The 72,089-nt window shown below is 36.5% G+C and overlaps 1 long non-coding RNA gene across 1 annotated transcript; it reads left to right on the top strand.

Moving 5' to 3' along the window:
• Nucleotides 1–35,647: 35,647 nt before the first annotated feature.
• Nucleotides 35,648–66,416, top strand: LOC137249479 (uncharacterized). Its single transcript, XR_010952393.1, has 3 exons — nt 35,648–35,682; nt 35,762–36,002; nt 66,189–66,416. It is a non-coding gene; the product is annotated as an uncharacterized lncRNA (long non-coding RNA).
• Nucleotides 66,417–72,089: the final 5,673 nt, after the last annotated feature.

Here is a 72,089-nt window from a genome sequence, read left to right as displayed (position 1 = left end):
CATGTTTTTTTAGTACTTACGGTTACGTTAACCACTTTTTCACTTTTCTATACAAAAAACGCGATTATAACTTTTATTTTTCTGAGAAATTTTGCTACATATTTTGGTAGACTTCCACCATTAATTTCCATAATTGGATACTTAAGAGAGTTTTCTCATTTGCAGCAGTTGAAAGCAGCTTGATAAGGTACACATATTTCAGCTTGTGCAAGGATGCGGTTTAGAGACGAAAGAAAGGAAGTATATAAAGTGCAGTCACAATGTAAGTGATGTCTGTGGTTGGCGTGTGCAAATTGTTCGTAGAGATGTGTTTGTGTATACAAATGTTATTTGTAAAATTTTTTATCTCAACTATGCAAATATTGCAATACATTCACTCATATGTTTATATGTATGCATATGTATGTTGTTGAGTGAGGAGATTACATAAGCATGCATGCATACACATTTGTAGTGATATATGGTATAATAACAGTGCTAATGGAGTTTGTAGTGTTACCACTACAAACGCATGTTGCTGTTCTCACAAATATACAAACATGTAATTGTAAGAATGTGAGTGTATGCCAGCAAAAAACAAATTGCGCAAACAGTGATCAAGAAAGTTTATTTATATTAAAGGCGACGTCACATAAGCAGTTTTATTTTTATGTAGCTGCGTTAAACGCAATCTTATGCATGATGAGTAGATTGCAGGTATTTTTATAGAGAACGGCAGATCGAGCGACATTGGCGCCATCGAACTTGAAATAATAGCCAGCCTCCAACTTTTGTTGCAAGCAAAGCATAAGAAGAAGAATTCGACATTTGCTACGGCTAAGAGTATTTTCACACTAGTAAGTGAAACTAGTTTCCCATTCGTTGGTACTTTTCTAACATACTTTACAGCTAAAAACTGCAATTTAACAAATGTATAGCCCACAAAATATGTAAGCAAGTATTTTTCTTGTATGGTGAGAATGTTTGTAACAGTGCTTCACGAAATTTGGTATGTGAATTGACAAAGGTGAAATAAACTTCAATTGCCAAGCCTGACATTCCTTTATATTTACAAAAATTCAACATCTTGGTTGATTGTGGCGATGTTATTGGCATGCATAAGATTGCCTAAAATGCATCTAAGCGAGAAAGTTGATTGTGGCTCGGTCATAAGGAGAGATGCACATTTTGCAAACCTTTATATACAACTCCATCCGCGCCAAGAAAAAAGAGTATACAATTTCGCCGAATGAAAAGTTTCGCATTGTACACTTTTTCAATATTGCATGGACCTCAATTTGTCCAACATACAAAATATTCCTGGCCTGGGGAGTTTAGATTTAGGATTACAATGATTAAAAAAAAAACTCAACCTAGAAATGAATAAACCTTAAATGAACCGAAAAACACTCAATCGTTAAGTGACTAAACTACTAGTGATCCCGAAATGGTCCCGTAGTAGTACAAAAATTGTCACAAAACAATCTCAAAACGTTCAGTTGATGGTTTTTTCCCGAATATAGATCCGGCACGTTCCAATGACAAGGACCAATAGGGTACAAGCCCGACCATCTCGAGAATAATTTATTATAACCACGTTGAATCTTCTAGCCCATCCCTTTCCTCACCCCCTAGTTTCATGGGACTTGGGGCCGCCAGAGCCTAGGATGCTAAAAAAACTGAATTTTCCACGGGTAGTTGAGGTTGGCAATTGAGTTGGAGAAGCGCTACACAACCCTTTGAAGCATTTGTGTACTTTAGTCGCCTCGTACGACAGGCGTACCTGTCGCGGGTATATTTTAAGCCCCCTACCCCGCTGGGATCACGAAACGTTCATGAAAAACTCTCTTAATTATCCCGAGCACAATCCGGAATTAGCTCTGAAATCATGCTGAAAGCACTCCCGAAATATTTTCTAAATTATAACGAAAATTATCACGAGACAGATCTGAAAATACCCCAAAAACTTTCTCCTATTAGTTTCGAATTGAGCCCAAAGGCGATATCGAAACCGGCTGGATATTATCCCAAAACATTCATGCAAAATATAGTTAAACCTTTACGAGATAGTCCTGAAATTATGGTCCCGAACTTTTACAATCATTATTTCGAAAAAGAAATCCCGCATTAACCTTAAAATAATCCGGAACTCAATTTCGAAATCTTTCCGAAACAGCCCTGTATAATACCGAATCAATCCGAAAGATGTATAAAATTAGCCCAAAGAATTATACATATAAGGCCTGAAATTATCCCTAGATAGCACAAAATTTGTCGGAATTTGTTTTTTTAATCTATCTAAAATAGGTCCGAAATTATAAAAAAGTTCCGAAATAATTTTGAAATGTTCCAGAAATACACCGAATGATTAGAAAAAAATGCAGATATTCCGCGAAATATCTGAGGAACTATTCTGAGATGTTCCTCAAATAATTTCGAAGAAAACCCGATATGATCCAAAAATATTTCGAGATTCAGATTCCTTATTAGCCCGGAAAATATGCTGAAATAGCCCTTAAATTATCCTGCTATATAATAATCAAAATACTCGCCAAGAGTCGAAATGGTCCGAAATAATTCTGAAATTACCTGAGATCGCTGCGCACTTTCAAGAAATAGTTCCGCTTTGTTGACTTATTCAAAGAAGACAAAGTTTTTGGGCAATGGGTGGAGCCGTGGCCAGAAAAAAATTTCAATCGACACTGCCATTTGAAGGAATGAAGCCTTCTAATAAGTTGGGAGAGACAGGCGGAGGAAGACCTGACCTTCCTCTAATTCCATGTAATTCGCTGTCTTCGAAAATATAGCAATTATATGCCAAAAACCTCGTACCGAGATTCTTTATATGAGGGAGATTTGGTGGATGATGATAGAAAGAAAGAAATGATGAAAAGATGGAATAAAAAAGGAGACAGAAACGAAATACAAGAAAACTACGGTGAGGACAAAGAGAGAGAAACGGACGGAAGATAAATAGGTACAGGAAAGAGAACCGCTACAGAAGGTAAGGTAGCTGATAAAAATAGAGAAGAAGAATTAGACGGGAAATATAAGGAAAGGAGTGGCGGAGGTGGGGGGGGGGGGGGGGGGGGGGGAGTGGTAGAGGAGTGAAAAACAAGCCTGAGAGGAAAGAATGGCAGAACAAAAAAAGAGGACTGAAATATGAAGCGGTGAAAGAGTGGATCGCGTAAATCTAAAGAGAACCGGAATGACGGTGAGCAAAATTTGGGGAGGGGGGGGGGGGGGGCTGGGGTATTGAAAATGATGAGTGTCAAAGAGCAAAGAGAGGAAGAAGAATATACATTTATAGAATAAAGTGTGGTAAAAGGAGAGGAAGGGTGAAGGTAGAGAGGAGGGGAAAGAGAAAGAGAGCAGGGCAGTAAGTCAGAAAGTGTGAAAGAGAAGTAAAAGATCGAAAGCGAGACGAGGGAAATGAAGATATGTTATGGGAGAACGAGAACGCATTAATCTTCCGATATTATTTACAAGACGGGAGTAACCTCATTCTACACTGACGGGTTCAAAATGGGCTGCGGTATTGATGCGGGTATTTTCTCAAAGCAGTTGAAAATAGCAATCTCCATGCATATTTCAAACTCGGCTGGTAACTTTCAAGAGCATCTACATGAAATAGAGATGCCCTATATTTTATCCCTTATAATGAAAGGGACTGCAGCGAACTGTGTGCCCATCATACTTATTTGGAAACTTGGCGAAAGGAATATTGATGGCAATAAAAACGGGGATGAACTAACAAAAGCCCCTGTATCATTATACATTATAGACGCAGTCATGGCGCATCAGTCACTTTTAATCAGACACATGTAAAATCACCAAATAAACTTAGACCGACATCAAGCCGAAAGAACAGAGAATCTACTGACTAGATTTAGGTAAGAGCTATCCAGGATCTCAGCCATGATAACAGAAAGTTGGCCTACACGCGAATGGGAATCCCCCTTTATGACAAGTGTAGAAGTTGTAGGCGAAAGGGTTGTAAAGAAATGGTGTATTGATATAAGGAAATAGTTTGAGCAAAACACACATAGGATATATTAATTAATTGATTTTAAAATGACGCCGGGGGGGGGGGTACTCGGGCCTGGTCCCTGCGGCCGGGCAGCACAGCAACCAATCAACCTACGGGAGGAAAATTAAAAAGAAGATAAACAGCTGAGAAGTTTAGATTTAAGGTGACAAGTGATGAGGTAGAGAAAGGCAGAAGAAAAGAAGGGAGGACTGGTAGCTTTGATTACTGTGGCATTATTTTTATATTAGTTTAAACCACATCAATGGAGGTAAGGTTTGCTATTATTTTATACTTGCAGCTCCGACCAACAGTTCCCAACACACGTTTTGAATCACTACCTCGTAACTAGTTATTTCTGTTTGCAGATCAAGGGAATATTTCCTTTAGAATTTTTTTTTCGAAGTTACTTTTATGTTTACTGTTTTGTCATTAGTAAGTTAAATGGTGCCTTTCAAACAAAAAAAAAAAAAAAACAAGTCTACCGTTATGACGGCATTACTGCAATAACCTCGAGCAAGCCTTGGCTGTAGCAAAGTCTGCGCTTGCCGCAGCTGAGCTTTAGTTGATTTGGCGTATCCTACTGATATATAACAACGATGCAAATTTTACCAGTTTCGTTAACTAACTTCGCGTATCCGCTTTGGCATGTTGTTACGTTACCGTTATGCTAGCCATAGTTGCAGTAATTGGGGCATGCAATATCATCACTCTTGACATTATGATGCAACTTGCTTGCAGCGAATTAATTTCATCGCACGGTTACAGCAATCTAAGAAATTGCGCTGGAAACATTCCGCGCACACATACATACAAACATACACACACTTGATGGACGCATGCCACAGGCTAACTCAAACAACTACAAACAGCAACATATGTCGTAATAAAAGTGTTATGCTTCAACTAGTTGTAGTTGTATACAATATGGATATTAACATGGGTCGATTTGTATGGACGATATCGCGCCATCGATTTTTCTATAGGATTTGGGCTCAGGAAAAAAAAAGTTCCACTACGCATACCCAAAAAAATAATTTTGAACCTGCGACAGTTTTTTTTTTTGGTTTTGAGTTTTAAGGTTTTTTTTCATTACCTACTAAAAACATTTTCATGTATATCCTGTCCGACCCAAAAATGTCCGCTAAAAACGTGGAAAAAAATATTTTTTCAAAAAACTGTTATCGCAAATGTTAAAAAAAAACAAAAAAAAAAACAAAAAATTTCGCAGACTCGAAACTTATTTTTTTGGGTATGCGTAGTGGAACTTTTTTCCTGAGCCGAAATCCTATCGAAAAATCGATGGCGCGATATCGGTTAATAAACCGGCCCAGTCTAATGGATATATACATATGTACATGTAGTATGTACATGTAAATATTTTCATATTTGTTGTTATGTTTTTATATACGCAATTTTACCTTTCTGAGTGAAGCAGGTTAAAAGGCACTTAACTAAGGCGTGTATAATAACATAAATATAGCCACATATTAACGTTGTGGAAATGGGTATATTGCAAACGGTTTGCTACCTGCGGGTGCCTCTGTGCCCTCTAAGGTCAAAAATAATGAAAAAAAGTCAAATACAAAATCAAACAACTTAACAAGTAGCCGAAAGGTAGTTAAAATATATCCTCAAATACCCAGTGCTTTGAAGTGCTTTTGTTAGTAGTGCTTGTTTGATAAAAAATAGGAATTAGAGCTTACTTTTTTTCTCGAACTTAAGCGAGAATTTCGTGACTCGGGTAATGGAGAACCCGGCTTTTTGAGGGATTCTTGTACCTCGAAATTCTCGAAATATTCGTTAGACTCGCGAGTTTTCCATATTCAATTTAGTTGGTACATTCGGGTTCTGCGGAACATATTCTTTATCTTAATGACCTGATTCGTTTCTCTTATGAGAAACTAGCCTTACAGATGAAAAACCAGATACTAACTTTGAAAGTTTCTCTATGGCTCCGTTTCGGCGTGAAATAATGTGATTGCCTACCTCGATGGTTGAAGCTCATAGCACTTGTCCATTTAGGACACTACTTGCCGACGACTACGCCAGGTAACTAGGTGAATTCTTTATAGCGAAGCCATGTTCTACAGATGTCTTTATTTCAAGTTGCTTCGAATTTAATCATTAGCGCCTAAAGCTACACAGCAGGTTAAAAAGTTTTTGGTATACTCTTAATGAGGCCCGCCAAAAGAGAACACTTTGATTGCTGTAGAACAGTTCAGTCTCAAAGACAAATGTTACGAACTATGTAGACTGCCTGTTTGTGCCCAGAGACATTATCATTCATTTTGATAAGCTCGGATACGGTAGGGAGACGAGGTTTCCACCGGCGTCCATTAAGTAGTTCAATGTCGTCCTTAGCTCCGCGCTCAGCAAAATTGAAGGAATGAAATTCGTCAAAGATATGGCCTGGAAAGAAAATGCATATAAACCATACGACCACCTTTCGGAAAATCGAGGGATGGAAGAATTAACTTGCTTTAGACCAAGCGTGCCCTAAAAGAGATTCCCCCTGCAGAAGATGGCAGCATGAGGAGGAAGTGGAATCTTATCATATATTTTTCTCTGCGATGCCTTAGATTTCTAGGTGCAATGGAGGTAAGCAGAGCATTCACCCTAATCCTTTACTCAGCACTTACCGTTGGAGTTTCAAAGTGGAAATGTAGGAAGTTTTCACGCACGCCCCCACAACTTTACTTAATTTAGGGAATGTCTATATTAAGAAGACACTGAAGTCCACAGCCCTAAGGTTCAAAATCGTTACCGTTGTAGTCGCGCTAGGACTGGAAAATTCTAATACAGATGTGCGCCAGACTCATAACCATCAAAATTTTTGGGAGTGTCTTTACTGTAACAAAAAAGCGTGGGTGCCAAGTGAACGGAAAGTTTGATTTGTGATGGACTTGTATCGGTATGACACATACAATCGATCTTTTATTGAAGTTTTATCGGCATCTGTCGTTAATCAAAACTAACCGATAAATCATCGATAACACGCCGATGGCATACTGGTAACACTGCTAAGAAATCAATAAATCTTTGATATAAAAACGAAAACTTTTGATAACAAGTATATAAGGAGGTTTCAATAACAATTTCGTTAACTTTTCGAAAACAGATCATGAACACGCCGATAATGAATTGATAATGTCTGATAACTTTTTTATAACATATCAATAATTTTTTGATAGATTAACGAAAGCTTGTCTCGATATGGAATCGATAACTTTTCAATAGCATATTGATAACTTTTTGATAACACGCCGATAAATTTTTAATAAATAGTGAATAAATTTTCGATAAACAAGTAAGGAAGGCTAAGTTCGGGTGTAGCTGAACATTACATACTCAGCTGAGAGCTTTGGAGACAAAATAAGGGAAAATCACCATGTAGGAAAATAAACCTAGGGTAACCCTGGAATGTGTTTGTATGGCATGGGTATCAAATGGAAGGTATTAGTGAGTATTTTAAAAGGGAGTGGCCATAGTTCTATAGGTGGATGCCATTTCGAGATATCGCCATAAAGGTGGACCAGGGGTGACTAGTTTTTTCCAAAGTTATATTTCGCGTCAATAAACCAATCCAATTACCATGTTTCATCCCTTTTTTCGTATTTGGTATAGAATTATGGCATTTTTTTCATTTTTCGTAATTTTCGATATCGAAAAAGTGGGCGTGGTCATAGTCGGATTTCGTTCATTTTTTATACCAAGATAAAGTGAGTTCAGATAAGTACGTCAACTAAGTTCAGTAAAGATATGTCGATTTTTGCTCTAGTTATCATGTTAACGGCCGAGTGGAAGGACAGACGGTCGACTGTGTATAAAAACTGGGCGTGTCTTTAACCGATTTCGCCCACTTTCACAGAAAACAGTTATCGTTATAGAATCTATGCCCCTACAAATTTTACAAGGAGTGGTAAATTTTTGTTCGATTTATGGCAATAAAGGTATTCTAGACAAATTAAATGAAAAAGGGCAGACCCACGCCCATTTTGAAATTTTCTTTTACTTTTGTATTTTGTTGCATCATATCATTACTGGAGTTGAATGTTGACATAATTTACGTATATACTGTAAAGTTATATAATTTTTTGTTAAAATTTGAATTTTAAATTTTTTTTTAAAAAGTGGGCGTGTTCGTTATTCGATTTTGCTAATTTTTCTTTAGCGCACATATAGTAATAGGAATAACCTTCCTGCCAAATTTCATTATGATATCTTCAACGACTGCCAAATTACAGCTTGCAAAACTTTTAATTACCTTCTTTTAAAACTGGGCGGTGCCACGCCCATTGTCCAAAATGTTACAAATTTTCTATTCTCCGTCATACACTCCACCCACCTACCAAATTTCATCGCTTTAGCCGTCTGTGGTAATGAATTATCGCACTTTTTCAGTTTTTCGAAATTTTCGATATCGAAAAGGTGGGCGGGGTTGTAGTCCGATTTCGTTCATTTTAAATAGCAACCTGAGACGAGCGCCCAGGAACCTACGTACCAAATTTCATCAAGATACCTCAAATTATCGTGTTTACCGACAGACGGATGGACGGACGGGCGGACCGACATGGCTAAATGAATTTCTTTTTTCGCTCAGATCATTTTGATATAGAAGTCTATATCTATATCGATTAGTTTATGTCGTTACGGATTACCGTTATGCGAAAAAATTTAATATACTCTGTGAGCTATTCTCAGCTGAGTATAAAAATTGCTAGCTTCTCGATAAATTTTTGAAAATATGTTGATAAATAATTGATAGTTTTTCAATATTAGTACACAATTTTTTTATCTAAGACCTATCCTCTCTCTTCCATTTCTTTTTTCCTTTCCCTTCTGTTGCTTTCCTTTAATTCCTGTATAATTTCGTTCATATCAATTACTTATACCCCGTGCATTGGCCAACATTATATCACACACTACGCATACATTGTGAACTCCTCCATACCGTGAGTAAAGATATTTACACCAGTGACTACAATTTGTAACTGTAACAATGACGCCCTAGCCTTAAATTTATCAAACAATGTCCGTACTTATTTTCCAGATAATCATAGAAGAAGTTCTTGTCCGCGTTGCTCCTCTACTACTGGTTATAGAAAAATTAAAAAATTTCAAAGTTAGCACCAGCGTTTTTCATCGCAATAATCTCACACCACTACCATAATTACCGCCATCCTCGCTGCCATCATTAGCAGTCGGCAACCAAGCCGAGCGAGCAGCGCCTTAGCCCATGACGCAGCTGCTGTTATGGTTACAAACTCGCGTTCTTTTCTTTTGTTGCGTTTAAGCTTTTTGACATCAAATTTCACTTTTTCTCACATTTAATAATGTCAAGTTGTTGCTCAGCAAGCATGTAAGTCTGATAAAAACTATTACGGACAGGCTGACAGGTAGGCAGGCAGGTACGAAGCAGTAAGCCACTTGCTAGTTAGCCGCAGTTATGCCACCTCTTTGCCGCTGCGTTTGGCTTTAAGCTACCTTAAGCATAATATGAATAATACGCCCCTTGCCCCGCCTGCATTTTGTATGGATGCTTGTGTACTGAAAAAATTTTAATTTGCAACATAACTACCATTACTGACACACAGCAAAAAATAAAAATGAACAACGTAAAGTGGCATTAAGCGTCACGGCCCGCCAAAAAATGTAGGCAAACGCGGTGGCAAACAAAAATGTTCTCTTGAGATGTTAACTCGGCAGGAGACTGACAGTAAGTGAACTGAGTAAGTGGAATAAGTACAAGCAAATTGTATGCAATTTACTGAATATTTTAGGCAAGGGGTAGGGAAATTGGCGGGAGAGGGGGGGGGGGGTGCGTGAAAAGTTGTGTTGCAACAAAATTCATTAGAGTACATCTGTAAAGGTGCGTTTTATGTAATAATCACATGCCAACATGTGAACAAATTTAAATGCAAATTGCCGCAATGTGTGGTCTTTCCGTAATCTGCTCACTACTGCTTAAAAGCGAACAAAAATATTCCCCTAACGATGTATTTTCACTTGTTTTCTCTAATTCACATAACGTTCGCAAGATAGATAGGTATGCATTAAGGTGGTTCTTAAATATCACACGAGTTATTTTTTCAAGCTCACTCCTTCAAATTGGAGTACCATGGTCAAAGATGTTGCATATAAATTTTGTTTCCGATGGAAGATGGTTGAGGTGTCGGCACACACAGCGGTCAAAGTTGATATTTCTCTATAATGCCCTAAACTGAATATGTTTTGGACTGAGGGATACCCGTTCTCCGTCCGTTAACACGATAACTTGAGGAAGAATTCCAATATATTAAATTTTTTACATGGACTTATCGGGACTCAGAAGCAAGTTGTAAGGAAAATAGGCAAAATCTGACCTCGCGCTCACGGCCTTATGCCTCTGTTTTTTTCCTTATTGTAAAAGCATGTTTTTTTGATGCGTTAGCTTTCAACGTTGTCCTGCAGGCAGCGTTTTTCCTTTTGGTTTCAACGCGGCATTATTCATCATACCAGTTGGTTTTTCCATGGACGCGCCGAACGTAATTCTTTAAAGATACGATCCTGCGTCTCCTGCATTCCATCGTATTGAATCATAGAAGTCTGTGGTGATCGCAGCGCTTCGACGTTTGGCTTTCCAGGTGTTTGTTTTGTTCCTTGCTTTTAACCACGCAGAGGCGGGCGCATATTATGGCAGCGATGAGCTAATGATCCAAGTCGATGTTATGTTTTGAATCGCGCGCATTGCTAAAATACTGCAGCTATGTCGTCCGTCTATCACAAGGTGGTCGATATGATTGTGTGTATTTCAATCGGGAGACAGTCATATAACTAGATAAAAATATTGATGCAACCACCTGTTGTTGGATATGACCACGTTTTGAGCACCGGTGAAGTCGATCAGCCTGGGTCTATTTGAGAAAGTTTCATTGTAGAGGCTTTACTTCTCGACCGCGGGGCCCAAAACACCTTATTTGCTCATTCTGGCGAGGGCAGTGCCCGTATGTAAAACGATTGGGAAATTTTACCTTTATTTCAGTCGACTACAAAACGGCCAATAACGCTTATGCGGTTAAGATCAAATCAATGATCATGCTAATGGAAAGGGGCGAGATTTTTGTCCAAAAGGGCGAGCGATAGTACTTCGCGATGAAGTCTCTTGCACGGCGAGAGTCCAACACGCTGCGCTTTTTTTTACCATTCCAGTAAATTCCATGCTCAGTGGGGTTTAAATTATTACTATTAGGTTTTTATAGCAAGCCGATTAATTCAAAACAAATACCCGCTTGCAGTTTTACGGGGGTCAGATGCTTGATATAAAGTTCCCCATCTAGCTCTTAAACTTTCAAGCCAGAGTGGAGCCCAATCAGACGTTCAGTGGCTAAACAGGGGAAAATTGATAGCAAAAATTGCCCTAAGAATTTCCTGGTTGTGGTCAGAAGCTTTCCCCACTTGCATTGACTTCTACATACAATTTCCCGTTTTCTAAACCAACTTTGTTACAGGGGCTTAAAATAATATGGCGAAAGTTAGCATCACTATGCATGCACTATGTTAGTAAATAATCACAACAATAAAAACATTTAGCAACCCACTCTTGTGTACATAAAACTATCAATCGTCATTTACACACATATATACAAGGCAACGGAGAGATATCTCTCACACACACATGTAGTCATGAGACGAAGTAGTTAGTCATACATACACACGCATATGGCTATAAGAAAAGCATAAACTACAAATATACATGTATATATCTGGTAACCAAGCATGAGATACAACTGTTCTCGAACTGCTCGCGAAATGCCTAGACCTTCGGAGAAATGGGTGAACGAAAAAACCGAGAGTATAAAAGCAGCGCAAGGTGAGGAATCAGTAATCGGTTTGATTTAAATACGCTATTAGTTGTGAAGTTAAGTATAATTGTGAAGTACTCCCAAAGTAATCTAATAAAGAACAGTTTGCAATACTGAATATTGGAGTTATTTATTCGACCGTTTAGCGATTCGAACGTTAGCAGAAGGTGCATAGTAACCAGGACTTTTTTAAATTCTTTACAATATTTATGTACTATTTAATATTGTGCTCAAAATCGATACTCGTACCGGTTGAGGTAAATGAAGATTCGTCTTCATAGGTTTGTCTACAGCTTTATTCACCATAACCATCTTCAATCAAGACCAAAATTTATACGTAATTTCTGTAACAAAAACTTGGTCGATTTTGCGTATGTGACACATTGTGAAACTTAACTTTTGACCTCTGTGCGATACACCATAACCATCTTCGATCAGGACCAACTAACCGTGGCGTTACCGTTTGTAGGGTTGACATTGAGAACCTTCGTTCATTTGATTTTTAAGAACCATCCTAGTATATGCTTGTATAGCTTTCTATGAGTTTATCATAATTTCTGTTGCGCTTTTGCTTCTATGTTGCATTTATGTAAGCTTATATAAATACTTTTTATTTTGACATTTTTAATAAGTTTCCAGTCACTTTTAGTCCTGAGTTGACATTTCGCAAAGTGATTGCTGTTGTTTTTTATTTGAAATGAAAATGTGTAATGACCTTCTAATACACGCATACGATTTGCATTTGTTATCTTAGCCTTCACGCATCGCCTCTCAGCACAAATTAATTTGAGTAAATGTTGCTAATGGTATACCCACACTCATACATATGCAGTGTTATGTCCCTATGGTTAATAAACTTGCACACAGCAATATTTCTACAATGCTGAAAGGCAACAAGGTAGTTAATGCGGTTAACCTTTTGATCCAAAGCAGAACATTTTTTTGAATAAAAATTTTGGATTCAGGAACAAATGAGGAGCTGAATTGAAATTCATGGTACAAAAAGTATTAGCGGTGGTATATTGGCGGTATGGTAAGCTAATTGCATTATATGGATTTGGAGCTTATTGCAGAAGAAACTTTTTCTCTAGTCAAAGGATAGAAGCGGTGAAGCCCTGCTGCTAGATGTATATGCCCTATAGAAAGTAAGGTGGTGGAGAAGTCAAATTATGCTAAAGTAAAGTGAACCTAAGCTTGACTAAATGAGTGATGATGAGAGGGGCTGTTTGGCCAGGGACTCCACCAGATTTTAAGCGAAGGCCGCCAATATTTAGAATGCGTTGTATGAAAAGTTTTTCTTCACGTTCATTGCTATGGAATCTTATATTTTTCTAATAGTCATATGTTAAAAAATAATTTAAAATAATTTTTAAGTTAAACGGTTGTATTGAAAACAATACTTACATGAAGTAATAATAATACTAAAAGCTAGCAAATAATTAGGTAGGTCCTAGGAACTAGTCATCACACTCCTCATCAATCTAGGGCGTTGATCAGACATTAAATAAAGGCGTTGGGCGCGAGAAATTTTTAAAAATGTGAGGCGTAGCATAACCTGATTAAAGTTCAGTTGGTCTTATATATGACTATCAATAAAAATTTTAAGCGTCCAACGCTTTTATTTAATTGTCTGTTCAACGCCCTAGATTGATGAGGAGTGTGATGACTAGTACCTAGGACCTACGTAATTATTTTTTAGCTTTTAGTATTATTATTACTTCATGTAAGTATTGTTTTCAATACAACCGTTTAACTTAAAAATTATTTTAAATTATTTTATTTTAAAGTTTTTAGTCTTTATTTAAATTGCCTATTATTTCTTATTCTATTCATTTCATTTAGTGACTCTATATTACAAGGACTTTTTCCTGACAATTTGTTACAATCTAAGTCCTCAATAAATAATATTTCCAAAGACTTTACTCGACTCTACGCCACGTATGCTTGTCCCTCCTCCAATTCCAAAATATTTTGAATGCAGTTCTGCCGGACTGTATGTAATATTTGTTCCAAATATGAGCCAAATCGGATTACAAATATGATTTTTTGAATATCTCGATAATTGCGCCACCTAGCGTCGATTTTTTTCATAGGTCGCTTTCTATTCATACATATATTATGTGTTCCAGATATGAGCCAAATCGGACCACAAATACGATTTTTGTGAATATATCGATCCTTGCGCCACCTAGCGGCGATTTTTTTCATAGGTCGCTTTCTATTCTTGTATGTATTATGTGTTCCAAATATGAGCCAAACCAGACCACAAATATCATTATTGTATTGTCGTCGGGTTCTGAACTATATTCCAAGTTTCAACCTTGTAGCTTATCGGGAAGTTACTTAAATTTCAATTACAAAATTCGTGCCAGCCAGCCAACCAGCCATCCAACCAGCCGTCCAACCAACCAGCCTGTCCAGTCAAGCTAAATAAAACCGTTTAAAAAGCACTTAATTCTACTCTTCTTCTCCGAAAAGTGTTTCACCCTATCCAATAACTGGGATTACTAATCCTCATCATACCCTCTAATGGGAATCCTAGAGAAGGTGTTAGAGGCGTTGGTTCAACATTGCAATCGGTGTCATGTGGGTACACATTGCTATCGTAGTATCCAGATCAAAGTTGTGCCAGAGTGATGGGCGTGGGAAGTCTGCTTTACTGTACTGCGAGTTTCGGATAATGAACACTGAGAATGGGGTTCCTCGGAAAATTATCGGCATAAGACTATACCGCTTCTCTATGGATGAGGCTTAGAGCCAGTTTAGGCATTTTTGGTTCAAACGGCTGAAATCCTAAGCGCCGGATATATTCACACTGCTTGCGTAGATGACCCTTTATACTCCTGGATGGCCTGGGGCGTGGTATTTAGTTTGTGCTACGACTTCCAGATTTCTGAGAATTTAATGAAAACTGTTTGTTTATCATTTCGTTTCTCTCTTTTTGGCAAGCAGCGGCCAATTGTTGATTAAAATTATGGTTGCTAGATAAAAGGAATCCATGCCAACTCTTGCGGTGATCTATTGGCCGAGTTGAACACTTGCTAATTGAGAGTGGCTCCTAGCACAGACTTTGGAACCAAGTCGGTCACATGATTTATGTTTGTAGATATGTAGAGCCCGCGTCTGCTAAGGAATCCATTTGCTGCTAACAGCTCTTGCCAGGTGTAAAGAAATTTCTGGTCAGTTATTGCGTGCAGGGCTCAGCTTAAATTTTAGAGTTTACTTAGCTCTATGGATGATGGTGAGAAGGAATCATTGAAACATTTCGCCTTTCCGCATTAGAGTGGCACCTGTAATTTAGTGTAAGATGAGCATAGGCGATAATGAGACTGAGCGCCGAGGCGTAATCTTAAGATTACTTATCGTTAGATTTTAACTGGAACTTCATGTGCACTGATCAAAATTAACTTTATTTAACCGTAAGTTCGCTTTACTTGCATGAACCTGAGATTGTGCGATACGGACGCGGTGGTAGTTATAGTCGGCTGAACTGACTTGAAAAAGGAAAATGAGGTTGATCGGGCTTTGACCGCATACAAAATTTTTAGGACCGTTACGTTACTCTCTTATACAATAAACATAAAGTGATATGATGAAAAAGGAAGGCTGCTGCCCGCCCACAAACAATATTTCATTAAAAAATTAGGGAATTACTTCCTTATAATGGCGGCCCACCTGCGCCGTTGCAAGATGAAACAGCTACTGCTTTTACTCTGTTTAGATGACTCCCTTGCTTAAGAGGCACAGGAGTTGACGCTGACTGCTGCCGTTGGGACCGTGCGTCCTTTTTTCGGCTTGTTGAATAAAACTGCTGTCGTTGGTTAGTCGCGACGGGATAACGATCGGCTAACTGCGCGTCGGGCATAGGTGAAGTTTGATAATTCGGCCGAGCCTCCATTCATTTAAAGGGAGTAAGTCATATTTGGTGTTTAGGCCCGCAGATGAATGGGGCCTACAGAAAAAAGGAAATCAGCTTTGAATTTAGAAGTATGGTGAATTCTTCGAATGTAAACTTGGTATTTCCTAAGATCTTCGTGAGATATATTTTGGAAGTCTTTACGGCAGATACCCAAAAACCGCGCACGTGACGAGCAAAAAAATAAGAAACTACTGGACGTGATTTACCTCCGATAAGATTAAGGCCGAGCTTGTCTTTGAATTTGCCTTTTAATATTCCTTTTAATATTTCCTTTAAAATTTTCCTTTTTAATATTTCCCACGAACTGGGGGGACGGAACCTTTATGTTTTAAGTCAACTTCGAACGGCATCTGAAAGATGAATAAATTTCCATGGAGAAGCTTTTCATTGCAGAAATAAACTGCTCGAAGCTTGGTAGTCTCCAATGATGTGTAGATGTATACTAGCAAGGCTCTTTTTGTAAAGCACGTGTACTTAGATTTTTATGTTAAGTTCCATGTTGTTCAACTCGCACCACATAACAAAGTTATTAAAGTCAGATCGGAGCAGTAATCTGTATTCTGGGGTGCGGTTCGCATAAACAGCTTGACGTCATAGCCAGAATAGTGGCAAGGTCATTAGTAACTAACACAAACATATTTAATCCAGTAAAACAAGTGGAAAGCCTAGTCGGTCAAGATTGAACATTAGAATCGCATGGGAAACTTTATCAAAGGCCTTTGTAAAGTCTGTGTAGATGAAGTCAGTAAGCTAGCTCTTGACTCCGCTAGAGACAAAAGTAGTGGATTCTAACAAGTTCGACATAGTTGACCTCTCACTGCAATGTAAGCATTTTCTTTCAGTTTAATTGAAACAAGTAAAGAAGGTTAAGTTCGGGTATAACCGAACATTAAATACTCAGTTCAGAGCTATGGTGACAACATAAGGGAAAATCACCATGTAGGAAAATGAATCGAGGGAAACCCTGGAATGTGTTTGTATGACATGTGTATCAAATGGAAGGCATTAAAGGGTATTTTATGAGGGAGTGTGCCATAGTTCTATAGGTGGATGCCATTTAGGGATATCGCCATAAAGGTGGATCAGGGTTGACTATAGAATTTGTTTGTACAATATGGGTATCAAACGAAAGGTGTTAATGAGTATTTTAAAAGGAAGTGGGCGGAGCCACGCCCATTTTGAAATTTTCTCTTATTTTTGCATTTTGTTACACCATATCATTACTGGAGTTGAATGTTGACATAATTTACTTGTATACTGTAAAGATATTAAATTTTTTGTTAAAATTTTACTTTAAAAAAATTGTTTTTTAAAAGTGGGCGTGGTCCTTCTCCGATTTTGCTAATTTTTATTAAGCGTACATATAGTAATAGGAGTAACGTTCCTGCCAAATTTCATCATGATATCTTCAACGACTGCCAAATTACAGCTTGCAAAATTTTAAATTACCTTCTTTTAAAAGTGGGCGGTACCACGCTCATTGTCCAAAATTTTACTAATATTCTATTCTGCGTCATAAGCTCAACTCACCTACCAAATTTAATCGCTTTATCTGTCTTTGGTAATGAATTATTGAACTTTTTCGGTTTTTCGAAATTTTCGATATCGTGGTTATAGTCCGATATCGTTCATTTTAAATAGCGATATGAGATGAGTGCTCAGGAACCTACATACCAAATTTCATCAAGATACCTCAAAATTTACTCAAGTTATCGTGTTAACAGACAGACGGACGGACGGACGGACGGACATGGCTCAATCAAATTTTTTTTCGATCCTGATGATTTTGATATATGGAAGTCTATATCTATCTCGATTCCTTTTTACCTGTACAACCAACCGTTATCCAATCAAACTTAATATACTCTGTGAGCTCTGCTCAACTGAGTATAAAAAGACGAAAATTTAGAAATTGAAGCCCTGATTAATTCGTGCTTGCAATGTAATTAATCTTGGACTTAGTTTAAAGTGTTAATAAAAATCGCAAAGCAAAGCACGAAAAATTTAAGGTCACATAATTAATTAACCTACTCAGCAATTGTAAAGCGCGCAGCCTTAGCATTAAAATTGTGCTCAAAAATGAGGTTTAAATAAAATAAAAAAATCGGCTGCGCGAAAGCGAATTCAAAGCCACGTTGCTCCTGGTGAAGCTTTGCACAAATTAACATTCGACGTCTGTTTTTAAATTTAAAATAAAATATACTACTCCATATGTGTGTATGTATGTACCTCAGTATATAAGGATGGTTTTTTTTAGCTGATTTCGCTCGCTAAACCTATTTCACTACAGTTGTGCTCGTCTTTTTTAACGGTTATTTTTTCCACAAGCGACGGCGGCTACATTCCAGTTATGGTGACTCACGTGTATGGCTATAGTTGTATATGCATGCATGTGTGCATATTAGAGGTTTACGCCGACCACTTTATCGGCGGCAGCGGCGTAGGCTCTATTATATACCGGTGGCGGCGGCGTGAGCGGCACGCCGGTCTACGCCGGTGTTCTTACTTTATAAAGCTTGATTTTTCTATTTAAAAAAATTATATTTAGGAAAGGTTTTGTTTGTATGTATTTAAGGAAATCAATGTATTGGCCATTTCGGAAACATCCGGGGTTTTTGCCTCAAGATCACGCAGACCGTTCACAAATTTTCAGGAGTAGCTCCTTGCTGAGGGATTGTCCCTCGTTCGCTTACTCCAGAGAACCTATCCCCGGTCTTATGAATTGGTACTGCTGCGTCTGCTGAAAAGAAATAGAGATACATAAAATAGTCACACTTTTGTCTGTATATCTCGTGCAAAGCATAGTTTCACCTAGGGTTAACTCCTAATAATCGTCGCTGTTTTTAAGAGCTATTCCCGATGTGCGAACAGTAGCAATCTCGACCACCAGTGTCTACCACGCCTCCTGACCCTCACACCATATACCAGCACAGGATCTATAGGACTGCGACTTCTAACTCATACCTTCATTGACGTCACTTTCCTAGAAGCTCTAGGTGTAGCTCCAAAGACTTTCCAGCGGATGATTTTGTCGCGCTATGCTGCCGAGCTACACCAGAGAACCACCTTGAAACGTTAGGGAGTGACTATTTGGCCAAAGATGCCGCCCTCGAAATTATAAGCAGTCTAAGTGGTTGTCATTGCGTAATGGGTGGATATCGTATAATCTTCGGCGCATCTACATAATTAAAATTTTACAAGTACCTTGGATAAAATTTTTAAAATGTAGACCAAAGTTTGCAGATGTTTGTGTTCACAACATTGATTTCAATAGTCTTCGTTAAATCAAAACGATATTTTAGAATGAAAGTCGACCGATTTTAAGTTGACAGATGTTAACTTCTGTTTTCCGGCCTTATGATATAAGAGCTCATTATGGATGACCGCGTAGCTTCAGTTTTCGGACTAGTTCGACTGTCCACTACGTTAGTGTAGTAGAACACACGATCTTTAGTTCGACTATCTTGGGAAAGCTTTTCCTTCACCACTTTGAGTGTTATTGCGAAGGACAAAGACTCACCTGGTAAATATATGTGCCTACATATTCACATTTGTAAAAGGAGCCGTAACGTGTAGGTGATATTAAACTTGGTTGATAGGCTATAATCAATGTGATTCACTCCAAGGGACTAGTTATGGATAGGGTCGCCAACTTTAGGAAATCTCAAACCGGAAGACCTGGGTGTCGACGGATTAAGTGTGAAAATCAAGATTAACATTTCAGACCTTATTGTATAGTTTCGCAAATATACAACAGATGTTTGAATGTAAGCCCAAGTGAATTTTCAAACCCTTATACGTACATATATTCTCAACTTAAGTATGATGTCATTTCAAAGGGGTTTTTATGCCCCCAGAACCTACTAAAGGATTTTGCGTCACTGATTTCGCTTATTCTTTCAGCCAATCGCAAAATAAATTTTTTTTAAATCGGCACCTTTTTTGGTTAATTTGCTTTTTTTTAACAACTTGAGAACAATTTGAAAGCATCTTCGCCTTGGGTCATTTTATTTGAATTCATTGTTCATTATTAATTTTTTGAAAAAAAAAAAAAATGCAAAGTGAGCATATAAATTTATTAGATATATAACTTTTCTATTAGTGTTTTGTTTTAATAACTTGCTGAATTGGGTGATGCAAAGCCCGTGTTAAGCTGACATCGAAAGCGCCTGTTTTTTTAAAATAACTTTTGAACAGTTAGAAAGAGTTAAATTTCGCAATTAGTTTCTTATAACTGGCAGTGATGCGCATCCGTTGATATCACTTTCGACCATATCCGACCAATTTTCGACATGAACTATAAATGGCCTTAACAGTCTTAAACGAGTAGAAAATACATTAACGCGTTGGACGCCGCCGCCGCGCCGATATTTTTGACATTCAGCGGCGGCGTGTGAATAACGACCCTAACCGGCGGCGGCGGCGGCGTTTATTGGCGGCGTATATCTCTAGTGCATATGTACATTATCTCGTATGCTTGTTGATAAATTAGTGAATGTCCATTTGCGCGTAGCGTAGAAGTGTGAGTGCATTTATATTTGTGTTTGTAAAAACGTGAATTTGTGAGTGTTCACATAAATGCCAGTGGTATTTTTTTAAGGAGTGTTTACATACACAGATTTAAATTTTTTTTCTTGTTTTGCACTTAATTTCATTCGTAATTTCGCCCGTAATTTTTTATGATAAAAGCTACGTGCTACAGGCTTGAGGAGCTTTTGCATTGTGTTATGTTGTATTTCCATTAACATCTGTTAGTTTTTGGTTTGGTAGATTTCTTCATTAAAATTTGCTATTTATATTTGCTTTGTGTGCTTGTTGTTGGGTCATTTCATTTTAAAACGACGAACGGTCCAAAATTAAGGCATTTGTGCCGGATTTTTACTACTAGAAGGATTTCATTTGACCACGTTGAATTCTTTTGGTCATACTGCTCCCTCCTTCCGCGGCGAACTTGAATACGCTAGAGCTATGATACAAATTATTAATTACAACTGTGGCATAACTGTAAGATAGAAGTCCAGTTAGTGTACATAAACCAAATAAGAAAATAGTTTTTGGGGAATACATAAAAGCGAAGAAACAAAAAGGGCCTACTGAAAAGGGGTAAAAATTAAAAGATGAAGACAAAGAAAGATGAAAATAAAGGGAAAATCAAAAAATTGGGAAAATAATGTATGGAAACTTTATGAAAATTTGTGACAACGTGAAGATGAAAACGTGAGGTCAAAAATATGGAGAGAAGTTTGTGGAAATATTTAGTGCACCACTTTTTCCACTAAATAATTTCTTAGAGCACTGAACTTAGTTATAATATCCTGTGTACAAATAAGTAAAGCTGCGTATAAGATCATGACGTCACTAACAGGTAACCGTGTTATTTGATCTTGAGTTGGATCTGCTATAAGCATCACAAAAAAGTGACCGTTGCAGTAATATGAAAAGGCATTACCATTAACATGAGTGCGTATCTGACAGTGACTGGCACCGTGACCATAATACTAACCGCGGCAATGATATAACAATGACGGAAGCAGAGGCTAAAATAACAATGTGACCATGACTGAAACCATGGCCAAACTGAGACTATAACAGTGATATGGCAATGATTACAAACAAAGCCATAATAGTGATAAGGTGTCTACTATATCCCATCATATTTATAGTGATCGGAATAATGATATATTAGAGTTTCAGATATAACATTTGTGTCACGCAAATTGTGATCATAACTTTGATATAACCGTAACTTTGATATAACAGTGACTGAAACCGTTAAAATAAAGTGACTGCTACAATGTCATTGATTGGAGCCGTCACCGCAATGAAGGGCGAAACCGGAGCTTTTCGACTAACACCGTTGCCAGGACATTTGTCGGAACCCTGAGCATAACCGTGCCTGGAATCGTGAGCTGAAATTTCACTTGAACCACGACCCGAACTGTGCTAGAGACTGTGAACCGGAACCGCGATCGAAACTTAATCTCAAATTTTATTGAAACGGTAACCACAAAAGTATCACTAAATATATCCATAAGGGCAGACATTCCTATTACCGAATGCGAAAACCGTAGCTGAAACCGTAATTGCAGAGTTTATTCTGTTGGTGATTTACTAAGACAGTATAGTTAAAAACCCTTTAGTTTGAATTTAGCCTAAACCGTAGAGTTATGTAGTATTAAATTTTTTAGATTGTATTTCATGTTCGTCCTTTTCTACGTCGGCTTCTTCCTCTCTTTATTTTTAGCTGAGCAGTGCTAACAGAGTATAATAATTTTTTGAAATAACAGTAGGTGGTAACGGCATAAACTAGTCGAGATAAACATAGATTACCAGGGTGAAAAAAGCTATTTAGTCCTGTCCGTCCGTCAGTGAACACGATTAGTTAGGTTAGGTTAGGGAATGAGGGCGTCCGTGGGTATTACACACACTTCCACTCAGAGACATCTTTGTCCATTGGAAGTGCTCTCAGTAAGTCAAATAAGGATTTTTCTTTTAAGTTTGTTATTGTTGTAAAATGTTTGTGGCTTCGTTTGTTTTGCGCTTTCCGGCGTATGCAGGGTGGCGGTTTATTCGTTTAACCCGATTACTTCCTAGTGGTCCTCAACGAACCACTGGCTTTCCCTGATGAACCCAAGAAGGAGCGAGTCGTCCACCTTCCCAACTGCTGCCAAGCTGTCGAAGAACCGTGAGCCCAGAAATCTGAACATTCATCTTTGAAGCGCCGGACATCGGCAGAGAAAGGGAGTCCTCTTCCTCCTCATCCTGACAGCTTCTGCAGAGGGAGCATGTTGGTATTCGCCACCGTCCGAGCATTGGTGCGATAGCACAATCACCTGTGATGTCACCCGTAAGTACTCTCACGGCAGATTTGTTCAGCTTGAAAAGGGAGCTGGCGCCTTTTCTATCTATGCATGGTCCCGCGCCGCCAATTTGTAGGAAAATTTAAAGGAGCACGACACAAATTAGAAGAAAACATCAGCCCAAATTTCTTCACAGGTTATCGCGCCTTGTATTTATTTATAAAATCTTTTTTTGAGGCCAAACTATCATCTTTTCTATACCACGAATCCAACCATTTAGTTTTTTTTATTACACACAACATGAGCAGTGTTTGAATTATAATTGGAACGACTCTATTAGTTGGTATATTCATAAACCCATCTTATACATCCACCTCCATTTTTTTTGTGACGCAATTACAACAAACACTAATGAGCAAAGATATTTTAGAGCAGCTATGCAAACACAGAAAGCCAAATAAGGATTTTTCTTTTAAGTTTGTTATTGTTGTAAAATTTTTGTGGCTTCGTTTGTTTTGCGCTTTCCGGCGTATTGAAATAATTTATTTGCTAGCGATTTTTTGGTTCCATATCATTTCCCAGTAATAATGGAAATTTTAATTAAAATCAACAAATATTATAGAAATGTATAGTAATTATGTTTTTATAATGCGATTATACACAGTTTTGTTAAACAAGCAGTAGCCGCTCATTCATTTTCCATATTGCGCTGAAATGTTACGTATACGCCAAATCATTGCTATGGCAATTAAGAGAATGAAGTACACACCAACAACATTAATTTATTATGCTTAGTGTCTAGTGTGATGAATAAATTGCTCGCTCTAATTGAATTTTTTTTGTGTACAATGATTTTTTTTTTGGTATATTTGCTTATAACGAAAGAAAAACTCGTCTTACCTTCATCAACGCTTTTGCGCGACCATCTGTTCCTCATCTTCTAGACTACAAAAATTATTTCGCTTACGACACTTTTTAGTTTATTTTGACGCTTTTTTTTTTATTTGCGCTATTAAATTTTCATTGGTGTCGCATAAAATCTTCTGCTTGGTCTTGGTCGCATCATAAATTAAGAAATGCCATATCGTTACGTAAATTACCTACTTATAAAAATAGAAAGAAAGAAAGCATAAAAAAAAAAATATACAAGCGGTGGCGAGTCTATCATAAGATAATGCGCGTTAAGCTAGCAGCAAATTAACACCTCTTCCTCAGCGCGTTAGTAGTACTGAAGCGTAAAGCTTAAAATGGAAAGTATATCATTAAAAATCAACACATTCACGAAGTAACGGCAAGTCCAATCTAGATGTAGACTTTCCTAAAAGTGAGCGCATTGCAAACGTGAATTACAAAGCAAATATTTCAGGGTCAATTTTATTAGGGCGTGAGTTGGCCACAGCATAAATAGCTGCTTAAAGTTAATAAACATACAAAAGCAAAGGCAAAAGTGAAAAAAGAAAACAAAATGTATAACAACAACAACTTATTAAGTTAAGAGGTGTACCAAGATGCTGACCAGGAAATAAAAACGAGATTAAGCGCGATTAAAAATGGGTAAAAATGGTAGAACACACAAACACATAAAATGTTGACAATTTTAGGGTAGCATATTTTTAACGAACATTCATACTTCATACACCGGAAGAAAAAAATGCTTACATTGTATGAATAATTATGGATTTTGATTTGATTTTTAAATGAATATTTTGAGAAATAAAGTTTTAAAATTCAAAAATTTTTTCAGATGCTGTGTAAAGGCTTGGTTCCCTCGAAAAGCGGTGCTGCTTTATTACGGCCGTTATATATCGATCGAATTTATTGTAAACTTAATCCAACATAGGTCTGCGATTACAAATTACTTTCTTTTTATAATTTTCCCATTTGGTTTTGGGATTTTTTTGGTATTGTTTTTTGTTATTTTTCCAATGCCGGTACATTTCCAGAAATAATAAAGCAAAACTTGTTTTATTTTAATGAAATAACTCAAACATTTGAAAAATTGCATACCGTTTTGATTATGTTGGTGAGAAGAGAGTTTCTGCCGTCATCAAATTGGGTTTGTGCCTCGTTTTGTCGCTATATTACGTTACGGCTAACATCACCGTCTTCATAGTTGTCATATAAGCCTTTTAATATTGTAACATTTTTAACAACCTAAGCAAGCCCAAAATGCTTAGTACTCCTGCTGTAAATACAATGTAGTAAATGCAGACCAACTTGGAGGACCTTGGAGCTCAGAGCTTATTTTAAAGTTTGCCAAAATTGCATGACAATTGGAGTCCTAGTTAAGTGATCAGAAAGCCAGAAAAACGGTTTTGTTAGGAATGACATTGTGGACATAAAAGATATGAATAAGCAGATTACCCAGCCAAGCAGGGTGCTATAGCCCTTCTGTGGACTTAAAGAGTCCTTTTGTGGACTCACCAGGGCCATATTAGCAAGTATGCAGAATTGGCAGTTGCCGGGTCTCTCGATTTTAGGTGGCACCCTTACAAACATAAAATTCTAGAGAGTGAAGAAAAATATAATCAGAACTGAAAATAAACTTTACTCAAACAAATAAAACTCAATTGACCGCATTCAAAAGGCGACGACCGACAACCGACAACGAGTCAAGGTATCTAAAAAGGACATTTCCGACTCATTTGAAAAATTTTGTGAACGTGCAAAGAAGTGTAACGAAGTGAAAAGAGAGTATATTGAATAATAAAAAAGATTTATCGCAAAATGTACACTGGTTGTTTTAATTTTGAAAAATTTCGTTTATTTTTGGAACAGAGGGTGTAGAAGCCTTCAAACGGAAATTTCAACTAGAATTATGAATGAATTATGATGGATGACAAGTAAATGAACTGTCGAATAAATAACCCCAATATTCAGTATTGTAATATGGTCTTTATTTAGTCAACTTTGGGACTAGTACAATTATACGTCAATATCGCGTACTTCACAAAAGCGTGGTTAAATCAAACTGATTACTGATTCCTCAGCTTGCGCTGCTTTTATTCTCTCGGTTTTCTCGTTCACCCATCTCTCCCAAGGTCTAGTAATTTCACGAACAGTTGTAGCTCATGCTTGGTTCGTTACCAGCTATATACATGTATATTTGTAGTTTATGCGTGTGTATGTGTGAGTCATTGAAATGAAACAATTCCAAAATTACGCGAAATCCAGATACACTGATGCACAAAAAACTCATAGTCATTTGTATACGATTCTAATGGAAGATCAATTAGCCGATGTATTTCCTAACACAGAAATAGCTCTTCGAATTTTTTTAACATTAGTGATAACAAATTGTTCTGCTGAATGATCCTTTTCGCAATTAAAAAGAATAAAAGCTGCTGAAAGAATTACAACAGATTTATTGAACAAAATCGATATTGGTGATATAATTGATGAATTTGTCGAAAACAAATGTAGAAAACGACATGTGAAATGTAGATAGTAATTTTATTGATATTATTACATTGTGACAATAAAATTTTTTTGAAAGATATAAATATATATTTTTAATCGAAACAGGAAGGGAACGGACGTGAAACAAAGGACCCCAAATTGGTGGTTGCCTAGGGCCCCGTTGAAGGTTAATCCGGCCCTGGGATTCACAGAGGCATACATTGGGAACACTAGAAGTATCTGGAAACACAAAGCTGTTCAGACAACAATGGATAGAATGCCCAAGACAAAGACAGTTCAAATTGTTTATACTCCCAGCAACGAGATTATCATCCAAAATCATTAATGTAGGCAGAGAGGTTCTAGGAACCCTCACTATAACGGACGCTGTACACAAATCTGTAGCCTATGTTAGCTGGAATAAGAAACGCCGGTTCACATTCTCTGTGAACTTGAAATAGAGTTAAAAGTCTGAAGAGGTACTTAAATATGTTTAAAGCCCCCAAGCTTAGTAATAGGCTGAAACGTCAAACCCAATAGTCTAAATAAACGTCGCGGTGCATCGAGGTCTAATAATAATGTAACAATTGGGCATTGCAAAACTGAAAAATTTGATTGTAACTTATATTCGATAAAACAAAATCGAAAATTGTTCACGGTGCTACTTTAGTGGTCTAATAAGGCGATGCAGGTGTATGAAGGTTCGATCTTTAACGAAGATTCTGATAACGCGCTGCAGGTAGCTTGGATATTGGAGTCGTTAATCCAAGACGACTTGCATTTTTGGCCATCTTAAGCTGTTGAAAGCGTTTTTGCCTTAGGTTTCAAAGAAGACAGCTCGCCTGAATTTTGGTGTTGACTTGCTGCGCTACATTCGCGTGGTTAGAACATCTTTGTTTGTGTTGGAAACGCTTTGTATAGGTCCAAAGAAATGCTGAGAGCGGATAGTCCTTCTGATTCTCTGATGGCGGCTGTAATACGTTTACGGCTGTTTAAAGCATGCCTAACAGTAGGAATGCTGTTGACGATTTGCATTCTGTACCAAATAACACTGGCTGTTGTCTTTTGCACGTTTCAGTGAACAATCCATTCCTTGGAAAAAACAGGACATTGTCGCGCATTTTTTAAATTTCTTTGAATTGCTCTGCTAGCAGCAGTCTATACCGCCTAAGATTTTAGGCTTGCTATTTCAAACTTCTGCTGTGCTAAATAATGAGTCCTTTCGGCCATGCTTATCTAGTCTTTTTTGTATTCTCTTTACTCGTGAGGAAGGAAAAGTTTCTTTACTATGTTATCCATTCAAGTTTTGTCTAACTTCGTTGCAGACATCCTGGTTTTGACATGACATCTTCTTGTATTTTCTCTCACTTCTAATTTCTTCTGTTCACGATATTTGATTTAAACTGGGTTTCCTTTTTTTGCACGCCACTAGTCTGCCTTTGGCTTGGACATTTTTATATATTTAAATGCCTTGAAAGTGGGCCTCTTTATCTTATCTTCGCTAAACTTTCATTCCATCAGTAAGCGAACAATATTCGGTAGGATCAACATGGATTTATTACCGACCAGTTTCAGAGACAGCCTGAACAAACTGTCCGGCAGTGGTGTCAGCGTGATTTCCAATCATGTATGTGCCATTGGCTGTAACCAGCGCTTCTCTCTTTGGTTTCGATGCATTCCAACAGCAGTGTGTTGGTGTTTCACCAAATACTAATGATCACCCCAGGGGTATTCTTCTTCCTCTTGGGTTTGGGTTTGAGTATTGATGTTGAGTTTACATCACCCAAGATGATCACCGCTCCATTTATTTCTCGGCAAATATCCACGAAATCATTGACTTTTTCATCAGGCGTTACGGAGAGTATTTACCTCCTCTGAATACGAGAAGATTTAGTGTAGTGTAATTATAAGCAAATTTTCTTTACTGTGTGTATAAGTACTACTATACATATGTACGTAAGTACTTATTTCTAGAAATGTCATGCTGAAAGCCCCTGGGAATATTTGGCGGTCGCTCTTTACGCTACGTTTTACTTTTGTTTTTTCGTTTTCAATTTAATTTCTTCTTTATTTATTATTTTGCTTTATAAACTTATTTTGAGTTTGGCTTTTTGTCTATCACACGTACTTTTTGCTGCCATGCATTCATTTGGCATTGCTTTGCGTACAAAAATCTCTGTTTTCCGTCTTGCCTTTTGGTCAAGTAATTTATATGGTTCTAAATAAATTTGCATAAAGTGTTAATATTTTACTTTTAAATCAGCTGTACGAATTATTGCAAGTGGTAAATTAAAGTCACGATTTTATTGAAAAGATAGCTAACAAACTTTTAATGAAATTAAAGGATGATAAAATATATATAACTAAATGTGTCTGCTCATTAAATTCCGAATGAGCTCATTAGCAGTTGCTTAGATGAAAGAGGATAAAGCGTTGGTGTGATTTTGCTGGAAGACTTTTAGCAAATAGCTGGAGGTATTAATTCATTTTTGGAAAAAAAGTTTATCTTTATAAATGTTTTGAAAAAGGGAAATATATTTCATATAAATTTAAACGCCTTCGTAAGGGGCTGCAAAGTTGGCAGATCTCAAGGCAGCAGTTCTGGAAAAGTTCTGGTATTTTTTAAGAGGGCGGACTTATTCTATAACATAAGCCCTGGCAACTGATTGGGGTTCTTCTCTTTGGTCGTCAAACAAATACTGATAAAAGTACGGACACATTCAGTCTATATATGCGTCTTTATTTGTTACCTCCAAGCTCAAGGAAAATGTTTACTTCAATAAAATTTGAATAGCTGTGGTTGATTAAATTAGACATACTCCCCTATTGCGAGTGTCGATCGCAGTCGACAGTCGATCGTTGAGCGTTAATCGATTATCTCTATAATGTATAAAAAGTATCTTATATGAATCGAAATATTAAAAAAATATCAAAATCTGTTTCGTACAAGATAACTGTTTTAATAGTTCAAAGATTAGGCGATTAACTTGCAAAATAACAAAACTAAATGAAAAAGATGGAATTGACAAATAGTCGATTCTACTCCAATGGACACTCGCAATAGGGGGGTTAGATACGTTTCCGAACTTATTGTAACGAATTTACTTGCAAATCCTCCTATTTGCAATCCTCTGCTAAGTTCGAATCACTAAACTGTTGAATAAATAACTCAAATATTGAATAATGGAAAAATGGCCTTTATTAAAGTACTTCACAATGACACTTATACTTTGCTACTCGCTGGCTTAATAAACAAACTGATTGATAACTCAAATTGAACTCTACTATTGGCCGCTAGATCGCGTGCTTAATCAATAACTGATTGATTGCTCAACTCAAACTGAATTACTTCTTACTCGCCTGCCCCGCTTTTATAGTTTACGCTGCATACTTCTAGGCTCTTCCATTTCCAGAACTTACCAACTATATTCGTGTGTGTATAGTTCTCATATAGTTCCTACTTTTTTACAATTGTCTACTTTTTAGCGCTTCTCAGATGTACATATGTGAGTTTGTAGTTTACAGTCTCCCGCACACACATAAGCGTATTAGTAAATTCATCTGTTTGTGACATCTCATCTCTCGCTGCCTTGTATGTAAATGTTGCTCGTCGGAATGTGTACATATGTGTAGACGCAATTATTGATTCGTTTATGTAGATACATAATTATTGAATTATTGATGTGAATTCACGTCACTGCTTAGCATCGGCATGGAAATGGCAGCACTCCTTAGTTTTGCTAATATTCGTAACATTATTATAAACACACACTAAGCGGCGCGACATGTAGCAGAAGCGGAGCTTCACTTTTTTGCCTATTTGATCAACATAGCCGCTCATAGCTGCGCCGCGCAGTGCTGTTGTCGCTAAGTGTGAATTGCTCCATTAGAATACATGAAAATAATATTTCTCCACGCAGTGGAGTTACAATTCAAGAAAAAACAGCTTCAGCCCAAACATAACCCCTCAACGTTCAATGGCAGTATAGAAGTCAAAGGGCTACTCTTCCATGTTATCAGTAAGGCTAACTCAGATCATCACAGCTTGTCCGGAAGGAAAATTTCCACAAAATTCTTACAAATCATAGCAGCCTTATGATATACCAGCGGAGTTTCACTCCAAGTTTTTATTAAAATATGCAAAATAAATAAAACAAATTCTAAATATCTTTTAAGATTGTGCATTTGCGAGTTTAGGTGTTGCTGTGAACCAAAGGATGCACGATATTTTTTTTAATATTATTTAAGGAGTTCTATATCAGAAGGCAATAAGTGCACATAGCATTTTTTCGGAATTTGGTAAATTCATATTATCTTTTTCAATAGATAGCAACTGAAAAGTATAAGGATAATTGGTCCAACCTACTTAAAATGCATATTCAAAAATTGTATTTGAACTAAGATATTACATGTTTTGATTATATACTTAGTTATTGCGTTTTAGTTTCGAGCTCTGCCTTCGTAGTAAAAATAAAAAGATTTTTCGATGAGCTAACTTTGGACCAGGCTACGTTGCCCATAGGTGAAAAATGAACTGGTAATATTGACTCCTGCTACAGCTAATGACTGTCCTTGAGCTTTATAGATGGACAATGGATAATAGGAAATTGGATAAAAGGAAAAGTTTGAATGGAAAAGCATGTCTGTTGGTATCAATTTAGTCCCTGATATGAAAACTTTCGAAAATTTCAGTTAAAACCATTGCTTCAATTAAATTCGGTAAAAGTTTTGTGATGATAAGCCTCGTCCCACTACATACGCGCGGTAGATCAAAACTACGAACCTCAATTATTTTGGACATTTTTCTAAGAATCAACCGATGAGAAAGAATTCTTGATGTCTACGCGACTGTGTTCATTGATTGATATGTTGTCTAGGTCCCTGTTAGCTTTTCTGTATGTTGTAATTAATGATGTTCATAACCTCATTTGTTGCAGTCAAGCTTGAGCTGCCAAATAACCCCAGTTTATGGAAAGGTGCCAGGCCTCCTGTTTTCCAATTCAACATGTTACTGTTAGGACTTAACGTCATATAGCTCCATACCAATTTTAATAATTATACCATTACTACATCCAGAGATATCCCGTATGAAATATTCCATTTGTATGGGATGTGCCACGTCTCCTTCTTTCTTCCTCACCACACACTTTGTTGGCGGTTTTAGGGATGGACCACATATAACTCTTTACTTAATTTCAGTGATCTAGCATTGATTGATACTTCCAGAGTTATGCAGTATAAAATATTCCATTTATTTGGAAGATTTCTAGTAGGCGTTTCAAATTTGGGTATGATCGGTAGATACGTTTAGGGCGCCACCCGATCTATACCTACATGCATATACACATACATAGTTTGAATTTTATATATGTATGTATATAGATGTACATTTTGGTTAGCGGACCGCTTATTTATTATCCTTCTGAACTCCTTTTCTTTTATTTATTATTGTTATTGATATTTTTCTTATTATTGTTATCATTAATTAGGCCTAAATATTGCTGTTCTATTCAAGCTGCTCTGTGACGCTATTAGGATTATATTTGCAGGGTAAGATTAGCTCACTCAATTACAACTACGAGATATAGACAAAGTATTTGGTGTTTTACGTAAGTCCTAAATTTATTTATAATTATCCGGTGAATGCATGATACTCCTCTGGACGACTTCGTTTGCATTAGTGCATAATATCCCGAAAAACTTCCTTTTGTCACTTACTTTACTGCTATAGACGTCACAAATAAATTAAACAGATATCTGTCTTCTAAAAGGCAAAACAATTATACGAGAGTTTTCAGACGACTTTGATGTAATATTGTAAGCAGACAAGAAGAGTTCGGATCGGATGAGGTTCCCCATTCAAAGGTACCCAGCACCAGAAGGGGGAGACAGAGACGCAAAGCTATAGCTTCACTCTACAGATTTAATGACAGGCTTCGAAAGGGTGCAGAGCCGGACAGTTGGTAGCCACATTACGAACAGAGATTTGACCTGAGCTATTTGTATTTTAATAAACTAAGGGTTGCGACTACTTTGAAACCACTTACAGTTGAAAGCACTGCAAAGGGAGAGCATAAGAACTAGAACCGTCTGTTAACGCGATAGTTCCTCGCATTACTAGTGCGACTCGCTGTAGGGTTGATTCAACCCAGAGGTGGCAAAGCAGTTAGTACTTAAAGCAAGAGTGATGAATGTGAAAAATTTTGGAATTGATGCCAACGTATTGGTATTCTGGTAACAAAGGCCTCAGACTTTCGTCTTAATGCATATATCCCAAAAGTATCGCAACTACGGGGGGAGGCGCAAACAAAATATTTGACAATATTCATCATTATTAATTGACCCTTGGCCGCCTGTAAGATTTTGGCGTTACGTAAAATTGATTACGGAGTAATCCTATAAAAATAGACGCATTTACACTTCTGCAAAAATAAATAAATTTGACCATCATTTTGTGTGTCTAAAATTTGTATTGTGCTCATTTCTAACGTCATACAAGTGCACTAAAAATATTTCGTATATGTCAAGTTGACGTCAAATGGTAGGTATTATATAAAAATATTATTTTATAAGCTAACCGTTTTTATATTTAATTGCCTTAATGTACTTGAATGTAGTGACACTCGACCTTTAATCAAGCACATTAAATTGTGCTCTTAACCTTACTACTAAACATTTTAAAAATTGGGAAATTTTCTACCCAGCAACATTGTTGCGCAACAAAAGGGAGTAACACGTGAGTAACTTGCAGATTCAGCCCAATCACAGTAATTGTTGCTCATTGCATTGACGTCTCTCTCTGTTTCTCTTTCTTCTTTTATTCCATACGAATACTTTTCAACATGTTGAAAGTGAGCCGTACAGATTTGTACTCAGCTACGTTTAGTATTCGATTACTGTTAAATTGCTAACTTTTGTGCTCACCTTCGCGTGCTCGTCTGTGTTTCTATTATAACGAGGATACAGCTGCCATTGCACTATGTGCAAACCAAGTTCAAGGTAAGTCGCTGTAGGGTTTTGCCCGAAAACGCATCAATGCCATTTAGCTATTTTAATGTGTGAATACTAAATTTAGAATGAAATATATAAGAATTGATTTTTTATTTTTATTTTTGAGTTTAAAAAATATAAGGAGCGCATAATAAATTATTATGGTCAGATAATAAAATGATTTTAAAAAATAAATATAAATAAGGTGGTAGCGGGCTTCCCTACCACATCGAATATCTCGGGTTTAACTTCCGCGTAAAGCAACATACAAATTTTTTAAATCCGAAATGTCCGAAATCGGCATAAAATTTATAGGTCTCGTATCGCAAATTTGCAGAAAAAATAAAATTGGAATCCGAAGCAAAATGGAAGGGAAGCTCGGCCCTAATTCTCGTCGGAGGTGTATCGCGCTAAATTTTTACATATAATCCATATATGTAGATTTCTTACTATTTTATCACCGTAAGCCCTATTTTAAAAAATATTGCAGTGACCTTTTCGCAAAGCATTATTTCTTTTGAAATAAGTTCTTTAGACCGTCAAAAAGTCTTGTTTTGATGAGTGCACAACAAAATTGAAATAAAATTATTTACCAACTGCAGAGGTAAATATCATTATATCTTAACTTTTGAAAAACGCCCTATTTTAGAAATAATTTCAAAATGCTTCTATTGAGTTAAAGCTCAAAATACTTTGACATTAGCTTTACTGAGAAAGGCGCCAAAGCATAGAGGTCCATAAATCTTTCGAAGAACTTTTCTATCGAACACGCACAGAGCCGCCTCATCTGATGTTGTCATGGCCTATGCTTCTATAACATATAGCAGGACGGGAACGATAAGTGACTTGCGGTCCAAATTTGCATTTATTGGCAAGATTGATTCTTCGCTGTATTTCAAAGCTGATTTTGTTGCTTGTGTTAATGCTAGGTCCTAAATAAACGAAGTCTTTTATTATTTAAAAATTATGGCTGCCAATAGCGGCGTAGTTGCCATGGCGCAAATGCGCTGACTCTTTGCTTAATGACAGCAGGTACTTCGTATTGTCTCACTTACCATCAATCCCATCTTTTCTGCTTCTTTTTCCAGTTTGTAGTAAGCAAAACTTACTGATGCACGATAGGCTTCAACCTTTCCCACAATACACTTGATAGGCCCTGCATGCGATGTTAACAAGGCTGATTCTGCGATAGTTGGCTCAATTTACAGGATCTCCCTTTTTGTGAGCTCGGCAGAGAACACTGAGATTCCAATCGTCAAGCATGCACTCGTTCCACCATATTTTGCAAAAGAAGCTGCCTAACCAACTACTCGCCGCAATATTCCTGGGCGGTTTATCGCTGTCTCCATTTTTTTTTTTTCATAAGTACTGAGAGATGCATTTTTAGCTCTGGTGTTGGCGTGCAGGGTTTGATTAACCTCAATTAAGGAAAAAAGCGCTAGCTTCATAATTTAAGGGTTACCTGCACACTGATTGCTAGGAAAGCATTATTTTTACTACGGAAGTTGGCAACAGTCTGTAACTTTTTGATATTACCAGCACTTTCTTCGATTATTTTTGTGCTGTAAATCAATAAGCTTTTAGCACTGCACTCGTACTTATTGAGTTCAGAATTTTGTTTATCGCTTTAGATTTTAGATAAGGCGCAAACTTACCAGTACAACTTGAAAAGATGGGGGCCGGTGAGTATACATAACATTTTTAATACGCATATATTCCGGTATAGCTAGTATATGAATGAATGTAAGCCGCAATAACCACCGAAGAGATTTAAGGCCGAGCTTCTCTTGCAATTTGCGTCGTGCTGCTTTTTTTATTTTTTTTCTACAAATTTGCGGGATGGGATCTACTTGTTTCATGGCGACTCCGAACGGCATTTGCAAGGCGGAGCACGTTACCATCACACCACAGCGGCCATTAGCTAGTATAAGCGTGTTAAAAGTAATATTTTTTAAATACAGCTCATACAGTTTAACCATTTTATTGGCGATATGCACATTAGGGTGGTCCTTCATTGTATGGAGAAAAAAAAAGTTTGGATTTCAGCCCTGGAAAAATGCGAATAGCGCAAAAAAAAGCTACAACCCAGCGTATTTCAAAAAATTTTTAAAATTCATAATAAAAAGCTGAAAATTTTACGCGAAATTGAAATCCCGACCCCTCATCATTTTTATTATTTGACCAAGTTTTGTAACTTTAAATGCATTTGAAAGCAAAATCTGTAGAGTTTATTAATAAAAAGTAAAGACAATTCTGCCCGCAATTAATAAGTTAGGGTGGACCAAAATAATGTAGAAATTCGCATTTATACGATTTTAAGCTCCTTGTGCAACATCTAAATCTTGTTTTATTTGCCTAGCATTTTGAATATGTGACCTGGAATTATCAAACGACCCTATTGTGCGAAAATGCCGTTTTTCACTTTTTGGGGCGAGATCGGGAATCGGAATATAAATGAAGACCACCCTAATGACCATATGTTTATTTATTCGTGCAAACGAATATAAGAGCATATGTATTTACATACTTAATTTAACAAACAACAAACAAATTGTATACAAAATTCATCCTTCAAATTAGCATCGAAGACACGTACAATTTAAATGAAAAAAAAGCAAAATTAGCAACAACCTTATCTTTAATTGTAGCTCCATTTTGTAAACGACTTTCAAAGAAGAGGACGTAAGGACTTAGGCAGAGCATTTAATGTACCGACCTGTGCATGTATGTATATTAGGCCGAACAAAAACATGTTTAATTTTTTACATTCACGAACAGCAATTCCTGATGAGGTTTTTTATAGGAAAAATGTTACCTCATATTGCGCTCTTGAATTCGAATTTTTCAACAAGGTCACCTGGCACTTTACATAATGTCTCTTTGTGTAGGCAATGAGACCACTTATATTATTCATTGGGAAATATTCTGTGAAAGGAACACACCAACTCACCGGAGAGCTGGAAAGAACCAAGAGGCCGGCAGCATTTTCAGAAGAGGAAACGCTATGAGTGACGCAGTGCTTTTTTATATTATCCATAAGACTGGTATGAAGAAATGCAGTTACACATATAAAACTTGTACAAGATATTTCGGTGCCCCTCATAATCTCGACTAGACATAGTTTCGACAATTTCTTGTTATCATGACATCACCCAATTTCGATATAACAGACCCTCAATGGCCCATATCACGACAAAACCAAATACCGATAGCTTTTATTCACGACAAGATACTGTGGCGAATGTTGACATCACAGGCAACGAAGAGATATCTCATACACACATGTAGTCATCAGCCGAAGTAGTTACTCTAACATACACACGCATATGGCTAGTAGAAAAGCATAAACTACAAATATACATGTATATAGCTGGTAACCAAGCATGAGATACAACTATTCGCGAAATTATTAGACCTTAGGAGAAATGGGTGAACGAGAAAACCGAGAGTATAATAGCAGTGCAAGCTGAGAAATCAGTAATCAGTTTGGATTAAAACACGCTTTTGTGAAGTACGTGATATTGAAGTATAATTATACTACTCCCAAAGTAGTCCAAATAAAGACTATTTTGCAATACTGAATATTGGAGTTATTTATTCGACAGCTAAGCTATACGTACGTTAGCAGAAAGTTTAAAATAAGCGGAATTTTCCAAAATTAGTTACAATACAGACAAGTTTTATCTAACGTCATAACATCATTTGTGGGTTCTCTGGAAAAAAACTTAATACGAGTATTAAAAGCTTTGCTTTTTGAAGTTGTTTTTTCCACTTTCTTCGAAATTTTCAATGAGCCTAATGTATGTATATGCAAAAGTTAGCACAAAATAGTGCGGTTGAAAATGCGTAAATGAACAAATGATGACAGTTGTTGTCGAATTAATGCTTTATAAAAGAGCAAATTGTAATTAATTTTACAAACAAAAGTGGCAATGTGATAGATGCGTGGAAATGGAAATAAAAATTAATGTAATAAAACAGAACACATGCAAAACTGCGGGTGCGTATGCATGTGCACATTAGAGTGCTCTTTTACGGCTTCCTTTTTGATCTGAAAAAACTGTATGGGGAATGCAAAACGTAAGCGTATCGATTTGATATCGTAACGTCTTTGTTATCAGAAAGTAACCAATGTATTATAGAAAATTAGTGGTATGTTACAATGTTATCGATTATTAATCGAAATTTTTTGTTACATATCGATAACTTTTAACTTTTTAAATATGTATCAATTATTGAGTATTACTTAATTATTATGAGCGTGTTATAGATTTGCTAACGAACATTTATTGATTTGTTATCGGAAAATTATCAATTTTTTATCGAAAATTTATCGATTTCGTTTTGGAGTGTTACCAATTTTTCATCGGCGGATGTTCGATTTGTAATCGCAGATTAATCTATTTTTAAAATAAGGGATACCAACAAAACTTCGATATGAAATTGACTACTTCTTTGTAAATAGATAACAAATAATTTCGTCCTTTTTGAGAAGAACATATTCGGCTGCTTATCGCTAACAACCGGTACCGGCAAAATTTTGTTTTATTATTGGCTTGTTATTGATAGCGAATTTTTAAAGTCAAGTTACAATTTTGTTATGGCCAAGTCATCGGCTTTTTATATATTTCTTATCGGCTTGTTAAGGGACGGTTACAGATGTACTAACGAATTTATAATGAAGTTTCATAATAAAAGATAGTTGAAAACAAATCGATAACTTGCCATAACCAGTGCATAATACTGCAATAAGAAATTGATAATATTTAGATATCAATTCGAAACGTTTTTATAACAAAGCGATATTTTCGATAATAAATCGATTTAACGCCAGTTAAAAATTGGTAACACTTCGATCAAGAATCGATACATTTTTGATAACATATTGATGCATTTTCGATAAGTTATTAAAAAATTTTCGATTGCTAATATGTTAAACCTTTTATCAAATCAAAAACTATTTGATAACTTTTCGATAACTTTATGATAAAAAATCGATACAACTACGGTTCCGAATTGGTACTGTTCCGATAACAAAACTTTGACTTTTCTACAACACATGGATAACTTTTTGAAAGCATACAGCTATATTTTAGATGAAGCTGAAAATAAATTATTTATACTCTGACAACAAGCACGTACATTTTTGACAAAAAATATCGATAACTCTGCGATGAAACCTGATAATACATCGATAAAAAATATTAACCCATCGACTATTTTTTTATCAATAAGCAATTTATATTGCTTCGATAACAAATTCCATTCTTCGTCGATAACACATCTACAAGAACCCCATAATGTGTCGATGAATATAATATAGATAACCATCGATAACAAACCGTTTTTTATCTATATTTCGAGGAAAGATGAAAATAAAAAGAGAAATTGTCAAAAAAAGCACCCTCATGCATGTGTGCGTATGCAAATAGAAAAAGTCACGTATTTCAAGTAAATAGTACCCAGCTGGCATTACAACGGCTCATTAGATAAGAAACAAAAAAAAAAAAAACATAAAAACAACAATACTACAATACTACAAACATTGCATCATATCATGCATGTGAAGTTGAATTACAGTGCTGTTAAGAACCTGCACGTGTATGTCGAAATTTAAGTATTGCATAGCGAGAAAAAACATATCAGCTTTTGTTAATATTGAAAGGCTAGGGCACTACTTAGGAAAAGATCGAAAGCTTTCGAGCAATCTTAGTGTCACACAAGTGCTGTTACAATTTATACTGCATTCATTGCGGTATGAAAAATGTAACAGAAAGTAAACTTAAATTAAGCTTAAAGCGCGCGTTTTGCTTCATTGTATATTTCAATTACTTTCATAAGTACATACGTATATACATATACACTTGTGCACATGTGAAGTGTGTGCTTGATGTCATGTCAAAGTATTAGATGTATTTTTGATGTGGCATTGGGACGTCTAAGTTTTTGACAAGGTATGAGCACATCGCTATCGGGCACACACATTTCAAATCCCACTCAAATGCCAAATATGCACTGAGATTGAAAAGTGACACGAAAATCCGTGCAGAGAATAAAATGAACAAACACAAAATTTAAGTAAATAAATTTGTAAAAATAAGTTCTTACATAAATACATACAAACATAGAAAGAAATAAAAAGAAACACATAACGCGTATTACCAAAAATTGTATGTTTTTATGTGAGTGTTACAAAATATCTGCAAATTGTGACACACACGCTTTGACATCGACTCACATTTCGCTGCTGTAGGTATTATGTACCTTTTGGTTATACATGGCGTATACGCAACTTTTTTTTCATACTAAGAATGAAATGAGAGTAACTATTTATTATTTTCTTTTGTGGTTTTTGGTTTTTATTGCCAAATGGAATCTGTATTTGAAATTCCTTATCGCGTAAATGAGTAGCGCCAAGTGTAAATGTGTCACGTTTTTACGCAATCGCTGCAGAGAATTGATGAGTGCTTTAGAATTTTTTTTCACTTTGTATATGTTTCTTATATTTATTTTAAACTTCAAAGAGGAAAATAATAGGGTGAACAGAAAATCTGGGACAACCTTTTTGCCAGTAGTGGATCACTCGACTTTCTTTCGAACGAAACGAAGAGAGGGTGAGTGAAATGTTCATGATTTTCGAGATGTTTTAAAATAGAAGTATATAATCTGAAAATTCTCTATATTCGATGTCACGGTATATGAGAATTCAGGCTTTAGCGCATAACCACTAGTTAATGTTAGGTTGAACTGGCCCGTCGATGAAGACCTCACATAGATTGAATGTGTCCCTGGTGTTACCAGAATTTGTTTGATGACCAGACGGAAGAATCCCAATCAGGTGCCAGAACTTATGTAATAGCATGACTACATACTCTTGGCAAATTCTAGAAGTTTTCTAGGACATCGCTTAATTGCTCGAGATTTGGCAATTGGAAATTTAGCGCCCCAAATATCTGGAGCTTTAATGGACAAACAACTTTTTTTTATATATATAAATTGTTTATGTATCCCTATTTGAAAAACTCAAAGTTTATTTCAAAGACATTAGTGGATAATTTTGTGACTATTTAAGGATTATTTGCAATTTTTTTGGGTCATTACAAGGACGATTATTGCTCATATTTTCGGGCATTGTTTCGGGAATTTTTTGGTTTAGTAGAGGGTCCCTATCAAAATGGTTTCAGGCCCTACTTTGCACCATCTTGGGAGCAATTCGTGTATAAGAAGCCCTTTGGTACTGTTTCAAGTTCATTTCGAGACTGGTTCGGTATCAGTTCATGATCATCTCGAGATCAGTTTGGGACTATTTCCAGATCATTTAGTAATGCTGTCAGTATCGTAACGTTAAAAAGAATTTTTGGACCTATTCCAGGATTATTTTCAGCTTTTAAGTTATAATACCAGGTCTCTTTCGGATTCATTTCCAAATTGTTTTGGGTATCTATTCAAAACTAATAAAGGATTGGTCAAGCATTGTTTTCAGGATAAATTGGAATCGTTTTATTTACTGCGGCTCGGAGGATAATTAAAGGACACTCTTCGCATAGTTCCACCCCCATTTTGTATAACCTCGGAATCAATTTGGGTATATCTCGGAAATGTTTCGTGATCATTTCGTGGTCATATCGCGATAAGTTCGGAGCTACTTTCGGGTCACTTTAGCTATATTTTCGGTAAAGTACCTAATTGATTCGGAATAATTTTTAGATAATTTAGGACTATTTCGGTTACATATTTTAATGTAATTTTGAAACTATTTTGGTATTGTTTCCCATAAGTTCAAGTATTTATTAGGATCATATCGTCATTGTTTTGAAATCACTTCGAAACCAATTCAAGACCATTTCGAAATTTTTTTCGAAATTATTTCTGAATTGTTTTAAGGAAAATTAACCTCCTATTTTCAGCACAATTTCATAACTGCTTTTTGTGTCATTTCAGGACGCATATAATAACAGTATAAGTTCTAAGTGTACACAATCCTTTTTTATGACATATTCGTTGGAAAATATCAATTCAATATTTCGGAAATTCTTTCTCGTGCGTTGTTTCTTGTTTTTGCTGGTTTATTTCATCAAACTTCTTTCTTTTTTAAACTTTTATCTCAAATTCCGCTTTTGCCAAGAGGACGGCGTTATTCTACAACATAAGCCCTGGCACCTTCTTGGGATTCTTCTGTTTGGTCTGGTAATTCTGGTAACACTATGTACACATTCTGTCTATGTGAGGCCTTTATCGACCGGAACCTTCAAGCTAAACTTGCATAATTGCTTGCGGCTTCTATATTCAGCTTGAGATGATCTTATTGGTTTTTGTGTATCGCCATAAAAATTTCGAAACTTCGCCTTTGCATCGGTTGGTTTATAGCTTATAAGCTTTTTAAATATAATGAAATATTTGCTATTCTCTGTTACTATTATTTGGAGCTGTTTTTATATAAGGATAGGCCTCAATACATTTTTTGGTGACGGTTTGATTTAAGAAGTTAAAATATCGCTGTTATGCCCGGTAGTCAATATTTTCAAATACATTTCTAACAAGCCTTAAATAGCTTATGTGGTTCCCAGCAACATACAACTTAAAGGTTAAAGTTAAATATAAAAACATGCGTAATCTGTGACAATTTTTTATTATTTTCATGCTTCCTTACTTCAGAAAAATATAAAATTTCCATCTCTATGCAATCAAAGACTTTACGACTAAGCGCTGTTACTGCGCAATTGGCATTTTTCTTCATACAAACATTTTTTCTATCAATTTAAGCACAGAATGTTTTCTATATGTAACACAAATTTTCCCAGAATTATACCTTACACAATGTACATACCAATTTCACCTTAACTCGCATTTAAACGCTTGCTTTTTTTTTTACTCACTATGCTCTGCCACCGTTGACTGACGCCTCTCGACACCCTTTGTCGCTTTATGAAATCCACGCACGCATTTGCTTACAGCTATTTATTTGAATGCTCAACACCTACATATACTTTAATATATATTAAAATGTTATACATACACATATACATATGTAAAAAAAAATAATGCTTCGCATATCTTTGTTGTCCATCTACTTACGTACATGTGTAGGTGCGCCACAAGTTTCCATTTGTACTAATTCAGAGAAATTTACATAAATACAGCTCTTTACGTTGGAAAAACATGCAAATATAATTTAAAATTGCCCGTAATTTTCAGTAAAAGCAACATTTTGTATTAGAAGTAAGCACGTTTTCATTGACATGTGTATGTTTGCATATGTATGTATGTATGTGCATGTGTTTGCACAAATTATCCGCTTAGCACCCTTGTGACTTAGCCTTATAACAATAAACACGCACCCAACTCATTTGTTACTCATACGCCGTGGCTGACAGCAAACCAAAAATAAATTTATGTGCTTCTAGCTGAATATTCATTTCATTAATGTAATCCTTTTGTGTTGTCATGCTCGTATTTGTATTTAAGCCGCTACGCTTTCCCTGATAATTACATCTTTTATACATTCATTTATTTTTTAACTTTTCATGCATTTCACACTTGTATTGTTAATCTTTTGAAAATCTCTTATCGCTAAGCGTTGAATTTTCAATTTGTCTTAATGCTGTTTTAACGTCAGCTGAGTGTAATGCGACTATGGGAAAGTACCTACGGAGTTTAATATATATATTGTATGTAACAAAAGCTTACTAACTTATTTTCCGTTCCATGTTTAATCAATTTTTAACGTCCAAAGCAGCCAGCCATTTCCAATTTATGGGACCTGATGCAACTGTATACTTCAAGATATTTCAAATAATTTTTCAAACGACCCTTCTAAAAAAGTGAACTGCATTAGCTTTATCCATTTGAACAGCCAATGTACCCACTGTATGTTGATACTTTCAACTACGGCCATAAACGTTTTCTCTCTCCATGATTCCGATCCATACAACAGGTTCGGATTTTTGGTCGTCGAAAAAGGAATTTGAGTTTCAATTGCTACCGCAGTCTAAAGCAGCACTTGTTGGCAATTTTTTTTCCTATTCACTATTAAAGTCCAACCAGTTCGTTGACTTTGAGCTTCAGTCTTCCACTTATTACGCTAGATAGAGCCTTACAGGCTATATTAAGTTGGCTGGTTCCTCACCAATTAGAGCAACTTGAGGGAACGCCTTTCTGCCAATCTGGAAGCCTACTCTCATTCGACTTTATTTTGCATGGGAGTTGATGCATGCTCGTAACTAACTCTTTGCCTCACTGCCCACCAACTGATATACATATATACGAGTAGGTAAAGTGTAGATAAGCAAATATGCAGAGCACTTTACCTACGTAAATGCTGCCCCATCTAGCAAACATAGGCGTGTTCTCATCATAGGCAACGAGCTAGGACAGCATTTACTATGAAGCCTGTTTCTTTATCAATTGTGGAATATTTGCATGGCACACTCACACACACGAGTATACAAAATGTTCTATTTGCTGGTGTTACTGCAATGTTTGCGTGTTACTGCTGAAACCAACAACATTCCATTGTTGGCCATTTAAATTACAAGTGCCAAGCGACATGCCGTGGTTTGTAAACATTCACCACTCACAACAACAGCAAACATAACATTTCACAAGCGATAGGGGGGGGGGGGGGGGGCATATAATTCAAATGTATAATTGCAAAAAAAAAAAAAAAAATGCATAGATGAAGCTCAAGGTTTTTCATTAGTAAGTATGTGTGGTGGGTATGTTGGCTAAATTTTCTTTTTTACATTTATTTTATGATGAAATTTGCTTCTCTTTATGTAACGCATTTAGACCGCAATGCGTTGTTTAGTTTACCGCTGCTTATACTAAGCGTTTGCTAACACATCTTTTCAAATCCACTGAAGCATTTTTTTGCTTGTGTATGAATATAATTTGTTAAAATTTGTATACTCGTTTATTAACTGGCTCTTGTGTGTGTGTTGCATATAGTTGGTACCTTTGTATGTATATGATATGTTCCTAAATTTGCTGCAATTAAATGAAATGTTTGTTGAAAACAATCGGCTTCCACATCAAGGGTAATAATCTAAATCATCCGAGCTTCAAAGGATGCACCCTTTTTAGCTAGTTAATCTGCTTTTTCATGCCCATCTTTTCCCATATGCTCTGGGACCCAATATAGATGTATGCTTCTCCCTGTCCCGATTCTCTCCAGAGACTGCTTACACTCTAACACGCATTTAGATGCTGTGCTATGCGAGATTATTGCCTTAATTTCAGCTTGACTCTAAATATAAAAGTTAACACGGTTGCAGCTTAAGATATTCTCTTCCAGTGCTTCTACTGCTTTGGTTACGGTAATATATCCGTTTGGAAAACGCTACAGTAATCTGACTTTGGAACAATCTGTATACACAAATATCGCCGCGTCCGCCATTTGAGCACCCTTTCGCCAACTATTCACCTCTATTGTGGCCTTAAGATCACCCTTGGAGCGCAGATAGCGAATCAGGTAGTCTGTTCATCCCTTTCGTCTTGTGATTGATGACGCTATACTACTATGGCCTTTTGGTCGGCGCTCAAGCTGCCCCGAGTCACCGAGCCTGGTTGCAGTTGTCAACGCTATGTTCTTTGCTACCAGGTCTACAGGTGGAATGTGCAGAATGGCATACAGTGCAGCTGTCGGGTTTGTTTTCGGGGCTCCCGTAATGCTAAGCATTGATAGTCATCAATAATCAATACAGAAATTTGTAAAAAAGTACAGCGATGTACCTGCAGTGGTTACGAATATGTGTGATACGGAAGCTCTAGTTTGTATGAGATGCGCCATTCCACCTTTTTTCAATATACTAAAATTTTCGGTAAAACATTGGCTTTAACAATATTGGCAGATATGCCGAGTATCAGTAATGTGACTTAAGCAGTTCAGGAGATAGGGAAGATAAATTTGGGTTTGAGGTATCATGCCCTATTTTCCAGTTTTTCCCGCTTTTTGCCACTGAGAAAATATCGATGTTGGACAACTTCCTGCCAAGTATCATTTCCCCATATCCCTCCAAGAGATATATGAGTTTTTATATGTTGCTTTTGAGCTTTTTAGTGTGATTAGTATATGATTTTTATCGACTTGAAGGTCTAGTTTCAGCGACAGTTGAATAAATGGTTGGATCATGTGTACGATTTTTATCGTATTAGTTTTCTTGTTACGGATTTGCTTGTGATTAGTCTATTAAGTAATTTTGGGAATATGGCTCTCGCCATAAGTTTCCATACTCTGAAGAAATATTTTGAGTTGCAGTATGTAGGAGATCCTCACCTAGGACATCGCAATGTGATTTTGTTATTCTAATATAATAAGAAAATAATTATTTTTTATAGTGAAAGCATCATTATGTTGCTGGCTGACTGGATGGTGAGGACTGGTGGCAAGCACGTGTGGTTGCATCTCGGGCTGGCTCGTCATTTTAATTGGGGTATTTCAACACCGTCTTCACCCATAGCCACATGAACGTAAAAGGGGTATATACCTACATGTGTGTGAAAGAAGAAAAGAAATATACCTGACGGTAGAACTAAATTGAGTGTAGGGTAAAATAGGAGGAATTGGTCTCCACCTAACATTACAGGCCTCATCTATCTTTCTCCCCGATTTTTATTTTTGGTGATCTTTTTCTCTGACGTATATTTCTTTAAATTTCCTGGTTTTTCACACCACTAATGCAGGTATGAACACTATTTATTTAATGTGGCTATGGGTGGTGAAATACCCTGCCTAAGATGGCGAGTTAACTTGGGATGCAAGCATACCTGCTTGCTACCGCTCCTCACCACCCAACCAGTAAGCAAGCGGATTATAAGATGTTTGTTGGGACTATCGTTCAAAATCTTCATGTGGTACTTGTTTGGTTAACAGCTACATAAAATCGCATTTATGTCAAACATCTTGAGGGGTAAGAAGACTAGCAATGATTAGCAAAAGGAGAGTCTCACAAATTACACTCAACCTACAAATCCCGGCCGCAGACACAATGGTCAACAATATATCATTAACAACTGCAACAAGGCCCTTGAATAATACCTCATAAGAGCGTGCTATAAATGGTGTATGCTGATGACATTCAAATCATTGACTTGCACACCCGCGACGTACTTTCTTCTTACTCTAAAGTGAAAAAATAAGCGGAAAAGATGAGTTTCATGTTGAATGGTGGAAAAAACCATGTATTTTCTCTTATCAAGAAAAGAGTCCGTGCTATCATGTCTTGGCAACCACGCCCCGTTTGGCAGTAAAAATTTCAAAATAATAAAGAACTTCGTTTACTTGGGAGCCAGAATTAACACAAAGGAAATTTCAGCCTGGAAATCCAGCGAAGAATCGTGCAAATAAATGGAGATTTGGGTTAAGCAGACAATTGAAGAGTTAAGTTCAGTCACTTATTGTACATATCCTGCTTAACGTACAACTAGGCGGCAAGGAGATGTGACAGATGTTATTTAAAGTATCAGAACATAATTCCAAGTAAAACTTATACATAACATTAGCAGACCCGTTAGACGTTGTTCTGCCACAAATTTGGTCTATCAGCATACATTTTAATAAGCTCTCGTCTTCTAACTCTGCTCTTCCCACTCTTCACTTATTCTTAATCCTTTTACTCAATTCTCTCTCCGTCTTTTTCGCTTCATCTATCCCTATCTTCATCTCACTTTATCTCTTTATCAGTGTCCTTCTCCATCCCTCTTTTATCTTCTCTCAAGTTCTTCTCAATCTTCTTCATCCCTTGTGCTCAGTCCCAGAGGGTGTTGTGTTTTTTTGTTCTAGTCCCACTCCGAATCTCAGTCCCAGTCCTAATCCTAATCCATGTCCCAGTACGTCTCTGGTCTACTTCCCTGAAAAAAGGATCGTATATACTAATATAGGCATATTTATATTTCAGGTAAATCGAATAGGATGTATGTAAATAGATATGTGGTTATTATTAATTCATATCTTTATTTCGGCTTCGCATGTATATTTATCGCATGTATACATAAATCGGATATCACAATGAAAATTACATTAAAGCTTTCATAAATAGCTTTTATTTGATATCCATATTACACACTCATTCCAGGGGCATCCGGGTACATGTTTTGGCTTATATCTCGAGACCCTAGGATGAAAACTACTAAAGCACTCATCAACAGCTTCAATTTGATACCCATAATGTACAAACACATCCCAGGATTACCTAGGTCCACATGTTGATCTCAAGACCCTATCCGGAACGGTAAATTCTTAATTCTGAAATATGAAAAACCTTCATCTTGATCGAAATTTAGTGATAATCGAAGTGTGGGAAATACGTTTCCATAGGCTACTACAAACATACGCACACGCATAATTTGATTTTTATACCCAGCTGTACTTGTACACACTTTGATTGAATAACGGTTGGCTGTACAGGTATAAAGGCAGCGAGATAGATATAGACTTCCATATATCAAATCATCAGTATCGAAAAAAAATTTGATTGAGCCATCTCCGGCCATACGTCCGTCTGTTCGTTAACACGATAACTTGAGTAAATATTGAGATATCTTCACCAAATTTGGTAAACGAGCTTATCTGGACCCAGAATAGTTTTATATTGAAAACCAGAAGACCCGGCAGACGTTATCCTGCCCTAAATTTGGCCTATCTGCATACATTTTAATAAGCTTTTCCGTCTGACTCTGCCCTCCCCCCTCTTCACTTCTTCCTAATCCTTTTACTCACTCCTCCCTCCATCTGTTTCGCTTCATCTATCTCCATCTTCGTCTCATTCTATCCCTTTCTCAATCTATTTCTCTCTTTTCTCTTCTCTCAATTCCTTCTCATTCTTCTGCATCCCTTATTGCCTGTCCCAGAGGGTGGTATGTATTTTATTGCAGTCCCAGTCTCAGTCCCACTCCGAGTCTCAGTCCCAGTCCTAGTCCTAATTCCAGTTCCAGTCCGTCGCTGGATAATATATTACTCTGTACTAAAGCACTCATCAACAGCTTTCATTTGATATCCATATTGTATAAACGCTGTCTAGGCATTCACTGGCCCACGTTTTGGCCTACATTTCAAGACCCTAGTCACCCAGGGGTATGAAAATTACCCTCTACTAAAGCATTCATCAACAGATTTCATTTGTTATCCATATTCTATAAACACATTCTAGGGGTACTCGCATCCACATTTCAGCCTATATCTCGAGATTCTGTACGTCGATCACAACCAAACCTATGTAGTAACCACCGCGTGAGGTTTCCGCAACTTGTGTGAAAGTTTGAACAAAATCGACCAACGCATCTCTTCAAACGTCAGCGACCAACTAACACACATTTTAGCCTTTCTTTTTATATATATTGATTTTTATTTTTCACACTTTACTATAATATTAAAACGAAATGCAGATTTTCGTTGCTTTTGAATTTCGGTTGCACATGGAACAACTAAAGACTCTCCTGAATTAAAAAAATGTCATAGTACCTCCAAATCGCGGGCCCCCTCAGAAACCCGCCCCCATTCTCTCGGCGGGCCTGGTCATGTGCTATACTTGATATCATTCGCTATAATATATTTTATAGATAAGCACATTGTATAATTAAACACCAACCAATTACACGGAAGTATATCCGCACCCCTGAAAATGTGAGTGCCGGTGCGCATACGTAACATTTTATTATTACGTATAAACATATAAAAAAATTGCAATAAAATAATATTACGATTATAAACTGAGATATAGCCTATCCTATCTTTCAAGTTATATCTAATTACATACGGTGTGCAAAACAAATTCAAAATCGGTTCCGTAGTTTAGGGCTGCATTTGCGCCAAACATAGTGACACGTGATTTTTATGTATTAGGATGAGCGAAATCGGATGATAACCACGCCCACTTTTTATATATATAAGATTTTTGAAAACGCAAAAACCTGATTATTTAGTAAATAATACACCTAGAATGCTGAAATTTGACGTGTGGACTGCCACGCCCACTTGTAATAAAATCAATTTTACAAATATTATTAATCATAAATCAAAAATCGTAAGATCTATCGTAACAAAATTCGGCGGAGAGGTTGCCTTTACTATAAGGAATGCGTTGAAGAAAAATTAACGAAATCGGTTAAGGATCACGCCCACTTTTATTTAAAAGATGTTTAACAGTATCGTGGACGAATAAAATTAGCTATATCTTTGCAAAAAGGAGCTTTATATCAATGCTATTTCATTTCCCAAGTGAATTTATAACAATAAATAGGAAAAACTTCAAATTTTATAAAATGGGCGTGGCACCGCACCATTTATAATCAAGCAATTTTCTATGTTTAGGGAGCCATAACTCGAAGAAAAATTAGTTCAGAATATAACCTTATGTATATGTATTATTGTGCAGCTTTGTACCACTATTAAGCACACAAAACAAACAACAACAGCATGGGTATGTAATGTTCGGCTTCACCCGAACTTAGACTTCCTATACATAGATTCAGAAGAGAAAACGAAGATTAGAGAGGTTTTTATAAATATATTTGTATATATTTTATCGAACAAACATTTTTTAAACTCTTTTATTCGAGCATAAAATAGTCCTTAAAAAGTAATATTTATACTAAAAATATGAATTATAAAATAAGCCAAACTGACATTCTCTGGCTTATTTTTAAAGCAAGTCCAACTTTATACCTACACAAGTGCTGCACAACATTAAGTAGAAAGATTAGTGAATTTACAGCAAAAACATCTAAGCATTTTTCTCTCAATTTAATTTTTTTTCACTAATACATGTGTGTCACTTTTTCTCGAAATCCACTTGCGGCCTTAAGGCACACATCCGAAACAGAGTCTTCCATGCCTTCAAAATGCTTTGACGTTGCACATTTGCGTTCTGTTGGGTTTACACGGCATTTGCTTGCAGCTCGCATATAAAGAGTGTGGAAAAGCAAAAATGACTTGTAAGAACACCCAAAAAAAGAAATGCAGAAAAATTACAAAGCTTAAGTCTAGAAAGCCAGTGGCGAATGTTGGCTGAAGTTAAGTAAGCGCTTACAAAGAACTTTGTTGCGCTTTACTGCTTTTAGATTTGTTTTTTGTACAACACTTCAAGTACTCAGTTGGTGGGCAAATTGAGTATGTGCAGGTGGGACATATGCTGTTTAATGTTTGGTTTCTATAGTTGGAATTGTTGGTACTATAAATCTTAACTATTTTAGCATAAGAACGGTTACGGAATTTCTGGGGTGAATTTTGTTTGCTATGCAATTTTTTACGTTAACCACACTGTTTGTGTGAAGTATTTTGAAGTATAAGTAACTTTTTCGAAAAAAGAAAAAAAAAAACGAAACTGGAAAGAAACTCGTTAGATTGCATCCATTTATAGAGTAGAGAAAAGTTGAAAGGTAAAACATTGATTAAAATTTTTAATAAAGCCTTCTTATCTATTATTATTATTAATATTATCTTATTGTATTGTTATTCGATTTGTTGCATTGTAAAGCGGTTTGTTGCATTGATTGGTCGTTGTAATCCGTTAGTCAACAATGTGCCTTAAATACATATTACTTCAGTATGTTAGTCATATGCCACGTATGCCTCACATATGACGATATTCACTTTTGACTCGAAAAAGAAGCAGTTGCAATTGTGTTATCGACAATAGATCTTTGTGCCAACAGTTGAAAATTAAATTGAATCAAAATAGAAATAATCACTGGTTTTGTATGTCTTTGTGATATTGAAAAGAGCTTGAAATTATGAGATTAAAGTTGTTTGTTTAGTTATGAGTCAGTCACATTCTACAAGTTGCATAGTAATGTGAAAAGGTGGTCAGAAGAGTTTAGCTACACCTACGTTACGAAAACCGTCTTCAAAACATTGGTTAGACAAACATTGGCTCAATAGTCTGCAATCCGCGTTTTCAAGTACATACAGATAGGCTAAAATCAATACGAAAACAATTTCTACTATTTGCCTCAAAGAATTTTCAATGGGACTTTTTATATAAACTTTCAACCTGTACTAATCATTTGAAGCTTATCAATCTTCCAACTCTTGCTAGTCGAAGAGAAATGTTTGACTTAATATTTATGACAAAACTACTTAATGGATCAAAATCCCCACCATATGACAGTACTTGATGCGTTAGACCTGTCAAAAAAGCGTTTGATACGGTCAACCATGCACGTTACTGCAAGACCTTGAAGGGTCTTCTCTTCGCGCAAGTCTCAAAAGATGGACAGCAAATTATCTGTCTGATCGGAAAGTATCGGTGCAACTCAAAAACGTAACATCCAAACCAATAAGAATTAAAGAAGGGGTAACACAGGGTTTTGTCCTATCCCCACTTCTGTTTAACTTCTACATATTAAAGCTACCTTTACCACCATAAGAAGGCACTATCGTTTCCTACACCGATGGTTGCGCAATAATGGCCACAGGCCCATGCCCGCAGATTGATTAGCTTTGTAACAAAATAAACGGCTATCTACTTGATCTCTCCAGTTACTCTGCCTCGCGAAACCTGTCATTGTCACCGATCAAATCACCGGCGACCTTATTTACAACATAAGTTGTCGACCATATTGAACACCCACGTCGATGATATCACGCTACCGACTGTCTTACACCCCAAAATCTTGGACGTGACGTTCGATCAGGATTTATATTTTAAAGAGCGTGCAGCCGCAGCTGTACCGAAGATCCAGCGCCGTAATAAAATCCTCAAATCTCTTGCTGGCAGCACTTAGGTTAAAGATAAAGAAATGCTCATCGTCACTTACAAAGCAGTTGGCCGGCCGATTGCATGCTATGCGTCCCCGATATGGTCGCAAAGCCTAAAGGTTACTCACTGGAAGAAAATAAAGGCCTGCCAAAATACTGCCCTCGGAATCGGTACGGACTGTCTTCTTATGTCCCCAAAACACCATCAACAAAATGAGGCGGAAGCGCTCCCCATTGGGGAGAGAGATGAAATTCTAACCAAACAGATTGCTGAGGCTATACTGCCCACTGGCTTAAGGGGTCATCTCCGCAAGCATTATGAGGAAATACGGCACCTGAGAACACAGTGCATGAAGCAAAAAAGTACGATCAGGTTCTCAGTGATATCCACAAACAGGCGTCGGATACCTATGCCAGGGACTGCCCGGCAAATCGAGCACTCAAAGAAGAATGCCCAGAACTGGCAGAGGAGGAACGCACTCTCCCTAGGAAAACGCGCGTTATTCTAGCTGAACTTCGACCTGTGTACTGTAACAGGTTAAACTCTTACCTATCCAAAATCAACCCCGACATAAAAAATGTATGTCGTGTTTGCAGTGTATCCACAGATGTCATCAACGACTCTAACACCCCTCTCATTATGGTCCATCCCTGTTGAAACACCAAGTTTTCTTGGACTCCCGTTAGAGGACATTGCTGACACATTGTGATTGGTCGCACCTATTGGATGGGCCGAAACACCTCTACAACAACAACAACAATGGATCAGTTTCAAGCTCGTTTCTTCTGAATGAAGTAAAATTTAGTTCTCCCTCTGGAGCTACGAGACATTACAATCATTCTTCAGAACGAATTTTGAACTTAATGAGCCTTTGCGTTGTGTGTTCCCCAAAAAGATATTTGATAGGTCGGACACCCTGTTTTTATAAAAAGACTGTTCTTCCCTCTCTTAATAGTTAATAATGTATTTATTTATTTATTTGTATCTATTAAATTAGTTCAAAAATCAGCTGATGATATTTGTAGCTGAGAAGTTTAAGACCTTGACGCTTGAGAAAATTTTACGAAAATTTTGAATTTTTTGCAGTTTTCTGAATTTGGCCTGAATAAATTCCCGTGAAGCTAGATTCTTGAAACTAAGAACATACATAACAGAACCCCATGACAATACAACATCAGTGAGAAAATTTTCGCTAGGGTGTCAAGGATCGTGAAAATCAAAAAATCGTCTGAGATTGGAAATTTTGCTTTCAAATTTTACGTAACTTCCCGATAATCCATAGACCTGAAAATTTGAACGAAGTTTTGTACTTTATTAAGTTGTACTATTTGTACCGTACCTAGACAAAGATTATATTGAAAATCAACCTTCTGCATTGCAGCTTTATTGTTTTCTTCCTCATACAATTTTTTAAAGTGGCTATGTTAAAATTTGAATACTAAAGTTCAAAAAATTCATATATTTGTTTAAAAAGACAGAGAGATGTACTTAAACATTTTTTCGCTTTTTTCAATTATCAAAATAGCTAAACAATAATTTCAAAGCCATTAAGTTAAATATACCGCTTTAGTTTACGTACATGCATAAATCATATTTATAATTAACTAACCAAATATGAGAGAATCGAATATTTTTCTTGTTCATTGTTAAGCCTGTTATTTGTTTCAATTTAAGACAACTTAATCCAGTGACTTATGAAATGAGCATAAAACAAAACTTCAAAGGAAATCATAATTTTGCGCTTTAAGTATGTTTTGAGCTAAAAAAAATAGTGCGTGTAATTATTTACGCGCGTGAGAAGTTATACTTCTTTGGCGTCATTAAAAATATACTAGTCTCTGTCATAGTAAATAGTAATTTCGGCAAAGGGCTACCTATATACCATATTTCAGGCAAATCGAAAAGTTATCAAATTTGGTCAAAGAGATCGGTGCCTGCTCAACTTCCCGGAAAGAACCCGGAACAATCTGCGGGTTCGCACAGTAAAAACGATATATTTCAATAGATCAACCCTGGTCCACTTACCAAGTTCAAAGAAATCCCACTATTAATTGTTTTATGTAGAATAGTTCGGCTCTGGCTCACTTTTCGGAATAAAAAGATTCTTAAAAAATATTTTTGACAAAGAAATACCCCTGCACCGAATTTCAAACGATTTTTACAAACAGGCCGGTCCCTGGTACACTTCCCGAATAGAGAATCGTTTATCAAATAATGAGATTATCACGGAAGTAGCCCTATACAAAATTTCAAGCAAGTCACACCATACGCTATTTTGTTTAAAAGAGATCTGTTCTTGGTTCACTTTCCGGAATGAAAACTTTCAACAATATAATTTTTGCCAAAGAGGTAAAATTTTTACCGAATATCAAGCAAATCGCATCATAAAGAGAATTATTTGGAAAATGTCGGACTTGGTCCATCTCTCGGACTAAATTGTAAAACTCAAGCATCCTCACACCCTTTTGAATACATGCACAATATTTTTTCAAAATCGGTCCAATCGTTTAGGAGGAGTGCAGTGACAAACACATATACGATTGATTAAATCTCCTTAGTGCACAAACATTAGAATATACATATGTATGAATATACATACTGTAAAGAATTATAGGGAAATAGTGCTTATTTGAAACCTTCTGTTAACGTTCGAATCGCTAAACTGTTGAATAAATCACTACAATATTCTGTATTGCATAATGGTCTTTACTAGGCTACTTTGGGAGTAGTACAATTATACTTCACATCGCAACTGATAGTGTGCTTAAATCAAACTGATTCCTTATTGTTTAGCTTGCGCTGCTTTTATACTCTCCGTTGCTTCGTTCGCATATTTATCCAAAGGTCTAGACGTTTCGCCTTCTAGAACCCTTGTATCTCCTGCTTGGTAATTAGTTATATGAGTACATGCATATTTGTAGTTTATAGCCATATGCGTGCATATGTGTGAGTAACTACTTCGGCTGATGGCCACATCTGTGTGTGTGAGATAACTCTCGTCGCCTTCTACATAAGTGCTGCTTGCTTTAATGTGTACATGTACATAAGAGTGGCTGCTTCATGTTTTTGTTGTTGTGTGATTATTTACTAACAGCTTAGTGATGCTGATATTCCTCACAATACATACAATCATACTAAGATTAGAGGCGCTAATTCAATTTATATCTTTCTTCGAATATATACATACAATCATATACAAACATCCTACTCAAAGCAAGTTTGCTCGTTCAATTTACAGCGAACATACGCACGAACTGCATTATCAACCTGTGACTTTTGTGTCACATTTTTTAAATTTTACTTTGATCATAACGTGCCTAAAGAAGTTTAACTTAAAACAAAAAATATAGCTTTTTGCAATTAAAGCAATGCTGGTAAAAATTTATGAATATTAAATTACAAAAATTATTGCGTGTTGACATCAAATAGTAAACAAGCATTTGCGTTTGAATTTTTTTTTCAGTACCATCAACACTGAAATGTGTGTGGACAATTCTGTTCCCTCCATTCTCTCAAGTGTGATTCACTAAAATTATTATTCAAGAGTAGCGCCATTGTAAGCCGGCAATAAATTTTTGTATTTTATTTAAATGGCGCGTAAGTAATGGATATGATGTTAATTAAAATATACTTGAACTTAATTGGCATAATACAGTTTAGTTAATTACGCATTAAACCACTGTATAATTTATCACTCTCTTTATGCACCACTAGTAGGTAATTAAATAAGTTAATTCAATATAAAATGCATAAAAAATTCAAATAAGTATTAAGCCACCATTTATTATTTTTGCTCAAACGACATTTATTTCGCACTCAAATTGGTTTAATTGTTTCATTGGCATTGGATGTAAAAGTAAACTTTCATATTTATGAAATATATCAAAAAACTTTAATGGTTACGCTAATGCCACATACATACATAAATTCATGTCATTTGAGTTGAAATGCTTGTGTGGTGGAAAGACATACAAAACGCTTGTTGGCATGGCATTAGTTAAATCTATGAATGTCACGTTATATGTACATAAATAACGGAGCATCTCACACTTCATGAACTATGCTGCTATAATAAACCTTTAATTATGCGCTCTTAGTTTAGTACAACAAATAATTGCATCGCCATTACATTCATTATACGTTTATTAACCTAATTAAGCTTTGGTATGCACTGATATATTGAGTGTATGTACATATATGTGGTGGGTGTTAGTATGTATTTAGAGTGAGACCGAATTGTAGATATATGAGTATCGTATTTAATTGTAAAATATATAAATTTTATTATAACTGAATTATTTAAAAAATAAATATAGTCTAAAATAAGTAAGGAAGGTTAAGTTGGGGTGCAACCGAACCTTACATACTCAGCTGAGAGCTTTGGAGACAAAATAGGGGAAAATCATCATGTAGGAAAATGAATCTAAGGTAACCTGGAATGTGTTTGTATGACATTGGTATCAAATGGAAGGTATTAAAGAGTATTTTAAAAGGGAGTGGGCCATAGTTCTATAGGTGGACGCCATTTCGAGAAATTGCCATAAAGGTGGACGAGGGTGACTCTAGAATACGTTTGTACGATATGTTATACCTTTAATTTGAATTTAAAAGTGAGTGGCCCTTAGTTGTATATGTGAAGGCGCTTTCGAGATATCGACCAAAATGTGGACCAGACCGACCCAGAACATCATCTGTCGGGTACCGCTAATTAATTTGCATATATATAATACCACAATCAGTATTCCTGCCATGATTTCAAGGGCTTTTGATTGCGCCCTGCAGAACTTTTTAATTTTGTTCTACTTAATATGGTAGGTGTCGATTATATATCGATTTTTGCTCAAGTTATTGTGTTAAAGGCCGAGCTGAAGGCCAGATGGTCGACTGTGTATAAAAACTGGGCGTGGCTTCAACCGATTTTGCCCATTTTCACAGAAAACAGTTATCATCATAGAAGCTGTGCCCTTACTACCAGGATTGGTCAATCTTTGTTCGACTTATGGCGTTAAAAGTATTCTAGACAAATTAAAAGAAAACGGGCGGAGCCACGTCCATTTTGAAATTTTCTTTTATTTTTGTATTTTGTTGCGCCACATCATTACTGGGGTTAAATGTTGACATAATTTACTTATATACTGTAAAAATATTAAATTTTTTGTTAAAATTTGACTTTTAAAACTTTTTTTTTAAAGTGGGCGTGTTCGTCATCCGATTTTGCTAATTTTTATTTAGCGCAAATATAGTAATAGGAGTAACGTTTCTGCCTAATTTCATCATGATATCTTCAACGACTGTCAAATTACAGCTTGCAAAACTTTTAAATTACCCTCTTTTAAAAGTGGGCGGTGCTACGCCCCTGGTCCAAAAGTTTACCAGTTTTCTTTTCTGCGTCATAAGGTTAACCCACATACCAAGTTTATTCGCTTTATCCATCTTTGGTAATGAGTTATCGCACTTTTTCTGTTTTTCGAAATTTTCGATATCGAAAAAATAGGCGTGGTTATAGTCCGATTTCGTTCATTTTAAATAGCGATCTGAGATGAGTGCCCACGAACTTATATACCAAATTTTATTAAGATACCTCAAAAGTTACTCCAGTTATCGTGTTTACGGAAGGACGTACGGACGGACATGGCTAAATGAATTACTTTCTTCGCCCAGATCATTTCGATATTTAGAAGTCTATATCTATCTCGATTATTTTATGCTGTTACGGGGTACCGTTGTGCGAACAAAATGAATATACTCTGTGAGCTCTACTCAGCTGAGTATAAAAACTAAAAAACTCGCTTGAAATAATATCGAATTAAAATGTTAAAAATAATTTTCAAAATTAAAACAATAGTGAACGAAAAATACTAGTATTATTGTGAGAAAAGCGTATGGCGATCGATATACATATGTACGAAAAACTGGCACAAAGCGCCAACGCTTTTTTCACGATAATGCTAGAATTTATCGTTCATTATTTTGAAAATTATTTTTAACTTTTTAGTTTTTGTTTTTTTTTTCAACGCGCATTACATCAATAAGTTTGGTATGAACTGCTTAGTGTTAAATTTTATGTACGCTATTGAAATTGTTGCGCTGAAAATTAGTACTGCTAAATTTCAGTATGCATTATATTCCGTTGCAACTGAAATGTATCCCTCATTTTTATCTCTACACTATTTTTCACTGTGTGTGTGTCCACATTCTATCGCAACCGATGATTCAGCTATAAGTTATATATACACTATGGCCAACAGAGGTTTGTGTCACCGCTATCAAGCACAACTCGTTTTGTAGCGAGTTCTTTAATTTAACCACGGTCGCGAGTCTTCCATAATTTCCGCAAGATGGGTCTATTTGCGCGCCCAGCCTAGAGAGTTACAAACATGCAAGTGAAGCTAATATAAGCGTGTTAGAAGCGGTCGGGATTGAGTGATATCGATTGTCATATATATGAACTTTAAGAATATTGTTCAAGGAAACTCTTACAGGTATGTAGCTAAAAATTATATATCTTTTGGTGTTGGAAGAGGAAACTAACCTGCAGAAAAATTTAGAGGCAGTCACTCAAACCGACAACTTCACTTACTTATTTAATTAATTTGCGTTTTGTTGATTTAACGGCTATGGTCCTAAAACAAGGCCAGTTGCGAAAGGCGATTTAGTCGCCACTACTTCGTATGCTCATTTCTCTGCGCTCACTTTCATCATGCATCAATTTCGTCATAACAATAAAGGCCATCTTGCTCACAGCAGTCCAACAATCTATTTGTCCGCACATTCGTGGACCTAAATTCCTAATGGAAGGCTCCTCTCCAAGAACTCTGTGTGCATAGAGTATTTCGCCGTGAAAATGAGGGCAGTGAAATATTACATGTTCTGCGCTTTCCAATTCGGAGGAACAGTGGGGACAGAAAGGATCCTCCTCAATCCCACACTTATGTAGATATTCCTTGAAGCTGCCGTGCCCGCTCAATATCTGTTTGAGATGGTAATTTAGTTCGCCCGTTCTTGCCACCTAACTCTTGTTCGTGACCTTGCGCTTTCTTAGCATCTTCAGACGGTCGGCTGATTCCAATGCCATACAGATCGGCCATTTCACCAGAGAGAAGATCTACTGTGATTTTCCTGAATAAAACATGGATCGCGTCGTCGGACACCGTCCGATAAGCACATGATATTCGTATAGCAGTAATACGGTAGGCTGCTAGTATATCTTTTTGATGGACAATTTTAGATCCGCGCCATACTGGTGCTGCATATAATATTATAGAGCTGGTCACGTTGGATAATAGCTGACGGGTAGCTGCGCCTGGGCAGCTAATATTGGGCATTATTCGCGTTAGGGCTCCACTAACTCTAGAAACTTCCACCCCCACCGCCCTGAAGTGCTTCTTAAAAGTTAGTTTTGAGTCAATGATTATTCCTAGATATTTCAAGGAAGGCTTTGAATTTATTTGATAATCTCTTACGGTTAGGACTCACTTATCCACAGTCCATTTTGAGTTCACCAAAACCACGCCTGTCTTATTGCTAGTTCGTACGCCATTCCATTCCAGGGGCCGCCCTGTTGTTATGCTTTTGTAGGCGGGTTCCGAAAGAACTACTTTCTTAGGCGGGGCATCAACTTTCATTCGCATAACATAGCCTAGCCAGCTTATACTTTTAAGTAATCGATCAGCGATTTAACAGACGAACAAGGCACTTAGCCTTTGTGAATGTTTTTTTCAAACATGCGCCACTTATATAAATTCACAATGGTCAAGACAATAAGTACAATTTACATACAATGCGAAAAAGTCCTTCAAATTATGGCATATTTTTCTACGCATATTTGCTCAAATCTTTGATTTCTGATTTTAGCTTTGCAAAATTATAATAGCATTTGCTATGAATATACATACGAAATATGTATGTGCATACATACAAGCGTAAACGTACATACATATGCATATCATAAGTGCCCGTAGCATCTTTTATAGTCGACATAATTATGCCTTAAGTTCTTTCCATACACACTCGAGATTGTTTGCTTATTTGCTCGTAAACGTGTTTATCTTTTCATATGCTTATGTATGTATGTTTGTTGTTGCTTCTTGTTTTCCATATCATAATTATGATAGTTTATGTGCTTTACGTATTAGTTGGTATTAAGCTTGTAAAAGAAACTAATTTACTTAAGTAATTGGAATGGTTGCGTGCTCTGCGTAATAAAAATTTTGTGCAAATTAATACAAGGCAAATTATATTTTATATTCAACGGCTAGGCAGTTTTTGTAGAAATACTTTTAATTCTGGTTATAATCTTACATTATAATATTGCTGCAGCATTCTTTCAGATTAGGTTAGTCTGATGTGCTCAGTCAATAATGATCTCACTCACATATGGTGAATGAGCTACCTTCAACACCTTATAACTGGAAGCACAGTAAAGATTCAGGCTGTTCCCTCAGCGTAGTTTTTCTTAGGCTTGTCGGCGGACTTTTAACACTTCTTAGTATTGAATCCTTATCTGTGTACAAACAAACCACAGCAGAGATGAGTGCGATACTTTGACTGGCCTGCATCTTACTCCAGTCTGTTCCTTTTCAGCTCGTTAACTTAATAGGAAACCCGTAACACACATGCGACTAGCGACAATTGCTTTATAGGTATTTGTGAGCGTTTATTTGTCTTTCCATCAAGTGCTGTCAGATAAGGACTTTAGTTGCGCCACTGTACATTGAGTGCAATTGCGGTTGCATATAATATTGAACGGAATCGGTAGCGTAATGCCATCGACGTTGATGTCATCGATATTGATGGTCCTTTTCCGGATATAGATTCGTTCGCTTTAATCAAAAGCACGTCCATTTCGGAAAAGATTTAACGTGACCACATTGAACCTGCTGGACCATTCCGCTCATTCGCATCTTACAAAGTCGCATCAACAAAAGTTCTACTGATTCTCAGAAACTTTTAAGTGCTTTGATAGGTTGTCTTGCATATACAGTAGCGAACACCAAAAATGCAGTGGACATTTTAATCAAATTTCTTCGTTTTCAAAAAAAAAAAAAAAATTGAGATTGCGAGAAAATTTTACAAAAATTTTGTATTTTTCGTTAATTCATAAATCAAACTTTGACGTTTTTACTTTCGATAATTTTGTAACTAAAACGACTCAAGCCAATTTTAAAAATATATTCGAAAAAAATCCAATTCGGACTTTCCGATAATTCATATATCAAATTCATCCGTTTTGATTTTTAATAATTTAAGTTAAATGATGAACGAATTTTGTAACTAAAACTACTTAAACCAATCTCAAACACATTTTCGAAAAAAATTTTAATTTTGTGAAAATTTGACGAAAATTTTCGAATCTCTATTTAGAGTTTTCTGAATTTTTTCTGCTCAATCGCATCCACACCCATGACAAACCTTCTGTTGTTGTTGCTGTGTTATGAACCCCTTGACGTTAACACCTTCTTCCTCAATTGGAAGCGCCCTTCTACTACCCACAACTATGGCGTGTGCACTGGCTTAATCCCGGAACTTCAGCAGCGTGAGTTCCCAAACACAGCTGTGAGTAAAGCACACCCTCGTCAACAAGGTAAACAAGATAAATTATTCTTGCACACATTATTACAATCCTCAAACTTACACCTTCACTGGCACTTTCCCTCATCTCTTAATCCACCCCCAGGTAACACCTTACCTTCGCAGCGGAATGAATATTGGACGGCTGCCCTATGCCCTCCCTTCCATGGCTTTAAGCTGGTGATGAAGGCCCATTAGTTACCACACACATTTCCTCAGAAATCAGACCATCACTCTCCAAATTAAATTGCCATAGTTAATTTTATTCAATACAATTCACATTTGTACTTATTGTGTTAGTTGCTTACACTTAGGTATTTAAGAATACATTAACATGTTTTTATCTTTCTATATCTATGATTCAATATTCATTTATAACACCTATTAACTTAAGTAGTAAGCGCTATATTTATGTCAAGTATGACTAACTATTTTGTTTGGGGGTAAGCTAAATGGAACTACTGACCTACCTCAATATGTGTACATTAGGCAGGGTCGATTTGTGGGGAGGCAAAAAAATCGCCCATTGCTCTGTGAAAATCATATTCTAGGGATCAAAATAAGAAACTTTGCCGAAGGAACCATACCTCTAAAACGAATTCTGATGTCCCCCAATTTGGGTCGAACTTTTGGGTAGGGGCAAATTTTGAAAAATCCCACTTTGAAATGCCTATGTTTTTATACTCAGTTGAGCAGAGCTCACAGAGTATATTAAGTTTGATTGGATAACGGTTGGTTGTACAGGTATAAAGGAATCGAGATAGATATAGACTTCCATATATCAAAATCATCAGGATCGAAAAAAAATTTGATTGAGCCATGTCCGTCCGTCCGTCCGTCCGTCCGTCCGACCCTTAACACGATAACTTGAGTAAATTTTGAGGTATCTTGATGAAATTTGGTATGTAGGTTCCTGAGCACTCATCACAGATCGCTATTCAAAATGAACGATATCGGACTATAACCACGCCCACTTTTTCGATATCGAAAATTTCGAAAAACCGAAAAAGTGCGATAATTCATTACCAAAGACAGATAAAGCGATGAAACTAGGTAGATGGGTTGAACTTGTGACGCAAAATATAAAATTAGTAAAATTTTGGACAATGGGCGTGGCACCGCCCACTTTTAAAATAAGGTAATTTAAAATTTTGCAAGCTGTAATTTGGCAGTCGTTGAAGATATCATGATGAAATTTGGCAGGAACGTTACTCCTATTACTCTATATACGCTTAATAAAAATTAGCAAAATCGGAGAAGGACCACGCCCACTTTTAAAAAAATGTTTTTTTAAAGTAAAATTTTAACAAAAAACTTAATATCTTTACAGTATATAAGTAAATTATGTCAACATTCAACTCAAGTAATGATATGGTGCAACAAAATACAAAAATAAAAGAAATTTTCAAAATGGGCGTGACTCCGCCCTTTTTCATTTAATTTGTCTAGGATACTTTTTATGCTATAAGTCGAACAAAAATTTACCAATTATTTTGAAATTTGGTAGGGGCAAAGATTTTATGACGATAACTGTTTTCTGTGAAAATGGACGAAATAGTTTGAAGCCACGCCCAGTTGTTATACACTGTCGTCCGTCTGTCCTTCCGCATGGCCCTCAACACGATAACTTGAGCAAAAATCGACATATCTTTACTGAACTTAGTTCACGTACTTATCTGAACTCACTTTATCTTGGTATAAAAAATGAACGAAATCCGACTATGAACACGCCTACTTTTTCGGTATCGAAAATTACGAAAAATGAAAAAAATGCCATAATTCTATACCAACTACTAAAAAAGGGATGAAACATGGTAATTGAATTGGTTTATTGACGCGAAATATAACTATACAATAAACTTTGTAAAATGGTTGTGACACCTACGCGTCCACCTATAGAACTAAGGCCCACTCCCTTTTAAAATACTCATTAACACTTTTCGTTTGATACCCATATTGTACAAACGCTTTCTAGAGTCACCCCTGGTCCACCTTTGTGGCGATATCTCGAAAAGGCGTCCACCTATAGAACTAAGCCCACGCCGTTTTAAAATACTCATTAACACCCTTCATTAAAACCCATATCGTACAAACAAATTCGATTCTAGAGTCAGCCCTGGTCCATTTTTATGGCAATATCCCTAAATCGCGTCCACCCCTAGAACTATGGCCTACTCTCTCTTAAAATACTCTTCAATACCTTCCATTTGATGCACATGTCATACAAACACATTCCAGGGTTTCCCTCGATTCATTTTCCTACATGGTTATTTTCCCTTATGTTGTCACCATAGCTCTCAACTGAGTATGTAATATTCGGTTACATCCGAACTTAACCTTCTTTACTTGTTTCTTTTTGGAGTTTATTTTTCTCTTTAGAAATTTATTTAGTCAGAACATATGTAAATAAAAAAATGAATTTAACTTAGTAATAGAAAAGAAATTAAAAAAAATTATTAGAAATTAGCATTTTTACAACCCCGTTTTAAAACCAAGGCATCACTGTGATGCATTTGCATGTCGTAAACATAGTTGTGTGGGTTTTTTATTCAACCGTTTTAAAAAATGAAGGTATCACTGTGACACAATTGCAGATCGTAAAATTGCTTGTGTTGTTTTTTTTAAGCCACCACAAGACACAGCAGGTAGAATTGAAATTACCATTTCATTCTTATTACCTAGTCTCGTAGACCGTATATAACGCAACAGTTTTTGTGAATGCATTAAGTCGTTGTGAAGAACTCAAAGTGTGAAGTGCTAATTTCAGATAAAAAAATATTTCAAAAAAAAAAAAAAAATAAGTGAAGTGACCATTCCAAATCAAAAAGTTTACAATGAATCCACCATCCTCTACACCGCAAGATGAAGCAACTACATCAACAGCTATCGAAAACCCAATGAGTCATATACCCAAGCATGATGTTACTGTTTTTGGTGTGTCTACTGATTTAACTGATCTTAATTTACCAACCCATCTGGATATCTTGAGATATTATTTTTACTTAAGTGATTGTGCTAAAATAGAACAAAAAAAGTTTTCCCATAAATCATTCACTATTCAAGTACAAGATAAGTTGATTGGAATTTGGGAGAAACTTGGTATGGAAATAATAATGTTGTTTGATGATAGCAAAGAAAAGCGCGACTGTTCCATCAAGAAAATTCTGCGCTATCGAACCGATGTTGACGAGCCAATGGAACTTAGAGTTTATAAAAAACCAGATATAAACTTTAATTGCACAAGTTATACGGAAATGATCAATTTGAATGATATAAATATCGTATTTGAACCACCATTCACGCGAAGCATTCCGTACGATACATTGAAAGAATATTTAAATCAAGATGATCCACCGTTTAATGATCCAAAAATTCCATCACACATACAAGGAACGGAACGACATGTTCAATTGCTAGCTAGCGTTTCCAAACGGATTATATCGGAAAATGTAGAGGCTGTTATGGCGACGACATTAGAGAGCCGTGCGAAATTGCCCAGACTTGAAAGTAAAAAAGACTTCAAACAATAATTTTTTTTAGTTTCTTTTCTATAACTCACTTAAATTAATTTTTTCATTTACATATGTTCTGACTAAATAAATTTCTTAAGAGAAAAAATAGATATTATTATAAATAAATAATAAATATTATTATAAATAAATAAATAAAAATAAAGAAAAAACATAGCCATTTAGCTGATTTTTTCATGTAAAGTGCAAAACCGGTGATTTTTTTAAATGTTTGTATGGTGAACCCCCAGGGGGTTCCAGGGGGTTCCAGGGGGTGTGCCACTGGCATCGGTGGGTCGGGCCTCCAAAGTTAGTGGGGGTCGGTCATACATTTGGACTCGACTCGAGCATTCTAAATGGGTCAAAGTGGGATTTTTCTAAATTTGCCCCTACCCAAAAGTTCGACCCAAATTGGGGGACATCAGAATTCGTTTTAGAGGTATGGTTCCTTCGGCAAAGTTTCTTATTTTGATCCCTAGAATACGATTTTCACAGAGCAATGAGCGATTTTTAAATCGACCCGCCTTAGTGTACATACATAGTTTTTACATGGTTTCTTCGTTTAGTTGCGGTTGCCCAAATAAGAAAACCTTATATATTAATGGATAGTGAAATGCATGTATATTCTTACAATGATGTAGAACTAAAAGAAGAGGGATTTAATTTCTAATTCTGCCTCCAAATATATGGCAGGGTGATCTTCTCAAAAGACAGAACAATAGAAACCGAGGTGCAACAAGTGAAAGCTGAGTAATGGGTTGTATACTCGTACATATGCATATATACATATATATACATACCCAACAGATATTTCTGTTACTTGTTCTGGGAAGTAACTTTAAGTAAGTTTATAAAATAAGCGAAGTCTAAACGCTTTCGAACCTAAATACCTTTTGGTTTTCTTCAATACTCTTTTTGTAAGCTTAATAACTATTTTTGTAAATCTATGAAAAACTTACTTTTACTTTATTTTGCTTGTTAGGTATAGGCATACATATGTTCATGCATATATTTGAAAAGAAAAAGATCAAACCTCAGCCTTAGTAAATCTTCCAACAACACTTAACTATGCAAAAAAAAAGAAAGTAAATTATCATTCAAACGGAACTTAAATTTTATGTCAGCGATGCCGTGTCCAACGCAGCGTAGAAGGCCTCCCCCGCATCCGTAGTATTGGCGTTGATCTGCATTATATGGTATTTCTTTCAAATAAAATTTTTAGTGTCAACCCCTAGTCAGTGCTTGTAGGTACGAATTGGTTTGATTACTAAACCATATGGAAAAGTGCTGATATAAATTCAAGCGTGCAAATATCAGCTTATGTGTATGTATCAAATGTGGTCATTGAGGGAAGTCTAGCTCCTAGTCATTTTTATTTATAATTACTTCACAATTTTTGCCTGTCTCCTACATTTCTGATTTACATTTCTCACATTTATGCATAATTTATTTTCAGGTTATGTTGAATCTTCATTTGAACGAGTCACAATACAATATGTATTAGTCGCCTTATATTATTAGAATCCTATCGGGGATTTCTACTTTTCACTTATAATGATCGAATCTTTGTCGGTATTAAATTATTGCATTTGGATTACATCGAAATATTCAGGCTAGACGACTCATATTTTTTTGGAATCCTACTGGGACTTCTACTTTGTACTTATAATGGCCGATATTTACGAATTACATACGAATATTTGGATTCGGCGCTTTATATTAAAAAGATAATGGTTCTTAAATTTTGAATGGAATGTTTATGGAATGTAATACATATGTTTTCGTTTGTTTTAATTGGAAGTGTAGTATAGTAGATCCATTCGCATTAGCTACCTTTAGGGTTTATAGAATATTGGTCGAAGTACAACTTGCGCAATGTGGTTGTATATGGATCCTTGAATGATTGTGCAATTTATGTGATTTTGAATGCGGACTCACGTTAGCAGCACACTCACGAGAGAAATAATCGTGCCAAGACTGAATGCGAGCACCAAATAAAAGCAAATGTTTGAGTAAAAGCAGCTGTGCCATGGGATCGGGCCGAAATAATTAGATGAAGATGCAATTTGTTAATTTCCACGTGCAATTTCGATTGCGGCAATATGGTGAGGCAATTCAACTGACTAGATTCCAATTTTTCGTGCAAAGGCTACCTTCATCCTGTTCAGCAGCTCCAGACCGAAAAGAAAGAAGAAGCCGGAAAAAAACCCGCCAACCAAGCTATCTTCTGTCAGATCCCAAAAACTATCTCTCTCTAATCAGCTGGTTGACTGTTATGGTGAGTTTGTGATTGTGAGTCTTCTAAAGGTGTTCAATAAGTATTGAACCAAACAGGGGTACGCAAGTAAGCAAGGAAAATGTTTATATTCCTTGTGAGTTTGTAAGGAAATTGGACAGTGTGCAAAACACACTGTACAGCTGTTGTAGCGATAAGGACACTCCCCGAAGGCTTTTGCGAGTGTTATCGATGTTGATGGTCCTCTGCCGGATGTATATCCGGTACGTTCCGGTAACAAGCACCATAAAGATACTACCCCGACCATCTCGGGAACGATTTGGTATGACCTCATGCAACTTTCTAGGCCATACCGCACTCCCACCCCTAGATCCGTCAGGAATTCGGGGTCGCCAGAGCCTCGGCTGTTAATGAAATAGGATTCGCAGCGAATAGGCGAGGTTGACAATTAGGTTGGAGAACCTATATATGGTGCTGGCAACCCCTTTAGAGGGTTGCGTTGCACAACCCCTTGAATCAGTGTGGTATTTTAGTCGCCCCTTACGACATGCATACCTACCGCGGGTATATTTTAAGCCCCTAACAAAAGAGCACTTCAGAGCGGTGGGGGAGAAAGTTACCAAAGTTAATGGAGCACTTATGCGAATAATGCCTAACATTGGTGGTCCGAGCGAAGCTACACGTTACAGTAACCAGCTCAATAATACTATACGCAGCACCAGTGTGGTATGGATTTAAACGGACCCATCAAAAATATGTATTAGCAGCGTACCGACTTGCTTCTTTAAGAATAGCAAGTGCTTATCGGACGGTGTCCGACGACGCGATCCTAGTTCTAACCCGCAAAATCTCAGTGGACTTACTGGCAAGCGAAATGACCGATCTGTATAACACTAATATCGAGCGACCATCTGAAGAAGCCAAGAAAAGAGCAAGGACACAAACAATAGCTAAGTGGCAAGAACGGTGAGAGGTCTCGAGTAAAGGGCGTTGGACCTTCACGCTAATTTTGAACGTAGCTCAATGAAATGAGCGGAAGCACGGCGATTTGAACTACAATCTCACGCAGATATGAGTAGACATGGCAGTTTCAAAGAGTATTTATGGAAGCGTAGGATAGAGATCCTCATTGTCCAATGTGTACCACGGAGCACAGTGTTTCGACTATAAGGCGGCAGGTGGAAAGAAGTCATAGTGACAGATAAAAGCGAAAATGTGTTTTTGTTAGAGGGCAACTACTAAAAGTCGTGTGCGCAAAATTTCGGGTAATTAGCTGCCACCAATGTTCGACAAACGGTGCATTTGTGTGGAAATTTGTTAAATCCGGGTGATATTGATTAATCGGTTTAAGTGCGTTTAGCGGTAATAAGTTTAATACAAACCGTAATTTTTTAAACGATATCTATTCAGTACAAGTCATGGATAATCCAGGTAAAATATTTATAGTTAATTTTGGATTTTGGTGTTTTTTTTCTTAAAAAAACAACAAGGAATTGTAAATTTTTGAGATTAGTAGCAAAAAAAAAAAAGTGAGTACCCCTTAGTAACTCAATAGAAGTAGATTCATATTGTTGAGAATTTTAACTAGTTTCTGCTCATATAAGTCGATTGTAGTGCACGGATTTGCAAAAATGTGTAATTTAAAATTTTTTAAATTTTCGATTTTCAGTTCCATTTTATATAATTTCACGAAAAGAATTTTTCCAATTGTGGCAAAGCTACCCTAAAAATGAAAGACTTCAAAAAATATATAGTAATATACATACAAAGATTAACCTTTGTATATCCGATAATGCGAAAGATGAACTAAAAAGAAACATAAAATTATTGATGTTGAAAATTGATAAGAAGTGGAATTTCGCTAGTAAACGGATTGAGCGGCTCTCTTCTAAGTATGAGCAATGGTTGAATGGCGAGGATATAGTTTTACCACTGGAGGAACCAAATGCTCCTTCGTATGCTGCTGAAGATACTTTTAAAAAGAACAACAATTCGGTCGACCCACAAAGGATTTCCAAGACTGTGCGCAGTAAACTAAAATAAAAAGAATATAATGTATACTTAACAATTGCACTTTGGAGGAAATTTTGTTCGCTTCCGAGCACGCCCTTAGGCATGCAAGGAAAAACGATGCTGCTAGCATTATTAAAGATCTAAGCGATTACTTAGACAGTGCTAAAAATATGAAAAATGCGCCGGTAAATGCCCCAAAACAAAGGTGTCTATCTGCTGATGAAGAGATAGGCCTCTACCTTGACGCTAAATTAACTACTAATAACTATAAATTATTGAAAAATGCAGCTCTGGGTGTAGATCACGATGTCTTTCGATCGTTCTATATAGTTTAACGAAATCTAAGAAAATGTGCTTTCCACCTGATAAATGCAGTCATGTGGATGAGATTTATGCTAGTTTTACATTGCAGTCTTTGCGAGATATAACCACTAAGCGCGTCTTAGACACTTTGTCCCTTTCTGGAGCTGACAAAATCCAATCAGCAACACTTATTTGCAAATGGGGCTTAGATGGGAGTTCAGGGCATAGCATGTACAAGCAAACATTTGAAAATGCTGCTGCAACTGACGAGTACTTATTTTTAATTTGTTTCGTGCCTTTAAAGCTTGTGTTAAATGATGACCACGATACTCCAATTTGGATATATTCCAAATCCTCATCAACACGATATTGTCGTCCAATAAAATTTATTTTTCAAAAACAAACACCAGATATAGTGAAACGCGAAGCAGATAATAAAAGGGCTCAAATTAATCAATTGAGGCCAATTTATTGTAAAAATTTCCTAGTGAAACATACTCTCCTTCCAACAATGGTTGATGGAAAAATATGTAACATACTCTCACGGACGAAGGGTAACCAAAATTGTTACATTTGCAATGCCAAACCTAGTCAAATTAACATACCAGTTGCTTCTTACATTGCAAAGACTATGATTATGGGTTGTCTACACTCTATGCGCTGATAAAAACATTCGAGTGTTTATTACATATATCATATAGATTGCCCCTAAAAGTTTGGAAAATCCGAGGAGAGAACCAAAGCATTTTTAATGAAAGAAAAAGCCAAATCAAGCAAAAGTCAGAGACGATTGCAAGTTTTGAAATATTTATTTGCAGTAAATACATAAGTGAATGATAACTTATATGGAAGTATGTTGTAGTTCTGTTTTTATTAAATAAACTTCTGCTGAGCAAATCTGAGGCAAAGTATAATTATCTTTACAATAAAAACGATTTAAAAGGGTAAGAGTTGGGAAATATTTTTTTTTGAATCACCCTAATTTATATGTAGACACACACACACACTAAAATTTTTAGTATTAGAAGCATGGGGCTTCTGTATAATCCAATTTCAGTGGTTAAGTTAATATAGGAGCACAACTATAATGGTTTTGACTTTTTTCCACCTAACTCCATACAGTCGAAACACTGTGCAGAGTTAGAAAACGCAGAACACGTAATGTTCTACTGCCTCCGTTTCCACGAGGAAAGACTCGCCTTGCATGGAGTCTTTGGGGAGGAACCTACCACGAGAAATTTAGTATCACAAATGTGCAACAGGAAAGCGTGCTGGACTGCAGTGAGCAAAATGACATTTATAGTAATGACATGCCTGATGGATGCTGAGAGGGAGCGAAGAGAAATGCGCATGCAAAGCAGTGGCGACTAAATCGACACTCAGAGCAAATAGCGGGAACCTGGACGCAGGAACAACAGTAGGCTCTTAAAAAATGAGAAATACGGAACGCCACCCTGAAGTAATGCGAAAGTGGTACCGGGGTGGGCGACGGTTCCAAAACGGAGCTGTTTTTTAGTCTACGGACACACGGTTGCTGCGACGGCAGCAATTATGATGCATAGGGCATTTTTCAGCCCCCCTGCAAAAAAAAAGCCACTAACCGACTGGGGCGAGAAAAAGCTTCTCTTGCATGCTTGTTTTAATGAACGAAGTCTTCTGGCATCATTGACATCATTGAATAAGGAGCTACAAATAGTCCTATTGACCATCAAAATCTTGTGATTATATCACACTGTGTCTTCATACTTTCCTAATGCAATAATGACAATTTCGCCCGAGTACCACTGACAGTGAATCCCGTTGCCTGAAAGTAGTTGCGAGAGTTCCTTCATACAAAGCCTCACCGGAGGGGCAGTAGGACCCTATTAATAAGTGGGCATTCTTTTTTAGGCCTAGTTTGTGCCAAGCAGTTAATAAATTGTATAAGGAAAGCCGCAAAGAGCTTTCGGCCACATTGCAATAACCGGCTCACCCGTTTTCTCTCAAAAGATGGACTAACGTAGCTGCGCACCCTTTTTCCGTTGGCGTCTACTATGTCTAAGAATGCGCATCGGAAATTAATCTGAATATCTATGGTCAGGTGATACAGAGCGTCCTGATTGGGGAATTTCTGATCGCATGCTCTACAATATGCTTGTCGGGTAACTAATTCCTCTCTTCCTAAAAAATGTGCTTGAAAAATGTCATCTACTTGAATGTTTGTACCACCCTAAGACCGTTTTGTCTATGTAATCGCAGCTGGTGTAAAGGTTGCTTCTGCAGAGCAGCCTCAGGGCCTGTCACATAAAGTTGTGAAATCGACCACAGAGTTGTCGGTCTGAAAGTCACATCTTGAGCTCTTGCATACGAATTATTGTGCTTTTATGAAAATCGGGATTAAATAATTCCCCTTTCTCTTCCTCTTTCTCCTTCTAAACAACCATCATGTATGCGAAGTGTTATATTTATAAAAGAAAGCTGCATCCGAATTATGATGCATATAATTGCGTAAGCGCATTTTATCGAAATCTCACAATATTTTTGCCAGTCATAATTATGGTAGTGAAAACTGTGGTTTGTGTTTTGTTATAAGCAAAAAAAAAAACAACACTCGTGGTTTTGCAGATGACATGTGAGCTGCTTTATTCATTACACGAAAAGCCACAAATGAAAAATCGTTCATATAAATAAAGTAACACCCAACAAAAAATTTATATAATTATGAGAAATATTCCTGTTCAGACCTGTTTAATTTCCATTAACATAACGGAAGGTAAGGCTGAACTGACCGGTCCGTGAGAACCTGACATAGACTGAATGAGTCCA

Source organism: Eurosta solidaginis, chromosome 4, assembly GCF_040869045.1.
Source record: "Eurosta solidaginis isolate ZX-2024a chromosome 4, ASM4086904v1, whole genome shotgun sequence".
Classification (NCBI taxonomy): domain Eukaryota; kingdom Metazoa; phylum Arthropoda; class Insecta; order Diptera; family Tephritidae; genus Eurosta; species Eurosta solidaginis.
Note: the sequence above shows the minus strand (reverse complement) of the source record. Positions and strands in the feature narration are given on the sequence as shown.